Raw genomic sequence first — 72089 nt, 5'->3', positions numbered from 1 at the left:
GGTTTGAGCATGTGGGATGTGGGAGAAGGTTTGAGTGTGTGGGGTGTGGGTGAGGGAGTGGGGTGATGGTTTGAGCATGTGGGGTGTAGGGAAAGGTTTGAGTGTGTGGGGTGCAGGTGAGGGTTTGAGCATGTGTGGTGTGGGGGAAGGTTTGAGTGTGTGGAGTGAGGGTTTGAGCATGTGTGGTGTGGGGGAAAGTTTGAGTGTGTGGAGTGAGGGTTTGAGCATGTGTGGTGCAGGGGAAGGTTTGAGTGTGTGGAGTGAGGGTTTGAGCATGTGTGGTGCAGGGGAAGGTTTGAGTGTGTGGAGTGAGGGTTTGAGCATGTGTGGTGCAGGGGAAGGTTTGAGTGTGTGGAGTGAGGGTTTAAGCATGTGTGGTGCAGGGGAAGGTTTGAGTGTGTGGAGTGAGGGTTTGAGCATGTCTGGTGCAGGGGAAGGTTTGAGTGTGTGGAGTGAGGGTTTGAGCATGTGTGGTGTGGGGGAAGGTTTGTGTGTGTGGAGTGAGGGTTTTAGCATGTGTGGTGCAGGGGAAGGTTTGAGTGTGTGGAGTGAGGGTTTGAGCATGTGTGGTGCAGGGGAAGGTTTGAGTGTGTGGAGTGAGGGTTTGAGCATGTGTGGTGCAGGGGAAGGTTTGAGTGTGTGGAGTGAGGGTTTGAGCATGTGTGGTGCAGGGGAAGGTTTGAGTGTGTGGAGTGAGGGTTTTGGCATGTGTGGTGCAGGGGAAGGTTTGAGTGTGTGGAGTGAGGGTTTGAGCATGTGTGGTGTGGGGGAAGGTTTGAGTGTGTGGAGTGAGGGTTTGAGCATGTGTGGTGCGGGGGAAGGTTTGAGTGTGTGGAGTGAGGGTTTGAGCATGTGTGGTGCAGGGGAAGGTTTGAGTGTGTGGAGTGAGGGCTTGAGCATGTGTGGTGTGGGGGAAGGTTTGAGTGTGTGGAGTGAGGATTTGAGCATGTGTGGTGTGGGGGAAGGTTTGAGTGTGTGGAGTGAGGGTTTGAGCATGTGTGGTGCAGGGGAAGGTTTGAGTGTGTGGAGTGAGGGTTTGAGCATGTGTGGCGTGGGGGAAGGTTTGAGTGTGTGGAGTGAGGGTTTGAGCATGTGTGGTGTGGGGGAAGGTTTGAGTGTGTGGAGTGAGGATTTGAGCATGTGTGGTGTGGGGGAAGGTTTGAGTGTGTGGAGTGAGGATTTGAGCATGTGTGGTGTGGGGGAAGGTTTGAGTGTGTGGAGTGAGGGTTTGAGCATGTGTGGTGTGGGGGAAGGTTTGAGTGTGTGGAGTGAGGGTTTGAGCATGTGTGGTGTGGGGGAAGGTTTGAGTGTGTGGAGTGAGGGTTTGAGCATGTGTGGTGTGGGGGAGGGAAGGTTTGAGTGTGTGGAGTGAGGATTTGAGCATGTGTGGTGTGGGGGAAGGTTTGAGTGTGTGGAGTGAGGGTTTGAGCATGTGTGGTGTGGGGGGAAGGTTTGAGTGTGTGGAGTGAGGATTTGAGCATGTGTGGTGTGGGGGAAGGTTTGAGTGTGTGGAGTGAGGGTTTGAACATGTGTGGTGTGGGGGAAGGTTTGAGTGTGTGGAGTGAGGATTTGAGCATGTGTGGTGTGGGGGAAGGTTTGAGTGTGTGGAGTGAGGGTTTGAGCATGTGTGGTGTGGGGGAAGGTTTGAGTGTGTGGAGTGAGGGTTTGAGCATGTGTGGTGCAGGGGAAGGTTTGAGTGTGTGGAGTGAGGGTTTGAGCATGTGTGGTGCAGGGGAAGGTTTGAGTGTGTGGAGTGAGGGTTTGAGCATGTGTGGTGTGGGGGAAGGTTTGAGTGTGTGGAGTGAGGATTTGAGCATGTGTGGTGTGGGGGAAGGTTTGAGTGTGTGGAGTGAGGGTTTGAGCATGTGTGGTGTGGGGGAAGGTTTGAGTGTGTGGAGTGAGGATTTGAGCATGTGTGGTGTGGGGGAAGGTTTGAGTGTGTGGAGTGAGGGTTTGAGCATGTGTGGTGTGGGGGAAGGTTTGTGCATGAGCCTTAGAAAAAAAATAAACTTAAAATAAAATAAATCCTGTATATATACTCGGACATATATATTCGCCAAAACATTGCCGAAGCTTCACAATGGGAGTTGTTTGTAAGGATGCGTCGTTGTTATGCAGTACAAGTGTATAACCTCAAGCAGGTCATCCCTATTTCTCCATCTCTAAGCATAAACTCACTTGTGTTGGGCATTTTGTGCCCATCAATTTGTTCATGCAATCTCTCAGTCTTTGTTCTAAGTAAGCTCCATTGTTTTATTCCAGTTCACCCTTTTGTTTTGTTTTCTCTGTAATTCGGTCCTTTTGTTAGTAATGCACAATTTTTTTTCTTCTGTCCTGAGATCACCTGTTATGATGTATTTATGTGAATATTTAAATAGGGAATGTGGGAATGTTCACAACCTTTATAGTTGCATTTTTTGGGTTGAAGATCTTCCCCCTTTATTGCCCCTCTTCTCTGTTGTAGAGTTTCTGGAAATTTACTCCACATTTCCTTCTGTTGTTTTTTCTCAATATTGACTATTTCTACCCCTTTGTTATCAAACAGTTTTAACTATGTCGTTTGCCTTTCTTCTGTCAAACTGTTGTTGTTGTTTTTTGTACATTTTATAGTCAATCCCAAAATGGCTTTCATGGGTTGAATTGCGAGTTCTTCTTCTTCTTCTTCTTCTTCTTCTTCTTCAGCACTCTACGCTTAACGTAGAGGTTTAAACGGTAACTACGTTTAACCGGTTACCTATTTGTGCATCTTCTTTAAGTTTCATTTCAATGTATCCATCTTGATTCTGTTGCTATTAATGAATTCACAGATGTGCGATTTACCAAGATCAGCGAGATCCGATCAATCATTTATGACCGAAAAACGTTGCACCTTTATATCTCCGAAACGGCTCCATGGAAAATAAATTAAACGTGGCTCATTGTAAAGAACTCTGCACGGGGAATAAGTGTTGTCAAAAATGACGTCATTGATTCCTTAATTATGATGTCATAATTCAAGAAGTACAACGCTTAGTCCGATTGGTTTGAAATTTATTGAGCGTGATCAACGCAACGATTATATTGGAGAATGGGAATTTATGATGTCATCGGTCACGTGGTCTGGCAGGCATATTGGATCAAAGAAAAAAAAACCCCTCAAAAACCGAAGAGTTGGATCGCACCAAGTTGGCTGCGTGGGGTAAATACTCAATGAATACCATTCATTACTGTATGGGATTGAAGGGGATAAATATGGACCACTTTTGGGAATTTGGAGCTCATAATAAGGGCACATAGCAATGTAAAAAAATACTTTAGATTATATCTTTAGGTACCTCATTAAGGTGCACAGTGGGGTAAAATATCACGTTTCACGTGCCATCAATTAATTGAAATTATCAGTCTTTCCAGTGAAGCTACCCGCCACAAACCATATACTGCTAGAAAGCTAAGAGTATGAGGAATCCAAAAATACAGACACAAGTGAATTTCGGATACAAATAAACATGTGAGCTTTAATTTTCTAGACACATACAAAAATTTGTTTTTTTGGTTGACATAATTGAAACTGGAACTACTGCTAACTGCCTCAGTCAATCTGTTATTTACCCCTTTGGGTAGTTAGTATGGGTATATCCAAAGAGACCAGTGGTGGCTTTTCAGTAAATTGTAATGATAATTACACAAAATATTTTTTCTTTGTTTTTAAAGAAAAATACAAGGATTTTTTTCATAACTCAATTTGTAGTAGGGGTATCTTAAAAAGCCATCATTAATTCACCCAACATGTTAAGATGATTATTAATGCCAAATTTCATTCAATTTGGATGATTAGTTTTCAAATTATTTCAACTTATTTCTTTGGAAATAAGTACCAATCAAAACAGTTTGATTCTGAAAATATATACTTCAAAGAACACTTTGAAATGTGTTACGGATTCGTCACTTCCGCTGTTGTGGTTTTCACCCACTTGACATATTTCTGATATTATGTACTATTATTATTCTCAAAAGGTTTATTATTCAGGAACAGCTATCTAAAGTTTAAAAGGTTAACTTAAAATGATACAGGAAACCGAACCGGAAGACGAGGAGGTGAAGAGGAAGAGGCGGCGCGAGCAAAGTTGGAGAAGACGCGTGACGTCAAGGCTCCATAGCGAGGCTGGTCTACCGAAAGTCGCGAGGGAATTTTGAGTTCCTTGAAGGGACATCCGGCGATAGCAATTATCGCTGGAGTGGAAAATCTGCGTAGTCAGATTTGGGCACTGAGATTTCGACGAATCCTCACCTAGTCGCATCGGCTCAAGTAAGAGCCGTCGGCCATTTTGAACCCCGTGCTTCGGACACCTACAAAGGTTTTGCCTCGCGTCATCTTCACCCCAACATCCTACCGTTTGTCGGGGATGTGTGTGTGCGACCGCTTCTTCTCCAATTACGTTGCAGTTCGCTGAGTGAGCGGTGAAGGTGCCCCTCTGAAGGGCACCGTTGTACAGTTTCGGCGGGGCGATCACCATTGTCAACTGTACGTGATTCGAATATCGACTGGAGAGCGAGATTCGGGCTTCGACTGGATATCGTTCTAGTGACCGCTGGAGCCAATCACATTCGCCTTGGAAAAGGTTATAGAGACATTGAGGAGTGTCCGTTTCACTCGCTGGGAGCGCAGTGAGTTATCTGACTTTATTGATGGTATATAGAGTGTTCTCTTAATTGCCATTTGTTGTACCGTTATTCCTGTGTGATTTTCAATATATTATTTGTTCATTTATAATCATTGGTGTGGTTTCACTATTGATTTCTAACACAGAGTAACATATTTTTCTGCCGTGGCTCCTCTCGGGGTTCGGAGGTGTACCGAGACCAGGAGATCGTAGACGAACACGTAACACATGAAAAACAACAATGTTTTTATTTTTTTATTTTTTACCCCACTGTGCACCTTAATATTTATTTTTGGATCGACTATAGTCACCATATGAATCGTGAGAGTCACAATACATCTAGCCTGGGATTAGGAAGGGCCTAAATAAGTCTGTGATACCCTGGTCTTTCCTAAAAAGTACAATAATATCGATGAAGCACCAAGAGTTTACAAAGATCTACAAAGTGTCCCTCTGAGAGTCATTTTGAGGGTTGGGGTATGTATGCCTACTTACTATGAGCGTACTGTGAGCTTCACCATGGAAAATGCAGAGGCACAGCGCACACTTGATGTCCAGGTGTGTTATAGTTTGTTTGCATTGGCCACAAGGGAGGTAATACAGGCAGTTCACCCATCCATCAATGTCTGCCGACCTTAAGATTGTAAACATTAACGAGAGCCGAAACCACAATAAACATGCTCGTCGTGACTCATGAAGCCTCCACTTGGTATGGATGTGCAGCGACTAGCACGACACATCATCACCTTTGTGTTGCCTTCAAACAGCAGGCGTTCAAATGAATATACACGGTCATCCCAAAAGTTTTTTTCCACCACATCTACATCATGGACGTAGTACCATTGACAAAATGTATTCATGTCAAGTTCTTCTATTCTGTTCTGTCAACTTCATGCAGTGGCTGACAAATCAGTTTGATCCAAGTATAGAAGCCTTCCTTCTGAAGTGTCTGTAAGGTATGAGTGGATTTGGCTTTGTTAAGCTCTTCAGCAGATGAAAAACGTCTTCCCTGAACCTTGGTGGATTTGTTTTATTTTCTTCATAAAATTTATCGGTGGATTTTCATGTACATTCTTCTTCTGCTTCACCTTGAATTTAACAGTAACTCAAATGTCTTCTTTCTTCATGAAGTATTCTTCCATGGCCCTGCCCTTGGGAAGTGATGTCATTATTTGAATTCCTGAAACAAAAAAATGAGAAACTTGATATTTAGCAGACATCTACCAGACAAAACACAATGCCAGTTTGTGTGTTTGTACAGATGTCTGTCCCCCTACGTAAGGGTAGGTTTTAAAGGCCAATCTTTTAACATGAATGTGTGTTCACTGTGGTCTATTGAGGAGGATAAAACGAACTTGAAAAGCATTTTCCATAAAAGAGTAATTATGTCTCTTCTATTGGAATTGCAGACGGTTTTTTTTGTTTTGTTTTTTACAAGATCGAGCCTCGTGTAAGAGCTAACATTAATGACAAAAAACAAACGGACACCTAAGACGAAATAAAGGGAGCGAGGGACAAGATGGGGAGAGATGGGGAAGCACACAAGCACAACATTTGAGAGCAGGGACATCGGGAGATCTGTGGGAGGGAGAGGGCTTGGGGGGAGGAGGCGTGGAAAGGGATGTGGGGGGTGGGAGAGCTAAAAAAAAAACACATGGACACTGCTAGGACTTCCAGGAAAGAAGTCGGTATTTCAGAAAAGTGGATCCTGGCTGAATTAAGGGGGGTAGAAAAGATCGAGGTGTTGGATGGAGGAAGATAAGAGATGGCGGTGAACAGCTGTTTTAAAGACCTGGAGGGATTAGTGGGATTGAAGAGAGTGAGGGAGTTTGTTCCAGAGGTGGGAGAAAAGAGGAATGAAAGAAAGGTGAGCAGAGAGTCTTGATTTTGGCAATTTCACCAGAAGAGGGTTGCAAGCAGATCTTGTGCGACCTGTAGGAGTATTTGGGGGACAGAGCACAGACAGGGCTGGGGGGGCTAGGCCAGAGAGGAGTCGATAGAAGACAGAGAGACCACCAACCTGCCTGTGGTGAGCGAGTGACAGCCCCTCAGCATCAGCTTAATCGCGGGAGATTCCAATGATTCTGAAAGCTTTGGTTTCAACAGCGTGAAGTCCAGCTAGGTATGAGGCAGGAGCACCAGCCCAGAGGGGAGAGCAGTCCTCCATTGAGCTGCAGATGAAAGCCTTGTCTGAGGTGAGGAGCTCAGGTGTGCCAAGGAAGGACTTTGCACGACGGAGAATGCCCAGTCGGCGACTGGCTTTGGAGGCCAGCTTGGAAATGTGGTTTTCCCAGGAAATATCATGGCAGATTGTGAGACCCAAGATATTGAGTGACAGAACTTCTTGGAAAGGATTGTTGAGAAAGTAGATGGGAGGGTTGTCCAGACGGTCTTTTCGGAGAGACATCGTAAGAGTGTGAGATTTGTCAGGAATGAAAGACATGTTCCACTTGTTTGCCCAGTCTGTGATTTTGTCCAGGTCTGCAGAGAATGAGGAGGCTGTAGACTGTCGATCTGAGCGATGAGGTATGGAGCAGCAGAGAGTGGAGTCATCAGCAAAGAGATAGGGAGGATTTTCCAGAGAGTCGGAGAGATCATTGATGAAGACCAGAGTACAACATTTAGGGTAGGGTAGGGCCCAGAACACTGCCTTGGGGAACTCCAGCCTGAACAGGAAGGGGAGATGAGAGAAATCCATAAATCCATAGAAATCCATAGACAGTGGCTTGCAAACTGAGCCTCAAGGGCAGTGTACAGAAACGTTTAAAAAAAAATAACAATAAATACAAGGCACAGGGAGGTGAAATTCGCTGCACGTGATGTACAGCACGCAGAGAGTAAAACGAGTGTTCATTTACATCGGTAGGATGCCGAATAAATAAAGAAGATATAAGCACACCTGACACGAGGCCCAGACTTCAGACTTTGACACGCACACGAGGCTGCACCATAGAATAAACTATTCCAACCCATCATTTTATAAGCTTTCATACAAGTAGTAAATAATGAGACTATAAATGTAATATAATTTTGGCGATCACCGAGACCTTTTTAGTGAAGACCTACAAGCGGGGTGGCCAAATTTTTAGGGCGAATGATTTATGCTTGCCTCGAGGAGCCCGAGGAGGAAAAGGAACTAAGGGAAAAGGAAATACAGCATTCAAAAATTTCAGGTTGGTATTTATGTTATTATAATAGTTATTTTATACATGGTTAGTGCAATGTGCATCTATTTATTGCGTATTCAAATACAGCGGAAATTTGACCAGCTTCTGCCCCCTGTTCCCACTTACTCTCAACCTATTCCCCACCCAACTTCCCAGAATCACACATGGAAGTCCATTTTCATCCCTCACTCCTCCTATGTCATTACAAGTTACTTTCCCTTCTCTCCAAACCTATCCATTACTCCACCCTCATTTATCTCTCCTATTTTCCTTCCTCTGCTTCTTTTTCTCGATTTTCAATTTTCCAGAATTAGCCTTCCCCCTCTGCCCCTGGTGTCTACGTAATAAGTTTATGTCTCCGAATAATGCGCCACTGGGATGTCACCTGCACGTTGGATCTCTGTCATTGTGCATACTTTTCACACCACTTTCAACATGGTACCAGGTAGAAATGGCCCCCACTATGGTACGAATTGTAAGGTGAGAATTTCGTTACGGCGCGACTTTCATCCCAACGCAGCTATTAACTGTCATCCTGGTGTTTCACCAGCAGGGTGATTCATCAAGACGTGTGCCCAACTGCCCTCCCTTAGATGGACATTCAATTGGATATCTCATCATTGTCAGACCTAGTTGGTGGACTGGAGAACTCATCTGCACTGGTCATTGGTGTATCTTAACCCTTGGATGCAGTGATTGGGCCTCGGAGGCCCACAAGGTTTTTTTGGTTGCAAAAACTATGCTGTACAATTTTTTTTTGGAATGAGCCTCATTTTCACCGACTTTCATGTTGTTACACAAAATTCAGTGACATAAAAGAAAAATTCATTCAGGCTCACGGGAAAATCTTCATTCTTCACTTATAACCCAAAAAGCCGATACTAATGCAGGCCTGGGGCCTTCGAGGCCCCGCATAAATGTTGTTGTACTACTATGTTGTATCATTATTTTCTTGATATGAGCCTCATTATATGCTCCTATAACTTGGTTACAAATAATTCAGTGACAAAAACATGAAAATTAAAAAACTTTACACGAATACATTCGTGGGGCCTCCGAGGCCCAATGGCTGCATAGCTGTCGGATTTTTGACAGTTGTGGACATATACATTCTAAATAAAAGGATTAGTGAATCATATTTTTTGAGCAAATACTCCTCCATGAGCCTCAACTTTTTAGAGAAAAAAAGTTGAAAAACCAAGAACAAAATTTGTTTTTGCCAATTTAAAAAAAAGATTAATTACTTCTATGGGATTCTTCCAACTAATAGGATCGATGATTCACATTTTCTGAGCAAATACACATCCATGAGCATCGACTTGGATTGAAAAAGGATATGAAAGAAAAAAATCTATAAAAATAATAATAATAATAACATTACACGAATACATCCGTTGGGCCTCCGAGGCCCAATGGCTCGCCACTCCTAGGCAGGACATTTGAATGGTGTTCATTCATCCCAGTAAACTGGTACTCATTTTGCCGACCTCGGAAGAATGAAGGGCTGAGTCAAACCAGCTGGTGTTAATTCAACGGCATGACAGGGGCTTGAACTCAAGACCCTGAGACCTCAAGCCAGCCACCTTAACTGTTAAGCAAACACCACGCTCCCTTTGCAAAGACGAGATTAATTATCGCCGGCATCCTAATCAAAACACAAATTCTTGCTATAATCTACAGGGGACACTGCATCCGTGGCACAGCCATATTCCCAGAAAATCATGCAAACCAGCAGCCACATTCTGCACTCAAAATGGTGATAGTGTCCACTATAGGCCGATCGAAAGGCATTCGAAACGAAATTCGTGACCATAAGTATATTGTGTGTTGAAGGAAGGAATTAAGGTATTTGCACGATTGCCCACAATGTGTCGTTTTGAAATGCTCGATTTGAAGTTTAAGTTCTGGATAGGCCTTTAAATCAAATGCTTAGGGGCAGAATTTGTTTACATCATTTAGATTATTTACATGACTGCAATGGTGAGTCGTCACAATCCCAGTCCCAGTCCCAGTGGTCCAATTGCATTCTGGGGGTAAGAAAATGCTGCAGTCCTGATAACCCATGGGGACAACCTTCAAGCTTTCACCTTTATTCACTAAAACTGAGGCCTGTAACACACACCCTCTGGAGGACCGGACCTTTCAATTATATAGAGTAAGCGCCAACCATAATTTTTTTAATTGATTTGTCGAAATATGATTGAGCCGAGAGTCCCAAGCCAGTCCTAAACTAGTCACGCTTAATATCGGCAAAGTCACCGAACATACAGGTACAGAAGAAGGTCATTGCGGCAGTTTGCATTAACGGCAACAATCTTTTTAACATGAAAGGGAGATCAAAGGTCCTGATTTAGGAGTGCGTCGGGGTTTTTACAGCATTACCAATCTGCGAGCCTTGTTGTCCCGATCCTTTGGCTGGACGTTCCGTCTCCTCGTGCCAGATGTACGGCTTGGTGCATGAATTTATCAACGCACGCGTTCTGCTTTCTCTGCCAAATCTCGGCAAATGGAAGCATTGTTATCCTGCTGTGCACAGCCCAGGGAACGCTCCATCAACAGGAAAACCACGACGTGTGTCATATATAATACCAGCACAAAAATAAAACACTTATAGAAAACATATACAAATTAAAAAGAGTTAGAAAAGATAAAATTAATTTTAGAAATGTGGTTCCAATATCTAGTCGCATCGGCTTTCCAGCGGGCATGCCCAAATTGGAGATGCAGTTAAGGTGTGTGTGTTTCTGCATATATATATATATATATATATATATATATATATATATATATATATATATATATATATATATATATATATATATATATATATATATACAGTATATATATATATATATATATATATATATATATATATATATATATATATATATATATATATACAATGTATATATATATATATATATATATATATTGTTGCGAATATGGAATTTGGCCTCCATATCCGCTTGTAAATATTCCCCTATTTTCTCCAATACTCCCCAACTTTCCCCGATCCCCCATTCCCTAGTCCCATTGCATGTAAATAACAATCAGTAGAGCCGACCTTCCCCTTATTCCCCCATTAAATGTCGTGCCCAGGTCCACCGCACCACACGTAGACAACTTTCGGACATCTTCCTAGTTATTCTTATTCTATGTCAGTTAAGGCCTCGTCTCCATTAATTATGACTCTTCGTTGCACCAGAATGTGATTATATGGCATCAGTAGTGAGTTTAGGACCTTTCCCATACCTCCTTCCATCTTCTTCCCCAACAATTACAACAACAACAGAGGAGATGGCGGCGGAGCGGGGGAGGATGCGTCCTCACACCGGCTCGATTAGCGCCATAGACCATGCGCTCCACGGGGTTACCACGAAGGGGCTCCTTGTCAGCTCCTCGTCAAGGGCGGAGCCTGGTAAACCCCCCGCACGCACCCAATGAGAAGCAACGTGCCGATTCCACGAGGCGGAGCTAACGAGCCGAGGGCGTGTCACTCCCCGCCGGATATACGCGGCCACGCGCCGGATGTGACGAGAGATGCGCACCCAGCTTGGAGAAGGAAAGCCACCTGCGAGCGCTGAGTCAGATGCGCCCCCAGCTTGAGCAGACAAGACGCCATCCGAGCGCTGCGACCTCCCCGCATCTCTGGACCGGACCGAGTCGATTCTGACCTTTGAGCCCAGGTGCACCTGGAGCCATCGCTACCCGCCTGTCCTTTCCATCAATCCCCGTGTGAGTCAGCATTTTGTCCCGTTTACCTGTCGTCTGTTGGGAATAATATAAGATTGTGTCTAAGTGCTTGTCTTTCTATGCTGTCCCTCTTGTAGTTGTAATCTAACCTTCCGCCTTAATATAACCTCCTCCGGAGGTCTTGAGAACTGAACCCCTGGTGTCGTATTGTGTTATTGTAATCCAGCCGGGTGTCTTCTTTTTCTTATTGAGCCAGCATAGCGCGACTAGTCAACGTTCGGGCACAATCGGGTAACTTGTGCAGACGTGGTCATACCAATAAACCGCTCGGTAAATAACATCCAAGCCACGTCTGTAACAATTGGTGTCGGGAGTGGGATTCGAGGCCCGACCAAATTTTGAAAAAAAAACGAATAGAGGAAAAAAAAAAAAATTTGGTCAAAATTTGGAGCGGCCGAAATTTGTTTTGTTTTACGAAACTCGAATTTTGCAAGTCGCGCTATGGCGGATCAAGACGGCTGGGGTCCGGTAGGGGAGAGTGAAGCAGGGTCGGTCCAGGACCAAATTGAGACACGTGAGGAGAGCGAAACAGCGGGGGTAGCAGACGCGCGAAATGGCGCCTCGCACATAGCTACGGCGGCCGCACCCGCTGCACAAGTGGGAGGGATGGCCCAGATGCAGGTCCTCATGGAGCAATTTATGGCGCAAATGCAGGCGTCCCTCAAACTGCAGAGTAACCAATTGGGGAACCGGATGGATGCTCAGGGTGAGCGATTGGAGGGCCAAATGGGGGTAATGGGAAACCAAATGGGGGTAATGAGGGACGAAGCGAGGGGTACCAGTGAGAAGTTAGACAATAATTTTGAGGGGTTAGACAACGGGATAAAAGAAGTGAAAAATGGGTTAACGGGGGTAGAAAACAGAATGGCCGCTCAAGAGAATCAAATGGAAGGGATGCAAAAGGGGTTAGAGGGGGTAGAAAATAGAATGGCTGCCCAGGAGAATCAGATGGAGTGAAAAATGGGTTAGAGGGGTTAGAAAACAGTATGGAAGGCAAATTGAGGGACATGAGGGACCAAGCGGAAAGGGAAGTTAAACAAATGGAGCAGCAGATAGGGGGGGTCAGAATGGGGGTAGAAACCAAACTGGATGCTCACAGGGAGGAAATGGAGCAGATGAGGGTGGCATCTGGGCAGGAGATGCAAGTGATGGGAGAGGAGATCAGAAGAGGAGTGAGTGAGGAGGTCGGAGGAGTGCGCGAGGAGGTGAGGCACTGTGAGGAGCACATGGAAAAGGAGGTGAGAAAGGGGACTGTAAAGTTACAAGGGGGCATAGAGGACCTGACGCAGGAGGTGGAGCAGCTGACGGTGGGACAGACGGAGTTAGTGGAGCAGGTTCAAAGGAACACTGCGGTATTAGGAGGTTTAAAGGCGACACAGAAAGAACTAAAAGATGACTTGGTAGCGACGAAGAGGGAATGTCAGATGGTACGTGAGGGACTGACAACGAGGTTGGACGAGGTGATAGAGGTAATGGAGACGAAGGACCGGCAGGTGAGGACGCACCTGGAAACGGTCAAGGTAGCCTTGGAGGACGAGCTTGAGGAGACGTACCGGGGAATAAAAGAGGTGAGGCACAAATTAGAAGAAGTGGAAGAAGGGGTGAGCGAAATTAAGAAGCGACGGAGAGGGGATAACAAAGAGATAAAAGAGGAGATAAAAGAGTTGGTCCAAAGTCTGTGTTTGGATCGTGATGTGCTCGTTAACCGGATGAGGGATTCGCAGGTGATGGAGGAGAAGCGAAGAGGAAGAGGACCCGGTGTAAGTGGTGACCAATATGGTCGTGCGTATGATGCGCCAGGTGATTTAAGAGGCTTGGGGGTCGAGATAGACCCAGGTGTTCGTGAGAGGCCGTTGGTGAAGTGTGCGACAGGTCTGGTGTGCGAAAATGGAGGTGTGCAAGAAAGTCCGACTCTGGGGTGTGTGAGGAAAAAGTGCGTGCCAAGGAGTGAGTGTGCTGGCGAGAGTGAGTCGGTCATAGCGCGTGTGCGAGGGAGCACATGGAAGCGTGGTGTGGTGAGTGTTACAGAGGGTGTGACGGGAGAGTGTGCGCAGGAGTGTGCGCGAGAAAGGTGTGTGACGGACAGGTGCATGAGGAAAGAGTGCGCTGTCAGAAGTAAGGAAGAGTGTCCACCTGTGGTGAGTGTTACAGAGGGTGTGACGGGAGAGTGTGCGCGAGAAAGGTGTGTGACGGACAGGTGCATGAGGAAAGAGTGCGCTGTCAGAAGTAAGGAAGAGTGTCCACCTGTGGTGAGTGTTACAGAGGGTGTAACGGGAGAGTGTGCGCGAGAAAGGTGTGTGACGGACAGGTGCACGAGGAAAGAGTGCGCTGTCAAGAGTAAGGGTGAGTGCGCTGTCAGGAATGGAGGTGAAAGTAGTGAGAGTGACATGGAGCGTGAGTTAGTTGTGACAGGTGAGCGAGGATGTACACCTGGGATGGAAGGATGCACACCTGGAATGGTAGAGCGTGAGTGGGAATGCACGCTGGAGTTGGTGGTGAGGCACGTGGTTGGGTGTGCGAATGAGGGCACACCTGTGATTGTCACAGAGGAGGTGACCGAGGAGGGGGCGCGAAGCGGTGTATTGGTGAGGTGTGCGAGCAACGAATGTGTGCCAAAGTGTTCGGTGGTCAGGTGGGTGACCAAGTCTGTGAGTGGAATGAGAGTACCTGGGTGTGTAAGGAAAGGTACGACGAGGAGCATGGAGACGGCTGGATGTGTGAGCAAGGAACGGGCTGCGGGGTGTAAGCGTCCAGGTGAAGCATCGACGTTAGACGGGGTAGAGTTTAGAACGACTTATAGCCGAATCGGGCCCTCGGTGCGTGCTGGGCCTCGCTTTGAACGGCCGCATCCGTGCTCCACTAGGCGGAGCGGGCAGCCCGATAGAAAGGGTCGTCATGGCGACCACTTTTTGGTGAGGCATTCCGGCAGGCCGAGATCGAGCCATGGGATGGCTCCGTGCCGAGATGGTGCGTGGGATCTCGGCACGGGTAAGCCCCCGTCCCTGCACCGAGTGCCGGACGCATCCAGCCGCTGGCACAAAACAACCAGCATCCATTGCTTGGCTTTACGAAGCCGGGCTTTGGACAGGAATTGGCGCACCGAGAGGTATTAGTGAGTCGACTGGGTGATGAGGTTAGTGTTTTGGACCCAAAATTAGAGAAAAACAAAATTTGATGATTGGCAAGGGATTGGCAGTAGTGATTGGCAGATGATGGGCAGTGATTGGCAAATTTTTAATTTGTTGAAATTTGACGTGCAAAATTGATAGTGAGAGACCCCCGATGTGGTGGGATGGCAAATCCACCATCCTTCCCATGTGGGGGGGCAAAGGAGCAATAGCTTATGGGGTGTATGGCAGTGGAAAACTAGCCCGGGTGGGTTAGGATATGGTGTGTAGGGATCTAGCGAAGATTGACATTAGGTGACGTTAAGGTTAGTTAGTGACTGATACCTGTAGTGGGGACGCAGGTAGTTTAGTGTGGATGATAATGACGTGGGAGCGCAATAGTTTAAAGGGACGACTGGGAAGCGCAAGTTTCAGAAGGGAGTAGTTAGCTGAGATGATGCCGTGTGTGTGAGGATGGAACAGGTGTGATTGCACAGGTGTGCAATTGGACAGGTGTGTGGAGCAGTGTATGAGTAGTGAGTGTTGTGGATCAGCGCGAATGCGCTTGGGGAGAGAAGGGTGCCGGTGGCACCAGGTGTGAGAGCACAGGTGTGCAAGTACAGGTGTGTGGAGAAAGTTGGAGTAAGTGGTACGGAGTGGTGTGCATGGTGCGAAGGTGTGGATGGGGGAAGAGTGGACCCCTTTCACGAGTACCCGGGGCGGGTAGTGTAAGTGCTAGGTAAAGGGTACAGGTAAATTGTGGTTGGATATTGGCACTTGTGGTGCGGTTGCAGAATGGTGTTGTGAATGGGTGCATTAGTGTTGTGGAAATGGCTGGGCGTGTAGCCTGTTAGTGTGTGTAGTTGGTTGGGCACTCCACCACTGTGAGGATGTCGGCCAGGTGAGGCCGCAGGTGGGCTCTGGGAGCCGGTAGAGTTGTGGATGGGGCCCGAGGATCCAGAGGACGGACCCGGGTAGCCCAGTGCCAGAGAGGGCACCGAGTGGGGAGAGTGCCAGAGGGCCTTCCCCAGGTAGTTAGGTTAGGGAAAGGAGCAGGTAAGCTCGGAGGCAACTGCAGTGGTGGAGGTGTGCAGGTGGGTAGACCCACTGGGAGAGGTACACGCCGCAGCCCAGAAATTGTGCGAGGGCACCGGGAGATGAATCGGGGGAGTGAGACCCCAAATTGAAAAGCACCACAGTTTGGCCAATGGGAATTGGTTTTTAGAACCCATAGTGTAAGAGGGCCAATGGTTTGGCCGGAGAGAGACCCCGGGTAGTGTAAAGTTGTTAAAGTCATTTAGGAAATAGTTAGGATTGAAGAACCTGTCGCACCATACGCAGCCACTTACCTGTGGTGATGATGATGACTCCACACCTGTGTTTTCTTTGTTTTGTTGCAGGAAATGAGATTGCTGTGGATTTGTGAGACGCATCACGACGTGGATGAGACATTGGGGTGATTCCATCTCTCCCTCCCTAGGAGGGACTGATGATGAATTGGTAATGGCAAATTTTGATGTGCAGTTGGAGATGGCAAATTTTGATGAGAGTTGAAAATGGCAAATTTGATTGGTTAGGAGGGAGAGAAGACGAATTTGGTTTATGGGAGGAACGGGGAAGACAGTAGGGATGTTTGTTGATTTGTAAAGTAGATGTTTATGAGTAGTGTTGTGTTTTGTGGATGCAGTAAGGGGTAAGGGAGGGGCCATGTAGGTTACCTGGTGGGGGGGGGGGGGGGGGGGGCGTACGATAGGAACGTACCTGTCTCACCTGGTTCGCATGTGCCCCCAGTGTGCATCATCTTACATTGCGTGCACTTTTGCGCCCTTACCACATTACTCACTTGTCTGCTTCTTTTGTCTCCCACCTCCGAGGATCTGGCTTTGGGGTAGAGAGAGAGGAGAGAGAGGTGCTGGCTGCGCAGTTGTGGGCCTGCACTTTCGCTGTTCGCTGCCTGGATCGGTACACCATATGGACCGCAATGTTTGTGGCCACCCACAATGGACCGCAGTTCGTTTGCGGCCAAGCACCACCCGGGGATGGACCTATGGATCAACGTGGCACCTATGCCATACAGGTGAACCACTAATAGTTAACACCACCAAGTGCACCACAAGAAGAGCAAGAGACACCTGCAGGGTTAGGGGTTGTCGAATTTATTTTTATTCCAATGAACAATGGTGACTGCACCGATTGGTGGTGGGGTGGTGCTTTTGATGCTGGGACGGGGTGCTCTGCACGTTATTAAAGGCCGTCGGCCACAGAGCACTCGTGGGTTGGTGTATCGATGTTGGCAAGCGCGCTCTCTCTCTATGCATAACATCTGCATGTGTCCCTCCAAAAAAACAGGTCCTGGATCGTAGTGTAAATAGCAGCGTAGTCTTGTAAATAATGCTCCCTACCGGCTGTATGTTTAGTTTGAGGATTCTTTCCGGATTCGGTTATCCTGTGGGTGTGTTTCTGTGAGGAGAAGGGTGCAACGTCGCAGGGGGACATATTTACTCATTTGTGAATATCTGTAAAACTGTCGCACTCAGGGTAGAGTTAATAGTAGAGGGAACTACATTGCGTGCCACACTAAAGTAGGTAAAAATTTATCGGGTCGGGACGCCCCGAGGGTAGAGAAGGGTGCAATGTTGCGAATATGGAATTTGGCCTCCATATCCGCTTGTAAATATTCCCCTATTTTCTCCAATACTCCCCAACTTTCCCGATCCCCCATTCCCTAGTCCCATTGCATGTAAATAACAATCAGTAGAGCCGACCTTCCCCTTATTCCCCCATTAAATGTCGTGCCCAGGTCCACCGCACCACACGTAGACAACTTTCGGACATCTTCCTAGTTATTCTTATTCTATGTCAGTTAAGGCCTCGTCTCCATTAATTATGACTCTTCGTTGCACCAGAATGTGATTATATGGCATCAGTAGTGAGTTTAGGACCTTTCCCATACCTCCTTCCATCTTCTTCCCCAACAATTACAACAACAACAGAGGAGATGGCGGCGGAGCGGGGGAGGATGCGTCCTCACACCGGCTCGATTAGCGCCATAGACCATGCGCTCCACGGGGTTACCACGAAGGGGCTCCTTGTCAGCTCCTCGTCAAGGGCGGAGCCTGGTAAACCCCCCGCACGCACCCAATGAGAAGCAACGTGCCGATTCCACGAGGCGGAGCTAACGAGCCGAGGGCGTGTCACTCCCCGCCGGATATACGCGGCCACGCGCCGGATGTGACGAGAGATGCGCACCCAGCTTGGAGAAGGAAAGCCACCTGCGAGCGCTGAGTCAGATGCGCCCCCAGCTTGAGCAGACAAGACGCCATCCGAGCGCTGCGACCTCCCCGCATCTCTGGACCGGACCGAGTCGATTCTGACCTTTGAGCCCAGGTGCACCTGGAGCCATCGCTACCCGCCTGTCCTTTCCATCAACCCCCGTGTGAGTCAGCCTTGTCCCGTTTACCTGTCGTCTGTCCGGGGTTAATATAAGAGTGTGTCTAAGTGCTTGTCTTTCTATGCTGTCCCTCTTGTAGTTGTAATCTAACCTTCCGCCTTAATATAACCTCCTCCGGAGGTCTTGAGAACTGAACCCCTGGTGTCGTATTGTGTTATTGTAATCCAGCCGGGTGTCTTCTTTTTCTTATTGAGCCAGCATAGCGCGACTAGTCAACGTTCGGGCACAATCGGGTAACTTGTGCAGACGTGGTCATACCAATAAACCGCTCGGTAAATAACATCCAAGCCACGTCTGTAACAATATATATATATATATATATATATATATATATATATATATACATATATATATATATATATATATACAATGTATATATATATATATATATATATATATATATATATATACATATATATATATATATATATATATATATATATTGTTGTGGATATGAGGATTGTGTTTTTTTTATTGTGTTTTTTTTATTGTATTGTAAATTGTTGTAAAATATCGCCCTCCTTGCTCCAGTTATGTATAAAGGTCAAAGTGCATCCCGTAACTAGTTCATAAACACCACACATTAGCCAATCATAGATTTCCCCCCTTGTTCCATAGTTATATCTTTATTATGTGTATTAGTGTAAGGCTGTGTCTTCCATTAATTGAAATACTCCATTGCACCAAGTGAAATAGAGTAGATTCCTTTCACATTCCCCTTTCGTCAATTGCCAACTACAATTGCCGCCATTAAGCATGTGCTCAGCTCGGGGAAGAAGGGCGTGCCCGCCCATCGTCATCAAGGGTGGAGTCAGAGGGCCTGTGCCCACCAATCAGGGCCGAAGCGAGCTCACCGAGGGGCGTGTCCTGAAGGCCGGCGGCTTGATCGCCTGAGGCACTATAAAAGCGCGGCGCGCAAGAGCCGAGTGTGTGGTTGGACAAAGCGAGAGTGGTTGGACCAAGTAAGAGAGAAGGGTGTGGTTGGACCAAAAGGGAGACGTGCAAAGAAGGTGGTTGGACCAAGCGAGAGACGTGCAAAGTGTGGTTGGACTGAGTACAAGAAGAGTTGAGTAAGGGATCCCTAAAAGAGCAGCTCCAGCCACCGCAAGTTCAGTCACAGCAGCTTCAGCCACAGCAGCAGCTTCAGCCACAGCAGCAGCAGCCACAGCAGCTTCAGCCACAGCAGCTTGGGGGCCTTGACGGCAGTTTTTTGAGCAGGGCCGCGAAGGAACGGCGGCTGCTAAACGCACCGATCGGAAGAGGAACGGCGGCTGTTAAACGCGCCGATCGAGAAAGGGCGGTGGCTGCTAATCCCCGACTCGACCGTGCTGCGGGTCCAGCTGAACCTTCCTCCCCCTCCAGCCATCCACCTCCTGCCATTCCTATCATCATTCCCCGCGTGAGTCTGTCTTTTGTTTGTTCTGTCCTGGGTTTAATTAAGACTGTAGGTAAGCTAATAATTGCACTGTGTCTCTGATTCTTCTGTATATTATTTTATTATCTTTCCTTCTCCTTGGTTACTTTGAGCGTGTAAATAATAAATCCTGTTACTCTTCTGTACGTCTTCTTCTTCTTCCTCTTTACATTCGGTCGCTTTAGAGGTTTCCCCATTGAATATCTGTGGCGCGATTCGGCCAACGTTCAGGAATCGGGTTAGTCGGGGTAACTGTTAGGGCCGCGGTGCCATCCGCTCGGCAAAACAACATCTTATCCGCGGTCCGTAACAATTTATATATATATATATATATATATATATATATATATATATATATATATATATATAATTATTAGTATCTGTAATTTGGCGCTCCAACTTAATGAGCGAACGTCATGACGTCATCGCCACGTATGTCCACATTGCCTGCCAAGCTCCAGAGGGGCCATCGAGCAGTGCGTCATTATGGATGTTAAATTCAGATACTGTCACAAGTGTATGCAAAACACAGTTACCGACCTGGTTTCACCCTTGATATTTCGCCTTGTTCATTTGTTGTCCCGATATATATATATATATATATATATATATATATATATATATATATATATATATATATATATATATATATATATATATATATATTGTTACAGACGCGGTTGTGGATGTTGGTTTACCGAGCGGTTTGGTATGACCGCGTCTGCACAGTTTACCCGATTATACTCGAACGTTGGCCGAGTCGCGCTACGCTAAATCAATTGAGGAAAAGGACACAACGGCTGGGTTAAAATGACACGACACCAAGGGTACAGTTCTCAAGACCTCCGGAGGAGGTTATATTAGTTCGGAACATTTAGATTACAGGGATGAGAGGTACAGCATAGTAAGGTGGGCACTTAATTACGGTCTTAATAGTAACCCCGACAGACGACAGATAAACGGGACAAAACTGACTCACACGGGGATTGATGGCAAGGAAGGCAGGTAGTCGATGGCTCAAGGTGCACTCTTGGCTCAGGGCAAAATCGACCCGGTCCGGTCCAAAGATGCGGGGAGGTCGCTCAGCGCTCGGAGGTCGCGACTTGTCTTTCCAAGCTGGGGGCGCATCTGACGTCACGTCCGGTAGGCTGCGTATATCCGGCGGGGAGTGACACGCCCTCGGCTCGTTAGCTCCGCCCCAGGTGGAATCGGCCCGCCGCTTCTCACTGGCTGCGGGGGGTTACCGGGCTCCGCCCCTGACGAGGAGCTGACAGCCAGCCCCTTCGTGGTAACCCCGTGGAGCGCATGGGCAATGGCGGCTAACCAAGCCGGAGTGAGGACGCACACTCCCCGCGCCGCGCCGCGCCGCCCCCCTCTGTTGTTGTAGTTGTTGTTGTAGTTGTTGTTGTTGTTGTTGTTGTTTCATGGGGAAGATGGGAGGAGGTATGGGGAGGTCCTAAACTCACTACTGGTGCCATACAATCACATTCTGGTGCAACGAAGAGTCAGAATTAATGGAAACGAGTCCTTAACTGACATAGACTAAGAATAACTAGCAAGAGGTCCGAAAGTTGTCTACGTGAGATGCGGTGGACCTGGGCACGACATTTAATGGGGGAAGAAGGGGAAGGTCGGTTCTACAGAGTGTTGTTTACAGACAATGGGACTAGGGAATGGGGGATTGGGGATAGTTGGGGAGTATTGGGGAAATAGGGGAATATTTACAAGCGGATATGGAGGCCAAGTCCCATATCCGCAACAATATATATATATATATAAATATATATATATATATATATATACATATATACATATATATATATATATACATATATACATATATATATATATATATATATATATATATTGTTACAGATCGCGGTTTAAGATGTTAGTTACCGAGCGGTTTGGTATTGCCGCGACCTAACAGGATCCCCGACTCACCCGATTCCACCCAAACGTTGGCCGGGTCGCACCACAGCTAGTCAATAGGGAAAAGACAAAGGCGACGAATGCAAAGAGGAAAAAGAAGGCAAGAAAGGTTTGGAAATACAACTGAATTTATTGGCTATTTACACACAAGCAAAAAGAAAGCAATCAAGGTTTATTTACAACACATAAGACGCAGGTGACACAGTGCAAATACTAGCTTATAGTTATACAGACTTAACTTATTCCCAGGACAGAACAAACAAAAGACACTGACTCACGCGGGGAATGACAGGAGGTGGTCCGTTCAGCTGGCAAGGGCAGCCGGTTCGGCTCGTTCAGCCGTCGAGGTTCCGTTCCGACCTCGCGTCGTGGTTTAAAGCGAACACGACAACCGCTGGAACCAACATGGTTGCGTCGACGCCACGACCCTCTCGCTCTCTCAGTAATGATGGGATTTCCTCTCAGGCAAGGCACGATCTCTCGCGTCAGGCAACCCTCTTGTGCTGTGCACTCATCACCTCTGTTGGTCTCAAGCCTTCTCTCTTCCCATCTCCTCATGCGCTCTTGCTCTGATGACCCAGCTCTTTGTGACCCTCCTTGTCTCAGCTCAAAGTGCATCTCCCTTTGGACACGCCCTGCCTTGGGTTATATAGGCCCCCGCCCCTCAACCTTTGCGAACCTCCCCGATCGCTCTTCCTCCGCCCTCTCTAGCCAAACCCCTGGCTCATGGTTGGTCGAGTGGGGCTGGCTCACTCCTCCCCTCTATGACGAGGTGGAGACACGCCTTTCTTCCCCAACCCTGCCTCGTGGCCAATGGCGGTTATTGGAGGGGAGGTAATATGGGCAATCGAGGCTCGGCAATGACGAGAGGGGATGTAATATGAAATGGAGATTTTTGGGGATGGGAAGGAAAGGGGATCTATTCTCTTTCACTGGTGCAATGGAGTATTTCAATTAATGGAAGACACAGCCTTACGCTAATACACATAATAAGGATATAACTGTCAAAAAAGATATATCGTGTCCTGCATGTATGTTTTATGGACTAACTACGGGAACGCCCTTTGACCTTTATACAACCACAAACGGAGGGAGGAGGGGTGATATTTTACAACAACCTTTTACAACAACATTTTACCACAACAATTAAAAAAAAAAAAAACCATTCTCATATCCACAACAATATATATATATATATATATACATACATAAATATATATTATATTGTTGCGGATTTGAGAATCCTGTGTTATAAATATCACCCTCTGTAAATAATAGTAATTCTTTGTAAATACCTCCATCAATTTGTGTAAAGATCAAAGGTCGTCCTTTTAGTTAGTCCATCGCACACACGTAGAGAACCATAGGATCCCTAAATAGTTATATCATTATTATGTGTTCCAGTTTAAGGCTCTGTTTTCCACTAGTTGACTCTGCATTGCACCAAATGACATAAGATAGTTCCCTTTTCAAGTTTCCCCCAAATCATCTCTTCGAAGTGCCAGTAACATTGGGCTGTTTTCTGCGGCATTCGCCACCGTTGCATTGGGCTGTTTTCTTCACCCCAAACTCCATTACGCACGCGGTCAACTCGGGGGAGAAGGGCGTGGCCGGCCCGTCGTCTTCAGGAGGTGGAGCTAGGAAGCCCTTGCGCCCAACCAGGACTCGGTGGGCACGGCTTGGTAAGGTGTGGCTATGGCTTGGTAGGGCGTGGCTATATAACCCGTAGAGGGAAGCCCCACCCGGCAGATGACCGAGGGAGCCAGAGGCATGCAGCGACAACCAGCCCCTGCAATGCAATGAAAATACGTGTGCCTGCCGCCGCCTTGCTCACTTCCAGCCCGGAGAGGACCTGCTTGCTGTGCCGCCCTGCCAAACCTTCCAGCCCTGTGGTCCCACCTTCCTCTCCCTCCAGCCAATCCAATCTGCAATTCCCTATTCGTGTGAGTGAGTTCATTCTGTCTGTATTGTCCTGGGTATAAGTAAGCTTGTATAAGTTAATAACTGCACTGTGTCTTCTATTTTTCCCTGTTAGTCTAGTAGGAAGACTAGGTCCCCCTGCACCCCCCGGAGATATACTTCTAATCAGTGTTTCTAGATTGGAAAAAATGTGTAGAAAATGACTAGCTATGGCCCCAAGCTGAAAAAATGTCCCACATACCATTTTTATGCAAATTACTGCTGCAAATTTTATGCAAAATTATGCAAATTTTATGCAAATTTTTGATGAGGAGTAGAGTTGAGGGGTCTTTGAGGGCTTCATCGAGGTGCTCTCGGTTGCAAGACTGGGTCATTCTGAGAAGCACAGCAGGGTCAGAGATCATGATGTTCTCCTCCTCAGTGAATCTCTCCATCAACAGCCTCTCCATTGCCTCACACACTGTTTTGAGGCAAAAGAGGGACTTTGCGTAGGCCTTTCCACTGAGAACACCTTTGAGAGATCCACTTGTTACTAGTTGTGCCTCAAAGAGAATCTCTGCATATCCAGAACCACGCATCTTGTGTCCAGTGAGCATCCCGATGTAGTTCATGGATGTGTGGAAGGGTCCAATCGTTACTACATGACTAGCAAATTCATTTGGCCAGCGCCAGATGATGGGAAGGGCTTTCATGCAGACACCCAGATCAAATGTATTCAGGACCCATCTCTGACCCACCTCAGCAGTTGCTGCCTCGGAACGCTTCAGTAGCTCACGAACAACTGCGTTGTCTGTGATCGGTTGGTGGATAGGCGTGCAGTAGTCGACTGTTGATTTGCTGGGTGGGGGAGAACCAGTTGCAGAGGTGAAACCCCCTAGCCCAGGCACAGGCTGCAGGCCATTGCCATGCCATGCAGGCACCAGGCACAGACCGATCACAGACAACGCAGTTGTTCGTGAGCTACTGAAGCGTTCCGAGGCAGCAACTGCTGAGGTGGGTCAGAGATGGGTCCTGAATACATTTGATCTGGGTGTCTGCATGAAAGCCCTTCCCATCATCTGGCGCTGGCCAAATGAATTTGCTAGTCATGTAGTAACGATTGGACCCTTCCACACATCCATGAACTACATCGGGATGCTCACTGGACACAAGATGCGTGGTTCTGGATATGCAGAGATTCTCTTTGAGGCACAACTAGTAACAAGTGGATCTCTCAAAGGTGTTCTCAGTGGAAAGGCCTACGCAAAGTCCCTCTTTTGCCTCAAAACAGTGTGTGAGGCAATGGAGAGGCTGTTGATGGAGAGATTCACTGAGGAGGAGAACATCATGATCTCTGACCCTGCTGTGCTTCTCAGAATGACCCAGTCTTGCAACCGAGAGCACCTCGATGAAGCCCTCAAAGACCCCTCAACTCTACTCCTCATCAAAAATTTGCATAAAATTTGCATAATTTTGCATAAAATTTGCAGCAGTAATTTGCCTAAAAATGGTATGTGGGACATTTTTTCAGCTTGGGGCCATAGCTAGTCATTTTCTACACATTATTTCCAATCTAGAAACACTGATTAGAAGTATATCTCCGGGGGGTGCAGGGGGACCTAGTCTTCCTACTAGACTATGTAAATTACATTTCTTTTCTTCTCTTGCTTTGGTTGTGTGTAAATAATTAATAAATCCCTGTGTTCTTTCTTTACCCCTTTTGCTTCTTCACATTCGGTCGCTTTAGAGGTTTCCACATTGAACACCTGTGGCACGATTTGGCCAACGTTTAGGATCGGGTTTAGTCTTTGCTAATGGTTCGAACCGCGGGCTGCTAAAAAACGCTCGGCAAATAACATCTTGCCCATGGTCTCGAACGGGGCTATCTACCAGCTTCGTGGAGAGGTTGGCGGAGGTGTACGGGACTCCCTTGACCAATCACCTCGGCCAATCTCACCTCACGAAGAAGCGGGATAGTTCCAGGACTGGGGAGACGGCCAGCTTAACAGCACAAGGGGCTAACCACCCCTTGCTAACGGGAGAGCCGTCCCCCGTTTCCGCAACAATATATATATATATATATATATATATATATATATATATATATATATATATATATATATATATATATATTAGTGCTGTGCCGATTAGGAAATTTGACGATAACTGATAAGCGATGAGAAATATACAGTCAGGTGAAAAAGTAAATACACCCCATGTAAAGTTTTGACTTTTTCAACATATTTCAACATACAGCTATTTGATCTTCATTTCAACAATATTGATAGATAAAGGTGATATAATATAACAAATATCATGAAACATTTACATTTTGTAGTCCATTGTATAATTTAAATATACATAAATGCAAATTTCGCATGTGGAAAAAGTAAGTACACCCTTGGCTCTAATAGGTGGTATTGCCCCCTTTGGCAGAAACAACCTCAAGTAGGCGTTTCTTATAACTGTCTACCAGTCTCTGACATCGACTGGGAGAAATTTTTGCCCACTCCTCCATGCAGAATTCTTTCAGCTGTGCGATGTTTGAGGGGTGTCTTGCATGCACGGCTCGTTCCAAATCCCCCCACAACATCTCGATGGGATTTAGATCCGGGCTTTGACTTCGCCATTCCAGAACCCTCCATTTCTTTATTTTCAGCCATTACTTGGTGGATTTACTGGTATGTTTAGGGTCATTGTCATGTTGCAAGGTCCACCTTTGCTTGAGCTTCAACTTTCCGACAGATGGCCTCACATTATCCTCAAGCACCCTCTGGTACAATGAAGAATTAATAGTGGATTCTATGATGTTGAGCTGCCCAGGCCCAGATGCAGCAAAGCTGCCCCAAACCATAATATTTCCACCAGCATGCTTTATAGTTGGTATCAGGTTCTTGTGGTCAAAAGCTGTCTTTGGTTTTCGCCAAACATGGCTTCTGGTACTGTGGCCAAATAGCTCTACCTTTGACTCATCTGTCCAGAGCACATTGTTCCAGAAGTGCTGGTCTTTGCCTCGGTGTTCATTGGCAAACTTTAGTCTTGCCCTGATGTTCTTTGTGGACAGCAAAGGTTTCCTCCTGGCACACCTCCCATGTAGATCAAATTTGTGCAGCCTCTTTCTAATGGTAGACTCGTGCACATTGACATCAACAGTGGCAGGAGCTACCTGTCGGTCCCGTGATGACATTCTGGGGTTCTTAGATACTTCTTTCAGCATCTTGCGGTCTGCTCTCGGGCTGAGGTTGTTGGGGTGGCCTGGCCTGAACAAGTTGGCAGTTGTTTGGAATCTTCTCCACTTGTAGATGATCTTCCGGACAGTCGAATGATTGATATCAAATTGTTTGGAGATCTTTTAAAATCCCTTCCCAGACTCGTAGGCATCTATAACCTTCTTTCTGAAGGCCTCAGAGAGCTCTTTTGATCTAGGCATGGTAACGCCGCACACTTCAACAACAAAGAGCACACCAAACTAAATGTCTGAGGTTGAAATAAGACAGATTCCTCCAAGAGCCTCTATAACCATGTTCTAATCATTTGCACCTGAGCTGATGCACCTGATTCTAATTTTAGGTATTTGAAGTAGTGATAAATGTAGGGGTGTACTTACTTTTTCCACATGCGAAATTTGCATTTATGTTTATTTAAATTATACAATGGACTACAAAATATAAATGTTTCATGATATTTGTTATATTATATCACGTTATTTGTTATCATTGTTATTTGTTATATTATTAGCTGATATTTGTTATATATATATGGTTTTTATATCACCTTTATCTATCAATATTGTTGAAATGAAGATCAAATAGCTGTTTGTTGAAATATGTTGAAAAGTCAAAACTTTACATGGAGTGTACTTACTTTTTCACGTGACTGTATATATATATATATATATATATATATATATATATATATATATATATATATATATATATATTCTTACGGACCGCGGATAAGATGTTGGTTTGCCGAGCGGATGGCACCGCGGCCCTAACAGTCACCCCGACTAACCCGATTCCCGAACGTTGGCCGAATCGCGCCACAGGTATTCAATAGGGAAAAGACAAAGGCGACACGGATGTGAAGAAGAAGAAGAAGACAAAAAGGTTTGAAATGCTACTAAATTTATTTCTACTATTTACACGATCAAAGTAACCAAGGAGAAGATAGGATAATAAAATAATTTACAGAAGAGGCAAGGCGACACAGCGAAACTTAGCTTAACTATACAGGCTTAATTATTACCCAGGGACAGAACAAACAAAGACAGACTCACGCGGGGAATGATGACAGGAATGGCAGGAGGTGGATGGCTGGAGGGAGAGGAAGGTCCACTGGAACTGGGTCACGGTCGGGCCGGGAGCGGCAGCTCCGTTCCTCCGCGGCCACGGTCGGCACCGCCGTCAACGCCCAAGCTGCGGTCGTGCGAGCTGCCGCGGGACGAGCTCCGCCGGTCGAGTTAAAGCTGCCTGGTGGAGCCAATGCTGCTTGGTGGAGTTTAAAGCTGCTGGTACTGCTCGTGGTACTCCTCTTGCTTGCTCTCAGGACTCTCTCTCAATGCTTGCTCTCAGAACTCCTTCTCCCTCCTCTCTGCTTTGCGCTGCTTGTGTACTGCCAACTCTCTGACGCATCTCTCTTTGCACGTCTCCCGCTTGGTCCAACCATGCTCGGCTCTTGCGCGCGCGCTTTTATAGCACCTCAGGCGATCAAGCCGCCGGCCTTCAGGACACGCCTCTCGGTGAGCTCGCTTCGGCCCTGATTGGTGGGCACAGGCTCTCTGACTCCACCCTTGATGACGATGGGCGGGCACGCCCTTCTTCCCCGAGCTGAGCACATGCTTAATGGCGGCAATTGTAGATGGCAATGCGAATGGCAATTGACAAAAAGGGAATGTGAACGGAATCTACTCTTATTTCACCTGGTGCAATGGAGTGTCATCTTAATGGAAGACAAGGCCTTACCCTAATACACATAATAAGGAAATAAACTACTGAACAGGGATATTATGGTGTCCTTCATGTATGCTTTATGGAACTAACTATGGGAACTAAGGGTATAAAGGTCAAAGGGAACGCCCTTTGACCTTTATACAACACTGGAGTAAGGAGGGCGATATTTTACAACAATTTACACTACAACAACAAAAAAAAAAAACCATTCTCATATCCACAACAATATATATATATATATATATATATATATATATATATATATATATATATATATATATATACAGACTTGGCATTTAATATGGAATATTTTTTTTTTCTTGACTTCGGTTTACTTTCTGAACTCGGTATATCAATCTGGTGAGTTTCTTTTATGCTTCGGTGATTTCTTTGTTAAAAGAACCATGTCACTGATTGTCTGTCGCAGCAAGAAGTCAATAACAGGATCATATCACAGGTGGCATGACAAAATGTACGGACAGGTACATTTGACGATTGGCTTCGCAATCGGGTTTATAAGGGTTTTTGCGTTCTGTATTAGTGGAAAACAACTGCTGCACATCTACAAAAGTTATTGCCGCTTCCCCTGGAGATGGTCCGTCAACTCGACAATGCTGTTTGTCATTTAGTGGTGGCTTTACGAAATTCCGGCATGAAACAGCATGCTTTTGCTCGGCAGTATGGCATTACTCAAGGTCAGGTGTCAAAGATCTGAAACGAAATGCTCAGAGGGGTGTCTCTACTCCAATACCGAAGTCAGGACGTCCCCGCAGAACCACAAGGAGGGATGATCGCCAGCTAAACCGGTTTGTCCGCAATGGCCGTACCAAGTCAGCTAATCGGCTTAGGGCTGAGTGGCAGCAACTGACAAATGTGCCTGTATCCAGAAGGCCAGTCAACCAATGACTGGTTCAAGCAGGCTATCGTGCCAGGCGTCCCCTGAGAAAGCCACGTCTGACCAGACAACACCGCCAGCGCCGATTGCAGTAGGCCAGAGAGCACCGCCAATGGCAGCCAGGACACTGGAATCACATGATCTTCAGTGACAAGTCTAGATTTCTGGTCTATCGTCAATATGGCCGTGTCCGAGTGCGCAGACAAGTGCATGAAGCCTACAACGAAGATTGTATAGTGCCAAGAGTCCAAGCTGCAGGTGGTGGGGTGACTGTTTGGGCTGCTTTTCATGCAGGGGGCAAAACTGACCTGGTTGTTCTGAATGGAAACCTGAACCAGTTGAAGCACAGGGCCATTCTGGAAGAAACATTGCTTCCATTTGTTCGTGCAGCCTTTCGAGGAAACTTTGTCTTCCAAGATGACAATGCACGGCCTCATCGTGCTCGCATGATCCAACACTTTCTTGCTGACCGTGGTGTAGAGCATATGGAGTGGCCTGCCATGTCCCTGGGTATGAATCCGATAGAGAACCTGTGGGCAGAATTAACGCATCAAATCCACAACTTGGACCAGCAGCTTGCCTCTGTGCGTGAATTGCAGCAGGCTATTATAACTGCATGGCAAGCGATTCCTGTCCAAACCTTGGCAAATCTCGTGAACAGCATGCCTCAACGTGTACGTGCTCTCCTGAATGCTCGCGGGGGTTACACGAAGTCCTGAACTGTAATTTTACTGTCCGTAATCCCAGTCGAAAGTTAACTTTTGTTTTTGTTAAAAAAAATTATTGGCTAATGTGCAAAATAAAGAGATACTTCTGGAAAACGCACAGAAGTTTAACACAGTACTGTCCGTGAATTGAGTTCGATATCAGTTTACATCACTTTCAAGGATCAACTTATTTGCTTCAAAATGTCAAATGTGGTTTTTGTTTCCTTTAAAGGTCACATTAACAAAATCTAGAATAATTTCAACATAATTCCAATGAATTTTTGGTTCTAAGACATCTTGAAAAGTAAATTCACCCCCACAAAAAAAAATTCCATATAAAATGCCAAGTCTGTGTAGAAATATATATATATATATATATATATATATATATATATATATATATATATATATATATATATATATATACATATATATATGTATATATATATATATGTATATATATATATATAATATTATATTATATATATACATATATATATTGTTACAGATCGTGGTTAGGATGTTATAGACCGAGCGGTGGTTTAAAACCGCGACCTAACAAAACTCACCCGATTCCACCCGAACGTTGGTTGTATCGCACCCTAGCTGCTCAATGAGGGAAAAGACAAAAGCGACGCAATGCAAGAGGAAAACGGAGACAAAAAAAGGTTTGAAATACTACTACATTTATTCCTACTATTTACACACAAGCAAAAAGACAGATGTCACGTTTATTTACAAGCACAAGACGCAGGTGACACAGTGCAAATTTAGCTTACCTACAGACTTAACTTATATCCCAGGACAGAACAAACAGAACGCTGACTCACGCGGGGAATGCCAGGGATGGCAGAAGGTGGATGGCTGGAGGGAGAGGAACGGTCCAAGGGGGGTCCCGCAGCACAACCGGCGCGTTCAGCAGCCGCCGGTCCGTTTCGGCCCTGCTCCGAACCGCCGTTCAGGCCCCCTTTGGCGGTTGGGTGGCGCTGCTGCGGCCGCCTGCACTTGCCCTGCCAGGCCTTGTCTCACTCGTCACCACCGACTCCTCACCACCGCAACCAACTGACCACCGACTCCTTTCTCTGGCAACCGACTGTGACCAACTCCTTGTGACCAACTCCTTGCAACCAACTCCTCCTCTCTTTCTCTCAACCGACCCAGACCAACCCAGAGTGCATCTCTCTTTCTTCTTCTCTTTTCTCCACTTCCGGTTGCGCCCTTTTATAGCGCCCCCAGCGATCACGCCCCCGGCGCTTTGGACACGCCCATCGGGGCGCTCACCTCGGCCCTGGCTGGTCGCACGACCCTCGGGCTCCGCCCCGGACGACGACGGGCGGGCGCGCCCCTCCCCTCCTCTGATGAGGTGGAGACACGCCTTTCTTCCCTGACTCGAGCCTCGTGGTCAAGGGCGGTTATTGGAGGGGAGGTGATTGGGAATCGAGGGCTCAGCAATGACGAGAGGGGATGTAATATGGCAATCGAGGGTCGGCAATCACGAAAGGGGGATGTGAAGGAAATGGGGATTTTTGGGGATGGGAATGAAAGGGGATCTATTCTCTTTCACTGGTGCAATGGAGTACTTCAATTAATGGGAGACACAGCCTTATCCTAAAACACAGAATAAGATATAACTGTCAAAAGAAAAGATATATCGTGTCCTGCATGTATGTTTTTATGGACTAACTACGGGAACGCCCTTTGACCTTTATACAACCACAACGGAGGGAGGAGGGGTGATATTTTACAACATTTTACCACCACAACAAAATAAAAAAAAACATTCTCATATTCACAACAATATATATATATATATATATATATATATATACACATATATATATATATATATATATCTATATTATAATATAATATAATATCATATATATATATATATATATATATAGAAGGAGCTGTGCTCCAACGCGAGTCGAAAGGATTGACGCGACCAGAGACGGAAATTCGTCCGAGTTGCTTTATTGCACGTATCAAACTCGGGTACTCTGAAAAGCCCGTTTATCAGGCAGCAATATATATACACATTATGCCGGAGCGTTTGCCCGGGAAAAGCGAGACCGGGCATGCCCGGGCGTCAAGGGCGAGTCCTGGAAAGGCGAGTCTGGACCTGCCCGGGCATCCTGGGCGAGCCCTGGAAAGGCGAGAGCGGGCATGCCCGGGCGTCCTGGGCGAGCCCTGGAAAGGCGAGAGCGGGCATGCCCGGGCGTCGTGGACGAGCCCTGGAAAGGCGAGAGCGGGCATGCCCGGGCGTCCTGGGCGAGCCCTGGAAAGGCGAGAGCGGGCATGCCCGGGTGTCCTGGGCGAGCCCTGGAAAGACGAGTCTGGGCATGCCTGGGAAAGACGAGACCGGGCGTGCCCGGGAGGCTCGGGCGAGCCCGGGAACAGCGAATCCGGGCATGCCCGGGAGAGGCGTGTCTGGGCCTGTCCGGGCGGCCTGGACGAGCCCGGCATGGTGATTGCTCCCTGGCCGCATCCTTGGTAGGTGCAAGGCGATTGTGTACACCCAGCGGTAACCGCTACACACGCCCCTCCAGAATCGACTTGCACCGGCAGGGTCAATTTAAGGGGGGTCCTGATGACCCGGCCGAAGCGACCCCTGGAGGGTCGTGGGGGGGGGGTCCGATGTGGTGGTGGGTGGTCGAGCGGGGGGAACTGTGGACGGGGGGCGGCCTCGCCGCGGAGGAAGGGCCAACCGTGGTGGTTGGTCGACGGCCACGTGCGCCGGCTTGAGGCGGTCCACTGAAATCCGGTCCGCCCCGCCGCCGAAGTCGATGACGAATGACTTGTCATCCCGTCGCAGGACCCGGAAGGGCCCGTCGTACGGCGGCCGGAGTGGCCCCCGGTGTGCGTCATGACGCACAAAGACGTACTCCGCTGTGCGAAGCGCTGGGGGGACGTAGGACTGGGGGCCACCGTGGCGGGACGCTGGCACGGGGGCAAATCGTCGGGCGGCCTCCTGGAGGTCCGAGCGCTGGCGAGCTGCGGACCAGGGACTGGTAGCGTCGGGCACGAACTCGCCCGGGACGCGGAGCGGCTGGCCGTAGACGAGCTCGGCGGTGGATGCCTGGAGGTCCTCCTTGGGGGCCGTGCGGAGGCCCAAAAGGACCCACGGCAGCCGGTCGGCCCAACCATCGTCCTGAAGGCCGGCCATGAGCGCGGCCTTCATGGAGCGGTGAAAACGCTCGCACAACCCATTGGCTTGGGGGTGGTAGGCCGTGGTACGGTGGAGCTGGACTCCCAGGTTGCGGGCGACCGCGCCCCACAGCTCGGAGGTGAACTGCGGACCGCGGTCCGAAGAGATGTCTGCTGGTGCGCCGAAACGGGCGACCCAGGTGGCGATGAAAGCCTGTGCCACGTCGGCGGTGGTGGTGGAAATGAGGGGAACGGCCTCCGGCCACCTGGTGGTCCTGTCCACCATGGTGAGCAGGTGTGTGAAACCCCGCGAAGGGGGAAGGGGGCCAACCAGGTCCACGTTGATGTGGTCGAAACGCCGTTCGGGCATGGTGAAAGGTGCCAGCGGGGCCTGGGTGTGGCGGTGGACCTTGGCCCGCTGGCAGGCCGTGCAGGCATTGGCCCAGTCGCGGACGTCCCGTCGAAGGCCGTGCCAGATGAAACGCACTGACACCAGCTTCTGAGAAGCTTTCCGGCCCGGGTGAGAAAGGCCGTGGATGGAGGCGAAGATGCGGCGCTGCCAGAAAACGGGCACGATGGGGCAAGGCTGGCCTTGGGAGACGTCGCAGAGCAGGACAGTGTCCGCAAAGGGGATGTCGGCCAGGCGGAGGCCCGTGTCCGCCGCCCGGAGGGCCTGCACCGCGGTGTCGGTGGTTTGGTCGGCCGCCATGAGCGCGAAGTCCACGCCGAGGTGGACCGCGTTCGCGCTGGCCCGAGAAAGACAGTCGGCCACGGCGTTGTCTTTGCCGGCTACGTGCCGGATGTCCGTGGTAAATTCCGACACGGCGGAGAGGTGGCGCTGCTGGCGGGCCGACCACGGCTCCGTGACTTTGGCCATTGCGTAAACCAACGGCTTGTGGTCGACGAAAGCCGTGAACGGGCGGCCCTCCAGGAGGTGGCGGAAATGGCGAACGGCCAGGAATAGACCGAGGAGCTCGCGGTCAAACATGCTGTATTTTAACTCGTTCGGCCGGAGTTGCCGGCTGAAAAAAGCGAGTGGCTGCCAAACCCCGTTCACCCATTGTTCATGGACGGCGCCCACCGCGTAGTTGGAGGCGTCCGTAGTGAGGGCGATGGGAGCGTTGAGCACCGGGTGAGCCAGCAGCGTTGCGTTGGCGAGGGCCCGCTTTGCGCTCGTGAATGCCGCGTCCATGGCCGCAGACCAGACGATGTCATGCTTGGCCGGCTTGCCCCGGAGGGCTTCGTAAAGGGGCCGCATGAGCTGAGCAGCACGGGGCACGAATCGGTGATAAAAATTCACCATGCCGAGGAACTCTTGCAGGGCCTTGATGGAGCGGGGACGCGGGAACTTGGTGATGGCCTCGACCTTGGTCGGCAGCGGCACGGCCCCGGTCTTGGTGATGCGGTGGCCCAAAAAGTCAACGGTTGTCGTGCCGAAGTGGCATTTGGCCGGGTTGACAATTAAGCCATGCTTGCTGAGGCGTCCGAACAGCGTTCTGAGGTGGAGGAGGTGCTCGGCTCGGGACGTGCTGGCGACGAGGATGTCGTCCAGATAGACGAAAAGAAATGGCAGGTCGCGCAGCACGCCGTCCATCAAGCGTTGGAACGCCTGGGCCGCGTTCTTGAGGCCAAACGGCATCCTCAAAAAGTCGAACAGGCCGAACGGCATGATGATGGCCGTCTTTGGGACGTCGGCCGGCCTGACAGGTACCTGGTGGTATCCCCGTATCAGGTCAATTTTTGAAAAAATAACCCGTTCCGCCAAACGGGCGGAAAAGTCTTGGATGTGCAGGATCGGATACCTGTCGGGGGTGGTAGCGTCGTTGAGGCGGCGGTAGTCGCCACACGGGCGCCATCCGCCCCCCGGCTTTGGCACAATGTGCAGTGGTGAGGCCCACGCGCTATCGGAGCGCCGCACGATGCCGAGGCGCTCCAATGCGTCGAACTCGGCTTTGGCCATGGCGAGCTTGGCCGGGTCGAGGCGGCGGGCACTGGCGTAGACCGGCGGGCCCGTAGTGGGTATGTGGTGCTCGATCCCATTATGCACTGCGACGGCCGAAAACGTCGGCCACGTGAGGGCCAGGAATTCCACGAGCAGGCGAGCGAACTCATTCGCCGTCGGGAGGGCGCACGCCAGTTCGGTCGGCGCGGAGCTGCTCATCGTACATGCCAGGGAGCTGAAGGTCTTGGCGTTGACAAGGCGACGCCGTTTGACGTCGACCAGCAGCCCGTGCGCGCAGAGGAAGTCGGCGCCCAGCAAAGCCATGGGGACGCTTGCGGTCACAAAGGTCCACTGAAAGCGCTGGCTACCGAAGCAGAGGGTGACGTTGCGCGGGCCGAAGGTGCGTATGGCCGATCCATTAGCAGCGACCAAGGAGGGGCCGCAAACGGCGTTCTGCCTGTCCTGCTCGGAGGCGGGTATGACGCTCAGTTGGGCGCCGGTGTCACACAGGAAGCGTCATCCGGACGCTTTGTCCTTAATAAAAAGCAAGTTGCCCGAGTGGCCGGCGCTCATGGCTGGTAATGAACGCCGGCCCGGCCGTTTCCTGACTTGCCGAAAGTGCACGGGGGCCGGCATGTCCGAGCCTTGTGTCCGAACCTGGCGTGGTAATGACACCACGCCTGGTCAGGTGGAGGCCCCGGCCATCGTGTTGGAAGTGGTCGGCGCGGCGTGGCGGCCGCCAGTTGCACCGACAGTTCGGCCTCCAACCGCGCAGGGCGCTCAGGCGTCATGGGCGTCGCCTCGGACGGCGGCGGGCTCCATTTAGCCGCTCCGATGTGCTGGCCTGCCGAGGAGATCTTGTCGGCTTCCCTGGCGAGGGCGCGGGGATCCGTGATCGACGTGCCTGCCAGGGCGAGGCGTACCTGGTTAGGCAGCTGGCGGAGGAACAGCTCTCGGAACAGAAAATCCGGAGAGTGCTCGCCGAGCCACGAGAGCATGTAGTCCATTCGCTCGGACGGGCGCGTGTCGCCGAGCTCGGGCAGGTCGAGCAGGCGTCGTGCGCGTTCCACCGGTGAGAGGGCGAAAGCGTCGAGGAGGAGCGTCTTGATCGCGCCATACTTGTCAGCGGCTGGCGGGCGCTCGAGGAGGCTCAGGGTGCGGGCCGCGGTGGCGGAGCCGAGCGCTGCTACCACATGGTGGAAGCCGGTGTCGTCGGCGGTGATGCCTCGCAGGGCGAACTGGGAGTCCGCCTGGGCGAACCAAACAGCCGCGTGAGCCTCCCAGAAGGTAGGCAGTTTAAGGGCAACTGCCGTGTCCATGTTCGGGGTCACCAATGAAGGAGCTGTGCTCCAACGCGAGTCGAAAGGATTGACGCGACCAAAGACAGAAATTCGTCTGAGTTGCTTTATTGCACGTATCAAACTCCAGTACTCTGAAAAGCCCGTTTATCGGGCAGCAATATATATACACATTATGCCGGAGCGTTTGCCCGGGAAAAGCGAGACCGGGCATGCCCGGGCGTCAAGGGCGAGTCCTGGAAAGGCGAGTCTGGACCTGCCCGGGCATCCTGGGCGCCTGGAAAGGCGAGGGCGGGCATGCCCGGGCGTCCTGGGCGAGCCCTGGAAAGGCGAGAGCGGGCATGCCCGGGCATCCTGGGCGAGCCCTGGAAAGGCGAGAGCGGGCATGCCCGGGCGTCCTGGGCGAGCCCTGGAAAGGCGAGAGCGGGCATGCCCGGGCGTCCTGGGCGAGCCCTGGAAAGGCGAGAGCGGGCATGCCCGGGCGTCCTGGGCGAGCCCTGGAAAGGCGAGAGCGGGCATGCCCGGGTGTCCTGGGCGAGCCCTGGAAAGACGAGTCTGGGCATGCCCGGGAAAGATGAGACTGGGCGTGCCCGGGAGGCTCGGGCGAGCCCGGGAACAGCGAGTCCGGGCATGCCCGGGAGAGGCGCGTCTGGGAGGCCTGGACGAGCCCGGCATGGTGATTGCTCCCTGGCCGCGTCCTTGGTAGGTGCAAGGCGATTGTGTACACCCAGCGGTAACCGCTACAATATATAGTGTAACGGTTTTGAGAAGTGTAACGGTTTTTTGAGAAGTGTAACGGTTTTTGAGAAGTGTAACAATTTTGGAGGAAGTGTAACGAATGTGAAAACGTTACAATGTGAACGTTACAAAAGTATGGTAACACCCTGGTAATGTAAATAATGGTCGCAGCCGTCCTCCTAGTTAATTCCATGAAACTTACACGCAGGCCACGATATATCTTTTTAAATAGTTTATTTCCTTATTCTATGTAGGTTAAATATGTGTTTCCCACTAGATTGACTTTGCATTGTATCAAACAAAATAAGCGTAGGCCCTTCCAATTTCCCCAAATCATCTCCGCTCTCCAAAGTTCCTTTCAAAAGGGTGCGAGTTGTGTTCAATCCCGCAAGCCGCCATTGCCCATGTGCTAATCTCGGAGAAGAAAGGCGTGTCTCCACCTCGTCATAGAGGGGAGGAGTGAGCCAGAGGGTTGCATGTCCAATCAGCACCGCGGTGAGCGACCCGGTAGGCGTGCCCTCGCAGCCGGCGGCTTGATTCCGCCCCGAGTTATAAAAGCGACTGTAAGGGACTGCTTTACCAGATGACCTGGGAGAGGAGCGAAGAGGCGACACCAAGAGGAGCGGTGAGATGCGAAACGCTCCAAGCCAAAGAGGAGAGGTACTCGGAAAGGGAACCAGCTTTGGAGAGACGCGCTGAAAGGAGGGAGACGGCTCCACCAGAAGGAGAGGAGCAGGTGTGCCGAGCCAGCGCGTGACGTCTACAGCAGCGGATACGCGACGGAGGGTTTTCCCGCCAAAACCGCGAGGAATTGAGAGCTGCTGCCTCCGACCTTGCCTCCCTCTCCAGCAATCCACCTCAAGCCCTACCTGCCTGCAATATCCCCTGTGTAAGTGTGAACGTCGTCTGTCCTACTCGTTGTCTTGGGATTAAGTAAATTTAATAGAATAAGCTAACGATGCACTGTGTGACTGCTTTTTCCATCCATTGCTTGTAAATAATTTTGGTCGCTCTTCTTTTTGCTTGTGTGTGTATAATAAATCTGTTCTTCCTCCGTACTCTGTCTTCTTCTTCTCTTTTCCTTCTCTTTTGGTCGCTTTAGAGGTTTCCCGATTGAATATCTGTGGGGCGATCTGGTCAACGTCGGGTGGAATCGGGCTAATCGGGGAGTAACTGTTCGGACGCGGTAATACCAACCGCTCGGTAAAATAACATCTAAAACCGCGTCAGTAACAATTGGGTAGTCAGGAGTTGGATTCGGACCTGGGACTAAATTTGTTAGGCCCAAATTTTGGAACACCAATTGTGTTATGAGTAACAATTGGTGTTGGGAGTGAGATTCGAAGCCCGAACCAAATTTCTAAAAGGTGTAGAAAAAAAATAAATTTGGTCAAAATTACGAGCTGCCGAAATTTTGTTGTTTTATAAAACCCGAATTTTGAGATCGCGCCATGGACAATCAAGGCGATCGGATGTCGGTGGGGGAGATAGACGGGTTAGGGGTAACCCAGGACTTAGGGGAAGAAAGGGAGGAGGAGAGCAATGAGGAGAAAAATGGCAATGTGGTTGCGGAGGTTTCAGACGCACAAAATGGCGCTCTCGCGCACGTGGTTGAAGGGGCCGCGGAACCAATGAGCGCGGCCCAAATGCAAGACTTCATGGCGCAATTCGCCGAGATGCTGAGAATAAACGGGGAGAAATGGAGAAACCAAATTGAAGCAACAACGAACGAAATGAGGGCCGATAGAGAGGCATGGGAGCAGAGGGACAGAGACCGCAAGTTGGGCGAAAGGGTCCCAGGGGTGCACGAGGAGGTAAAGCGGGTCGAAAAGCGCTGGTTGAGCGAAGCGGAGGAAAGCACGGGTACAATGACGGGGGTAGAAATCGCGACCCGGGGTTTGGAAAAGCCGGCGACCGATGAGGTAGAGGGAATTTTATTAAAGCCAACGGTCGTCGAGGTGAACAAAGAAATTATGGGTATAGTTGAAATTGGAGAGACCGGGGACTTAAAGTTAAAAGAGCAACAATCGGAGGAAGGAATGGAAATTGCTCAAAGTCTAAATGCACATCCTGATGATGTACTCGCTAATCCAAATGGAAGTTTGCAGGTTTTGGTGCAGGGAGGAAGAAGAACCCCGAAGGTGAGACGTGCTGTTGTGTATTGTGCGGGGAGATTTTGTAAGAGGATGTTTGGCGACAAAAGAATTTTCACGCGCTTGGGATCGAGGAAGCATCCGGGCGTTGGTGAGGGGTCCCGTGTGAGTGGAAATGGCACGCGTGTGGAAAAAAAGTGTGCGTCAAGGGGTGAGCGTGTTACGAAGCGCGAGTGTGATACCGAGTGCGAGCGAGAATGCACGTCGGGGTGTACGGAGTGTGACACGAATAGTGAGTTGGTGATGGCGCAGGTGCGAGAGGGCACATCGGAGCGCGAGTGTGAAACCGAGTGCGAGCGAGAATGCACGTCGGGGTGTACAAAGTGTGACACGGAGAGTAAGATGGTGGTGGAACGTGTGCGAGAAAGCACACCTGAATTGGTCATGGCGCGAGTGTGGGAGAGCCAATCCGAGCGCGTTAGTGGGTGGATGCAAGAGTGCACGCCCATGGTGAGTGTTACGGAGGACGTAACGGAGGAGAGGTGTGGACCAAAGTGTGCGCAAGAGTGTGCGCGAGAGGTGTGGTGTGTAACAGGGAGAGCATTGGTGGAATGTACGGACGGCGTTGGAACGCCAGGTTTTGTGAGGGTGAAAGGGGTAGCATATGCGTGTGAGCATGCAAGTAAAGCATCGACGGTAACAGGGTTAGCGGTTAGGGCGACGGAGAGCCGATGCGAGCACTCGGGGCGCGGGGTGCTTTGTTGGGTGCGAGGCCCGGCGCGGGTCGATGCTGCGTCGCTTCTCTTCGAAGCGTCGTTGCCGATTCGGGCTTGGCCCCGCCCCGCACGGTCGAGTCCGGGCCTTGGCGGGCGAGGCGACCGGTCCGGTTCAAGGGCGAGTGGGAGGAAGCGGAACGGTGCCCCCTCGTGGGGACGGGGTTCCGACCAGGGGAGATTGAGCCATCGGGCCCGGGACCGCAAGGTGCCGCGCCGAGATGGTGCGTGGAACCTCGGTCCAACCAAACCACCTCCCTTGAACCGAAAGCCGGACGGATTCAACCTGCAGGCGACCAAACCACCCGAATTCATTGCTCGGCTTTACGAAGTCGAGTTTAATGATGTCATGACGCACCGAGGCTAGGATATAGCGGACTGTGATGATGATGGTAGTGATTTGATACGAAATTTATAATAGTGGGTAGAATTGGCAGTAAATGGAAAATTTTTGAATTGGCTGAAATTTGGTGTGCCAAATTGATAGTGGGAACGCCCCCATGTGGTGGGATGGCAACTCTGTCATCCCTCACAGAGTGGGGCAAATGCGCTATAGTTTATGGGGTGTATGGCAGTGAAAACTAGCCCGGGTGGGTTAGGTTATATTGTGTGTAGGGATCTAGCGGAGATGACATTAGGTAACGTTAAGTTTAGTTAGTGACTGATACCTGTAGTGGGGACGCAGGTAGTTTAGTGTGGATGATAATGACGTGGGAGCGCAATAGTTTAAAGGGACGACTGGGAAGCGCAAGTTTCAGAGGGGAGTAGTTAGCTGAGATGATGCCGTGTGTTTGAAGATTGAACAGGTGTGATTGAACAGGTGTGATTGCACAGGTGTGCAACTGAACAGGTGTGTGGAGCAGTGTATGAGGGAGTAGTGGTGATTGCGTGTTGTGTTGACCAAATGGTCCAGGAAGAAAGGAGGGTGCAGGTGGCACCAGGTGTGAGGGCACAGGTGTGCAACAACAGGTGTATGTGGCTGTGTGGAATAAATGGTAGTGTGGAATAAATGGAGTATTGGAATGGATGGTCGTGGAGTGAGTATGGTGGAAATTGTGGAGTGGAGTGGATGGTGCGAAGGTGTGAATGGGGGAAGAGTGGACCCCCATCACGGATACCCGGGGCGGGTAGTGTAAGTGTTAGGTAGAGGGTACAGGTAAATTGTGGTTGGATATTGGCATCTGTGGTGCGGGTGAAAGAATGGTCTTTGGATGGGTGCATTAGTGTTGTGGAAATGGCTGGGCGTGTAGCCTGTTAGTGTGTGTAGTTGGTTGGGCGCTCCACCACTGTGAGGATGTCGGCCAGGTGAGGCCGCAGGTGGGCTCTGGGAGCCGGTAGTTGTTGTGGATGGGGCCCGAGGATCCGGAGGACGGACCCGGGTAGCCCAGTGCCAGAGGGCACCAAGGGGTGACAGAGCCAGGAGAGGGCCTTCCCCAGTTAGTTAGGTTAGGGTGAGGAGCTAGGTAAGCTCGGGTGGCAACTGCAGTGGTGGAGGTGTGCAGGTGGGTAGACCTGCTGGGAGAGCTACACGTCGCAGCCCAGAAATTGTGCGAAGGCACCGGGAGATGAATCGGGGGAGTGAGACCCCAAATTGAGAAGCACCACAGTTTGGTCAATGGGAATTGGTTTTTAGAACCCATAGTGTAAGTGGCCAATGGATTGGCAGGGAAAGACCCCGGGTAGTGTAAAGTGTGTTAAAATCATTTAGAGGATAGTTAGGATGAAGGATCTCCTCGCACCATCTGCATCCACTCACCTGAGGTGACAGGTACTCCACACCATGCCATGTTTTATTATTTTTCATTAATGCAAATGTTTTGGATTGTGAGACGCATCATGACGTGGGTGTGACATTGTGCGTAATTCCATCTCTGCCTCCTTATGAGGATTGATGATGAATTTGGTGATGGCAAATTTTGAAGTAGAGGGATTGTGGAGACGAATTTGGTATAGGGGAAATATGGGGAAGACGTGACAGTAGTGACGAATTTGTAAATGGGTAGATTTTGTAAATATGGGGTAAGGGCAAGGGTAGTGTAGGTGACAGGGGGGTGACGTACGGTAGGGACGAGCTTTCTCACTTCGCCCTCCGTACGCATTTCGCCTTGCATTGCCTTATTGACGTGTACCCTTGTGACCTTACCCCTCGCTCAATTGTCTTCCCCCCTTTTGTCTCCCACTTGAAGACCTGTGCGCCATTGGGTGCCGAGGGGAGCGTGCGTGAGGTGGCCATTGTGCGCCCGAGATTCCCAGAACCAGCATGCATTGCGTTGATGTACCACTTTATGGACCGCTGTTCTGTGGCCAAGTACCACTTGATGGACCCCAGGTTCTGAGGCAGGGCACCTCTGTTGGAGACCGGCCATAGTGGCCAGGGAATCTTGCTTGCGGACCTCGGTAAGGTGGCACCTATGCCAAACAGGTGGACCACCCTTAGTTGGCCCCTGAGGCCCTAAATAAAAACGAACACAAGTTGTGCTTTTTTATTATTTCCAAGTAGGCCGCATGAAGCTAGAAGACGTCGGGAAGAACATCGGCCCAGCAGAGAAAGAGAAGACCACCACCAGTTGTTTTGTTGTGTTTATTATGAACCATGGTGACTGCGCACCGAGTGGTGCTTTTGGTGCTTTGTGGTGCTTTTGGTGCTTTTGGGTGCTTTGGTGGTATTGGTACTGGTGCATCGATGCAATGCGTGCTGTCTCCTCCCTCCCAACAGGAATTTCTTTTTCTTGATCCCTAAAAAGAAAAAAAAAACACAGGTCCTGGGTTGCGTTGTAAATAAGAAATCACGTCACTGTAAATAATGCTCCCCACCGTAAATGTATAGTTTGAGAATAATTCCGTAATGCGGTTAGCTGTGGGCTTGAGTCTGTTAGACAGGGTGCAATGCAATAGGGGGACATACTTATTTGTGTTTTAAGATTGTCACACTCAGGGTCAGGTTAATTGTAGGGGGAATTACACCTATGTGTCACACTAAGTTAAAGTTTAGTAGGCCCGAGCACGGGCCTGAAGAAAGGAGGGTGCAGTGTAACGGTTTTGAGAAGTGTAACGGTTTTTTGAGAAGTGTAACGGTTTTTGAGAAGTGTAACAATTTTGGAGGAAGTGTAACGAATGTGAAAACGTTACAATGTGAACGTTACAAAAGTATGGTAACACCCTGGTAATGTAAATAATGGTCGCAGCCGTCCTCCTAGTTAATTCCATGAAACTTACACGCAGGCCACGATATATCTTTTTAAATAGTTTATTTCCTTATTCTATGTGGGTTAAATATGTGTTTCCCACTAGATTGACTTTGCATTGTATCAAACAAAATAAGCGTAGGCCCTTCCAATTTCCCCAAATCATCTCCGCTCTCCAAAGTTCCTTTCAAAAGGGTGCGAGTTGTGTTCAATCCCGCAAGCCGCCATTGCCCATGTGCTAATCTCGGAGAAGAAAGGCGTGTCTCCACCTCGTCATAGAGGGGAGGAGTGAGCCAGAGGGTCGCATGTCCAATCAGCACCGCGGTGAGCGACCCGGTAGGCGTGCCCTCGCAGCCGGCGGCTTGATTCCGCCCCGAGTTATAAAAGCGACTGTAAGGGACTGCTTTACCAGATGACCTGGGAGAGGAGCGAAGAGGCGACACCAAGAGGAGCGGTGAGATGCGAAACGCTCCAAGCCAAAGAGGAGAGGTACTCGGAAAGGGAACCAGCTTTGGAGAGACGCGCTGAAAGGAGGGAGACGGCTCCACCAGAAGGAGAGGAGCAGGTGTGCCGAGCCAGCGCGTGACGTCTACAGCAGCGGATACGCGACGGAGGGTTTTCCCGCCAAAACCGCGAGGAATTGAGAGCTGCTGCCTCCGACCTTGCCTCCCTCTCCAGCAATCCACCTCAAGCCCTACCTGCCTGCAATATCCCCTGTGTAAGTGTGAACGTCGTCTGTCCTACTCGTTGTCTTGGGATTAAGTAAATTGAATAGAATAAGCTAACGATGCACTGTGTGACTGCTTTTTCCATCCATTGCTTGTAAATAATTTTGGTCGCTCTTCTTTTTGCTTGTGTGTGTATAATAAATCTGTTCTTCCTCCGTACTCTGTTTTCTTCTTCTCTTTTCCTTCTCTTTCGGTCGCTTTAGAGGTTTACCGATTGAATATCTGTGGGGCGATCTGGTCAACGTCGGGTGGAATCGGGCTAATCGGGGAGTAACTGTTCGGACGCGGTAATACCAACCGCTCGGTAAAATAACATCTAAAACCGCGTCTGTAACAATATATATGTAGCGGTTCCCGCTGAATGTACACAATCGCCTTGCACCTGCCAGGACGCGGCCAGGGCGTGATCGCCATGCCGGGCTCGTCCGGACGGGCCCAGACGCGCCTCTCCTGGGCATGCCCGGACTCGCTGTTCCCGGGCACACCCGAACCTCCCGGGCACGCCCGGTCTCGTCTTTCCTGGGCATGCCCGCTCTCGCCTTTCCAGGGCTTGCCCAGAGCGCCCGGGCACGCCCAGCCTCGACTTGCCAGGCCGCATCCAGGACGCCCGGGCATGTCCAGACTCGCCTTTCCAGGGCTCGCCCAGAGCGTCCGGACATGCCCGCTCTCGCCTTTCCAGGGCTCGCCCAGAGCGCTCGGGCACGCCCAGCCTCGCCTTTCCAGGATTCGCCCTTGACACCCGGGCATGCCCGGTCTCGGTTTTCCCGGGCAAACGCCCCGGCATAAATGTGTATATATATTGCTGCCCTATAAACGGGCTTGTCAGAATACCTGAGCTGTTTTGTTGGAATAAAGCAACTCGGACGAATTCCGTCTTTGGTCGCGTCAATTCTTTCGACTCGCGTTGGAGAGCAGCTCCTTCACTGGTGACCTACCGACATGGACACGGCAGTGACTCTTAAACTGCCTACCTTTTGGGAGGCTCACGCGGCTGTTTGGTTCGCCCAGGCGGACTCCCAGTTCGCCCTGCGAGGTATCACCGCGGACGACACCCGCTTCCACCACGTCGTGGCAGCGCTCGGTTCCGCCACCGCGGCCCGCGCCCTGAGCCTCCTCGAGCACCCGCCGGCTGCTGACAAGTATGACGCGCTGAAGACGCTCCTCCTCGACGCTTTTGCCCTCTCACCGGCGGCACGCGCACGGCGCCTGCTCGACCTGCCCGAACTCAGCGACACGCGCCCGTCCGAGCGCATGGACTATATGCTCTCGTTGCTCGGTGAGCACTCTCCGGATTTTCTGTTCCGCGAGCTGTTCCTTCGCCAGCTGCCTCACCCGGTACGCCTCGCCCTGGCTGGCACGTCGATCACTGATTCCCGCGCCCTCGCCAGGGAAGCCGATAAGATCTCCTCGGCGGGCCAACACATCGGCACGGCTACCTGGAGCCTGCTGCCGTCCGAGGCGACGCCCACGACGCCCAAGCGCCCTGTGCGGTTGGAGGCCGAACTGCCGGTGCAACTGGCGGCCGCCACGCCGCACCGACCGCTTACGACACGATGGCCGGGGCCTCCACCTGACCAGGCGTGGTGTTATTACCATGCCAGGTTCAGACACATGGCTCGGACGTGCCGACCCCCGTGCACTTTCGGCAAGTCGGGAAACGGCCGGGCCGGCGTTCATTCGCAGCCATGAGCGCCGGCCACTCGGGCAACTTGCTTTTTATTCGGGACAAAGCGTCCGGGTGGCGTTTCCTTTGTGACACCGGCGCCCAACTGAGCGTCATACCCACCTCCGAGCAGGACAGGCGGGACGCCGTTTGCGGCCCCTCTTTGGTCGCTGCTAATGGCTCGGCCATACGCACTTCAGCCCGCGTGACGTCACCCTCTGCTTCGGCAGCCAGCGCTTTCAGTGGACCTTTGTGACCGCCTGCGTCCCCATGGCTTTGCTGGGCGCCGACTTCCTCTGCGCGCACGGGCTGCTGGTCGACGTCAAACGATGTCGCCTTGTCAACGCCGAGACCTTCAGCTCCCTGGCGTGCATGATGAGCAGCTCCGCGCCGACCGAACTGGCGTGCGCCCTCCCAACGGTGAACGAGTTCGCTCCCCTGCTCGCGGAATTCCCGGCCCTCACGCGGCCGACGTTTTCGGCCGTCGCAGTGCGGCATGGGATCGAGCACCACATACCCACTACGGGCCCGCCGGTCTACGCCAGGGCCCGCCGCCTCGACCCGGCCAAGCTCGCCGTGGCAAAGGCCGAGTTCGACGCGTTGGAGCACCTCGGCATCGTGCGGCGCTCCAATAGCGCGTGGGCCTCACCACTGCACATCGTGCCAAAGCCGGGGGGCGGATGGCGCCCGTGTGGCGACTACCGCCGCCTCAACGACGCTACCACCCCCAACAGGTACCCGATCCCGCACATCCAGGACTTTTCCGCCCGTTTGGCGGGACGGGTCATATTTTCCAAAATTGACCTGATACGGGGATACCACCAGGTACCTGTCCGGGCGGCCGACGTCCCAAAGAAGGCCGTCATCGCGCCGTTCGGCCTGTTCGAATTTTTGAGGATGCCGTTTGGCCTCAAGAACGCGGCCCAGGCGTTCCAGCGCTTAATGGACGGCGTGCTGCGCGACCTGCCATTTCTTTTCGTCTATCTGGACGACATCCTCGTCACCAGCACGTCCCGCGCCGAGCACCTCCTCCACCTCCGAACACTGTTCCGTCGCCTCAGCGAGCACGGCTTTATTGTCAACCCGGCCAAATGCCACTTCGGCACGACGACCGTTGACTTTTTGGGCCACCGCATCACCAAGACCGGGGCCGTGCCGCTGCCGACCAAGGTCGAGGCCATCACCACATTCCCGCGTCCCCGTTCCATCAAGGCCCTACAAGAGTTCCTCGGCATGGTGAATTTTTATCACCGATTCGTGCCCCGCGCTGCTCAGCTCATGCGGCCCCTTTACGAGGCCCTCTGGGGCAAGCCGGCCAAGCATGACATCGTTTGGTCCGCGGCCATGGACGCGGCCTTCGCGAGCGCAAAACGGACCCTCGCCGACGCAACGCTGCTGGCTCACCCGGTGCTCAACGGGCCCATCGCCCTCACTACGGACGCCTCCAACTACGCGGTGGGCGCCGTCCATGAACAATGGGTGGACGGGGTTTGGCAGCCACTCGCATTTTTCAGCCAGCAACTCCAGCCGAACGAGTTAAAATACAGCACGTTCGACCGCGAGCTGCTCGGTCTATTCCTGGCCGTTCGCCATTTCCGACACCTCCTGAAGGGCCGCCCGTTCACGGCTTTCGTCGACCACAAGCCGTTGGTCTACGCAATGGCCAAAGTCACGGAGCCGTGGTCGGCCCGCCAGTAGCGCCACCTCTCCGCCGTGTCGGAATTCACCACGGACATCCGGCACGTCGCCGGCAAAGACAACGCCGTGGCCGACTGTCTTTCTCGGGCCAGCGCGAACGCGGTCCACCTCGGCGTGGACTTCGCGCTCATGGCGGCTGACCAGACCACCGACACCTCGGTGCAGGCCCTCCGGGCGGCGGACACGGGCCTCCGCCTGGCCAACATCCCCTTCACGGGCACCGTCCTGTTCTGCGACGTCTCCCAGGGCCAGCCTCGCCCCATCGTGCCCGTTTCCTGGCAGCACCGCATCTTCGCCTCCATCCACGGCCTTTCTCACCCGGGCCGGAAAGCTTCTCAGAAGCTGGTGTCGGCGCGTTTCGTCTGGCACGGCCTTCGACGGAACGTCCACGACTGGGCCAACGCCTGCACGGCCTGCCAGTGGGCCAAGGTCCACCGCCACACCCAGGCCCCGCTAGCACCTTTCACCATGCCTGCACGGCATTTCGACCACGTCCACGTGGACCTCGTGGTTCCCCTGCCCCCATCGCGGGGGTTCACCCACCTGCTCACCATGGTGGACAGGACCACCAGGTGGCCGGAGGCCGTGCCCCTCACCTCCACCACCACTGCCGACGTGGCGCAGGCGTTCATCGCCACCTGGGTCGCGCGCTTCGGCGCACCGGCGGACATCTCGTCCGACCGCGGCCCACAGTTCACGTCCGAACTTTGGGGCGCGGTCGCCCGCTCTTTGGGGGTCACGCTGCACCGCACCACGGCCTACCACCCCCAAGCCAACGGGTTGTGCGAGCGGTTTCACCACTCCATGAAGGCCGCACTCATGGCCGGCCTTCAGGACGACGGTTGGACCGACCGGCTGCCGTGGGTCCTTTTGGGCCTCCGCACGGCCCCCAAGGAGGACCTCCGGGCGTACGCCGCCGAGCTCGTCTATGGCCAGCCGCTCCGCGTCCCGGGCGAGTTCGTGCCCGACGCTACCAGTCCCTGGTCCGCCGCACACCAGCGCTCGGACCTCCAGGAGGCCGCCCGACGATTTGCCCCCGTGCCAACGTCCCACCACGGTGGCCCCCATTCCTACGTCCCCCCGGCGCTTCGCACAGCGGAGTACGTCTTTGTGCGTCATGACGCGCACCGGGGGCCACTCCGGCCGCCGTACGACGGGCCCTTCAGGGTCTTGCGATGGGGCGACAAGTCCTTCGTCGTCGACGTCGGCGGCCGGTCGGACCGGATCTCTGTGGACCGCCTCAAACCGGCGCACGTGGACGTCGACCGACCCCCACGGTTGGCCCTTCCTCCGCGGCGAGGCCGCCCCCCGTCCACAGTTCCCCCCGCTCGACCACCCACCACCAGATCGGACCCCCCCCCCACGACCCTCCAGGGGTCGCTTCGGCCGGGTCATCTGGACCCCCCTTAAATTGACCCTGCCGGTGCAGGTCGATTCTGGAGGGGCGTGTGTAGCGGTTCCCGCTGAATGTACACAATCGCCTTGCACCTGCCAGGACGCGGCCAGGGCGCGATCGCCATGCCGGGCTCGTCCGGACGGGCCCAGACGCGCCTCTCCTGGGTATGCCCGGACTCGCTGTTCTCGGGCACGCCCGAACCTCCCGGGCACGCCCGGTCTCGTCTTTCCCGGGCATGCCCGCTCTCGCCTTTCCAGGGCTCGCTCAGAGCGCCCGGGCACGCCCAGCCTCGACTTGCCAGGCCGCCCGGGCATGTCCAGACTCGCCTTTCCAGGGCTCGCCCAGAGCGTCCGGACATGCCCGCTCTCGCCTTTCCAGGGCTCGCCCAGAGCGCTCGGGCACGCCCAGCCTCGACTTGCCAGGCCGCGTCCAGGACGCCCGGGCATGTCCAGACTCGCCTTTCCAGGACTCCACCTTGACACCCGGGCATGCCCGGTCTCGGTTTTCCCGGGCAAACGCCCCGGCATAAATGTGTATATATATTGCTGCCCGATAAACGGGCTTGTCACAATACCTGAGCTGTTTTGTTGGAATAAAGCAACTCGGACGAATTCCGTCTTTGGTCGCGTCAATTCTTTCGACTCGCGTTGGAGCGCAGCTCCTATATATATATATATATATATATATATATATATATATATATATATATATATATATATATATATATATACATTGTTACAGACGTGGCTTGGATGTTATTTACCGAGCGGTTTTATGGTATGACCACGTCTGCACAAGTTACCCGATTGTGCCCGAACGTTGACTAGTCGCGCGATGCTGGCTCAATAAGAAAAAGAAGACACCCGGCTGGATTACAATAACACAATACGACACCAAGGTTTCGATTCTCAAGACCTCCGGAGGAGATTATATTCGTACGGAAAGGTCAGATTACAGGGGCTAGAAGTATAATCACAGAAAGACAGGCACTTAGACACACTCTTATATTAACCCCGGACAGACGACAGACAAACGGGACAACGGCTGACTCACACGGGGGTTTGATGGCTAGGAAAGGCAGGTATCGATGGCTCCAGGTCCTCCTGGGCTCGGGGCAGGGTACAGTACGGTCCGGTCCGGTCCAAAGATGCGGGGAGGTATCGTTGCGCTGGGGGTGGCGGTGGCTTCTCTCTCCAAGCTGAGGCGCATCTGTTTCAGCGCTCGCAGGTCCTTCCTTCTCCAGCTGGGGGCGCATCTCACGTCACATCCGGCGCGGGGCCGCGTATATCCGGCGGGGAGTGACACGCCCTCGGCTCGTTAGCTCCGCCCCAGATGGAATCGGCACGTTGCTTCTCATTGGGTGCGTGGGGGGGTTACTGGCTCCGCCCCTGACGAGGAGCTGACAGCCAGCCCCTTCGGGGTAACGCCGTGGAGCGCATGGTCATGGCGGGTAACCGAGCCGGTGTGAGGACGCACACTCCCCGCCCCTCTGTTGTTGTAGTCGTAGTTGTAGTTGTAATTGTTGTTTGGGGAAGAAGATGGGAGGAGGTATGGGAAAGGTCCTAAACTCACTACTGATGCCATATAATCACATTCTGGTGCAACGAAGAGTCATAATTAATGGAAACGAGGCCTTAACTGACATAGATTAAGAATAACTAGGAAGATGTCCGAAAGTTGTCTACGTGTGGTGCGGTGGACCTGGGCACGACATTTAATGGGGGAATAAGGGGAAGGTCGGCTCTACTGATTGTTATTTACATGCAATGGGACTAGGGAATGGGGGATTGGGGAAAGTTGGGGAGTATTGGAGAAAATAGGGGAATATTTACAAGCGGATATGGAGGCCAAATTCCATATTCGCAACATTGCACCCTTCTCTACCCTCGGGGCGTCCCGACCCGATAAATTTTTACCTACTTTAGTGTGGCACGCAATGTAGTTCCCTCTACTATTAACTCTACCCTGAGTGCGACAGTTTTACAGATATTCACAAATGAGTAAATATGTCCCCCTGCGACGTTGCACCCTTCTCCTCACAGAAACACACCCACAGGATAACCGAATCCGGAAAGAATCCTCAAACTAAACATACAGCCGGTAGGGAGCATTATTTACAAGATTACGCTGATATCTACACTACGATCCAGGACCTGTTTTTGGAGGAACACATGCAGATGTTATGCATAGAGAGAGCGCGCTTGCCAACATCGATACACCAACCCACGAGTGCTCTGTGGCCGACGGCCTTTAATAACGTGCAGAGCACCCTTCCCGAGCATCAACAGCACCACCCCACCACCAATCGGTGCAGTCACCATTGTTCATTGGAATAAAAATAAATTCGACAACCCCTAACCCTGCAGGTGTCTCTTGCTCTTCTTGTGGTGCACTTGGTGGTGTTAACTATTAGTGGTTCACCTGTATGGCATAGGTGCCACGTTGATCCATAGGTCCATCCCCGGGTGGTGCTTGGCCGCAAACGAACTGCGGTCCATTGTGGGTGGCCACAAACATTGCGGTCCATATGGTGTATCGATCCCGGCAGCAAACAGCGAAAGTGCAGGCCCACAACTGCGCAGCCAGCACCTCTCTCTCCTCTCTCTCTACCCCAAAGCCAGATCCTCGGAGGTGGGGGACAAAAGAAGAAACAAGTGAGTAAGGTGGTAAGGGCGCAAAAGTGCACGCAATGTAAGGTGATGCACACTGGGGGCACATGGGAACCAGGTGAGACAGGTACGTTCCTATCGTACGCCCCCCCCCCCACCAGGTAACCTACATGGCCCCTCCCTTACCCCTTACTGCATCCACAAAACACAACACTACCCATAAACATCTACTTTACAAATCAACAAACATCCCTACTGTCTTCCCCGTTCCTCCCATATACCAAATTCGTCTTCTCTCCCTCCTAACCAATCAAATTTGCCATTTTCAACTCTCATCAAAATTTGCCATTTTCAACTCAACATCAAAATTTGCCATTACCAATTCAACATCAGTCCCTCCTAGGGAGGGAGAGATGGAATCACCCCAATGTCTCATCCACGTCGTGATGCGTCTCACAAATCCTCACAGCAATTCTCATTTCCTGCACAAAACAAAGAAAACACAGGTGTGGAGTCATCATCATCACAGGTAAGTGGCTGCGTATGGTGCGACAGGTTCTTCAATCCTAACTATTTCCTAAATGACTTTAACAACTTTACACTACCCGGGGTCTTTCTCCGGCCAAACCATTGGCCCTCTTACACTATGGGTTCTAAAAACCAATTCCCATTGGCCAAACTGTGGTGCTCTTCAATTTGGGGTCTCACTCCCCCGATTCATCTCCCGGTGCCCTCGTACAATTTCTGGGCTGCGACGTGTACCTCTCCCAGTGGGTCTACCCACCTGCACACCTCCACCACTGCGGTTGCCTCCGAGCTTACCTGCTCCTTACCCTAACCTAACTACCTGGGGAAGGCCCTCTGGCACTCTCCCCACTCGGTGCCCTCTCTGGCACTGGGCTACCCGGGTCCATCCTCCGGATCCTCGGGCCCCATCCACAACTCTACCGGCTCCCAGAGCCCACCTGCGGCCTCACCTGGCCGACATCCTCACAGTGGTGGAGTGCCCAACCAACTACACACACTAACAGGCTACACGCCCAGCCATTTCCACAACACTAATGCACCCATCCACAATACCATTCTGCAACCGCACCACAAATGCCAATATCCAACCACAATTTACCTGTACCCTCTACCTAACACTTACACTACCCGCCCCGGGTACTCGTGAAAGGGGTCCACTCTTCCCCCATCCACACCTTCGCACCATGCACACCACTCCGTACCACTTACTCCAACTCTCTCCACACACCTGTATTTGCACACCTGTGCTCTCACACCTGGTGCCACCTGCACCCTTCTCTCCCCAAGCGCATTCGCGCTGATCCACACACTCACTACTCACACACTGCTCCACACACCTGTCCAGTTGCACACCTGTGCAATCACACCTGTTCCATCCTCACACACACGGCATCATCTCAGCTAACTACTCCCTTCTGAAACTTGCGCTTCCCAGTCGTCCCTTTAAACTATTGCGCTCCCACGTCATTATCATCCATACTAATCTACCTGCGTCCCCACTACAGGTATCAGTCACTAACTAAACTTAACGTTACCTAATGTCATCTTCTAGATCCCTACACACAATATAACCTAACCCACCCGGGCTAGTTTTCACTGCCATACACCCCATAATCTATTGCTCCTTTGCCCCCCACATGGGAAGGATGGTGGATTTGCCATCCCACCACATCGGGGGTCTCTCACTACCAATTTTGCACATCAAATTTCAACAAATTAAAAATTTGCCAATCACTGCCCATCATCTGCCAATCACTACTGCCAATCCCTTGCCAATCATCAAATTTTGTTTTTCTCTGATTTTGGGTCCAAAACACTAACCTCATCACCCAGTCGACTCACTAATACCTCTCGGTGCGCCAATCCCTGTCCAAAGCCCGGCTTCGTAAAGCCAAGCAATGGATGCTGGTTGTTTTGTGCCAGCGGCTGGATGCGTCCGGCACTCGGTGCAGGGACGGGGGCTTACCCGGGCCGAGATCCCACGCATCATCTCGGCGTGGAGCCATCCAATGTCCCGATCTCGACCTGCCGGCACGTCTCAACAAAACGTGGTCGCCATGACGACCCTTCCTATCCAGCCGCCCGCTCCGCCTAGTGGAGCACGGACGCGGCCGTTCAAAGCGAGGTCCGGCACGCACCGAGGGCCCGATTCGGCTATAAGTCGTTCTACACTCTACCCCGTCTAACGTCGATGCTTCACCTGGACGCTTACACCCCGCAGCCCGTTCCTTGCTCACACATCCAGCCGTGCCCATGCTCCTCGTACCTTTCCTTACACACCCAGGTACACTCATTCCACTCACAGCCTTGGTCACACACCTGACCACCGAACATTTTGGCACACATTCGTTCGTAGCACACCTCACCAAAACACCTCTTCGCGCCCCCTCCTCGGTCACCTCCTCTGTGACAATCACAGGTGTGCCCTCATTCGCACACCCAACCACGTGCCTCACCACCAACTCCAGCGTGCATTCCCACTCACGCTCCACCATTCCAGGTGTGCATCCTTTCTCACCTGTCACAACTAACTCACGCTCCATGTCACTCTCACTACTCTCACCTCCATTCTTGACAGCGCACTCACCCTTACTCTTGACAACGCACTCTTTCCTCGTGCACCTGTCCGTCACACACCTTTCTCGCGCACACTCTCCCGTTACACCCTCTGTAACACTCACCACAGGTGGACACTCTTCCTTACTTCTGACAGCGCACTCTTTCCTCATGCACCTGTCCGTCACACACCTTTCTCGCGCACACTCTCCCATTACACCCTCTGTAACACTCACCACCCCGCGCTTCCATGTGCCCCCTCGCACACGCGCTACGACCGACTCACTCTCGCCAGCACCCTCACTCCTTGGCACACACTTTTTCCTCACACACCCCAGAGTCGGACTTTCTCGCACACCTCCTCTTTCGCACACCAGACCTGTCACACACCTCACCAACGGCCTTTCACGAACACCCGGATCCAAACCAATCCCCAAGCTTCTTAAATCCCCTGGCGCATCATACGCACGACCATATTGGTCACCACTTACACCGGGTCCTCTTCCTCTTCGCTTCTCCTCCATCACCTGCGAATCCCTCATCCGGTTAATGAGCACATCATCACGATCCAAACACAGACTTTGGACCAATTCTTTTACTTCCTCCTTTATCTCTTTGTTATCCTCTCTCCGTCGCTTCTTAATTTCGCTCACCCCTTCTTCCACTTCTTCTAATTTCTGCTTCACCTCTTTTATGTCCCGGTACGTCTCCTCAAGCTCATCCTCTAAGGCTACCTTGACCGTTTCCATGTGCGTCCTCACCTGCCGGTCCGTCGTCTCCATAACCTCTATCACCTCGTCCAGCCTCGTTGTCAGTCCCTCACGTACCATCTGACATTCCCTCTTTGTCGCTATCAAGTCGTTTTTTATGTCGTTTTGTGTCGCTTTTAATCCTCCTAATACCGCAGTGTTCCTTTGAACCTGCTCCTTTACTTCTTTTTGTCCCTCCGTCAGCTGTTCCACCTCCTGCGTCAGGACCTCTATGCCCCCTTGTAACTTTACAGTCCCCTTTCTCACCTCCTTCTCCATGTGCTCCTTACAGTGCCTCACCTCCTCGCGCACTCCTCCGACCTCCTCACTCACTCCTCTTCTGATCTCCTCTCCCATCACTTGCATCTCCTGCCCAGATGCCACCCTCATCTGCTCCATTTCCTCCCTGTGAGCATCCAGTTTGGTTTCTACCCCCATTCTGACCCCCTCTATCTGCTGCCCCATTTGGTTAACTTCCCTTTCCGCTTGGTCCCTCATGTCCCTCAATTTGCCTTCCATGGTGTTTTCTAACCCCTCTAACCCTTTTTGCATCCCTTCCATTTGATTCTCTTGAGCGGCCATTCTGTTTTCTACCCCCGTTAACCCAGTTTTCACTCCCTCTATCTGATTCTCCTGGGCAGCCATTCTATTTTCTACCCCCTCTAACCCATTTCTCACCTATTTTATCCCATTGTCTAACCCCTCAAAATTTTTGTCTAACTTCTCAATTTTCTTGTCTAACTCCTCAAAATTATTGTCTAACTTCCCAATTTTCTTGTCTAACTCCTCAAAATTATTGTCTAACTTCCCAATTTTCTTGTCTAACTCCTCAAAATTATTGTCTAACTTCTCACCGGTACCCCTCATTTGGCCCTCTAATCGCCCACTATCAACCCTCATTTGGCCCTCCATCCTATCCATTTTTGCATTCAGTTGGGTCAAGAATAATCTGAGGTCAAACCCGGTTTGCCCAGCGTCCCCAGCCGCCACCGCAGGCTCGCCCTCCGCGGCGCCGCTATTTTGGGACCCTTCAACCACGTGAGCGAGCGCGCCATTTTGCGCGCCCGCTACTTCGTGCGTGACGGCGCTATTTTGCGAACCTGCCGCCCTCACTGCTTCGCTCTCCTCATGTCCCTCAATTTGGTCCTGGACCGACCCTGCTTCACTCTCCCCTACCGGACCCCAGCCGTCTTGATCCGCCATAGCGCGACTTGCAAAATTCGAGTTTCGTAAAACAAATCCAAATTTTTTTTTTTTTCGTTATAATTTCGTCGAGCGCAGTACGCGCTCCGAATCGATTTTCCCTCCCAAAATTTGGGCCTAATAAATTTAGTCCCGGGTTCGAATTCCACTCCTCGACACCAATTGTTACAGACGTGGCTTGGATGTTATTTACCGAGCGGTTTTATGGTATGACCACGTCTGCACAAGTTACCCGATTGTGCCCGAACGTTGACTAGTCGCGCGATGCTGGCTCAATAAGAAAAAGAAGACACCCGGCTGGATTACAATAACACAATACGACACCAAGGTTTCGATTCTCAAGACCTCCGGAGGAGATTATATTCGTACGGAAAGGTCAGATTACAGGGGCTAGAAGTATAATCACAGAAAGACAGGCACTTAGACACACTCTTATATTAACCCCGGACAGACGACAGACAAACGGGACAACGGCTGACTCACACGGGGGTTTGATGGCTAGGAAAGGCAGGTATCGATGGCTCCAGGTCCTCCTGGGCTCGGGGCAGGGTACAGTACGGTCCGGTCCGGTCCAAAGATGCGGGGAGGTATCGTTGCGCTGGGGGTGGCGGTGGCTTCTCTCTCCAAGCTGAGGCGCATCTGTTTCAGCGCTCGCAGGTCCTTCCTTCTCCAGCTGGGGGCGAATCTCACGTCACATCCGGCGCGGGGCCGCGTATATCCGGCGGGGAGTGACACGCCCTCGGCTCGTTAGCTCCGCCCCAGATGGAATCGGCACGTTGCTTCTCATTGGGTGCGTGGGGGGGTTACTGGCTCCGCCCCTGACGAGGAGCTGACAGCCAGCCCCTTCGGGGTAACGCCGTGGAGCGCATGGTCATGGCGGGTAACCGAGCCGGTGTGAGGACGCACACTCCCCGCCCCTCTGTTGTTGTAGTCGTAGTTGTAGTTGTAATTGTTGTTTGGGGAAGAAGATGGGAGGAGGTATGGGAAAGGTCCTAAACTCACTACTGATGCCATATAATCACATTCTGGTGCAACGAAGAGTCATAATTAATGGAAACGAGGCCTTAACTGACATAGATTAAGAATAACTAGGAAGATGTCCGAAAGTTGTCTACGTGTGGTGCGGTGGACCTGGGCACGACATTTAATGGGGGAATAAGGGGAAGGTCGGCTCTACTGATTGTTATTTACATGCAATGGGACTAGGGAATGGGGGATTGGGGAAAGTTGGGGAGTATTGGAGAAAATAGGGGAATATTTACAAGCGGATATGGAGGCCAAATTCCATATTCGCAACAATATTTATATACACATACGGTACACATACTGTCGGACCCCGCTATTCGCGGAATCCACGTGTTCACGGTTGAAATACAACCTGTTTTCTCTATTCGTGAAAAAATGTCCAGCGAATTCGAGTTTTCTTTTCTATTCACGGCTGTGTTCCGTGAAAACACCCCCCCTCCCCTCTCCTCCCCCCCACTATTCGCGGCCAAGTCCCGCGAATTCGTGGTTCTTCAGGGGCGAAAAAAAAATTCAGGAGCCGCTAGCTTGACACATTTATAAAACCCATCTTTCACCAGCTATGCGCAAAGCAGCTGGACGTACGCAAAAACATCTACGTGCCGCGAGCATGACCTGATTTTACTGTACGGTACTGTACTGTACAGCCGCTAGCTTGACACATTTATAAAAACCCATCTTTCACGAGCCATGCATAAAACAGCTGGATGTACGTACGAAAAAAACATAAGGTACGAGCCGCGAGCATGACCTGCTTATACAATACAGTACAGTAACGTACATTCACTGCTTGTGATTTGCGTTTTCATGGCTTTCGCGGGCGCGAATTTTATCCGCACTATAAGCGAGCTTCGCGGAATATCCCACCAGATGTGTAAATAAGTCAACTCCGCGAATTGTAGAATGCAAACGCGTCATTAAATCGATTACAGTTTGCAATTTACGGTAAATCATCATCAGAGATGTTACACAATGAAAACGCTTCGGGGGATATCCCATTTGTGACGAAAACATGTCAACCCCGTGAGTTATATAATGTAAATGCTTCATTACATCTATTATTGAAATTAGCAGATAGGCTCGATACGGCATCATCCGATAACATCCCCCACTAACAATGGGCAGGGTACCTCCCGCAACTACCCACAATGCTCGCAACCCTACATATACAGATTGTGTCCTCGATCTCAATCATTGTTCTCGTCCCGTTGCTTCGACCTGTGTGTTTGACTCTCGCTCTGCTCATCGTTCAATCATGGCTCCCAAGCGCAAGACCAGTGCCGGAGATGCGTCGACTACCAAGAGGCAGACAAAGGTGATGTGTCTGAGCCAGAATGTGGAGCTGCTCGACCGGCTTTCGAGAGGAGAGAGTGCGGCCTCTGTTGGCAGGCAGTATGGTGTCAACGAATCCACCATTCGCTACAAATGGAAGAAGGAGAAGGCGATTCGTGAGAAACTTTCAGCGAGTTCTGTATCAAGTACGAAGGTGGTCACCCATGAATGTCCACCGGAATGTCCACATGGAAAGGATGAAGAAGACTCTCAGAATATGGATTGAGGAGAACATGCAGACGAGGGACTTCATGCTGAAAACCATGATGCTGAACCATTCCCTAAACTCGCTCATTGAGGATGAGTTGGACACCATTCCAAAGGTTTCTGAGGAGTTGGAGGAGGCAGAGGTGGGCAGTTATGAGGAAGAGGTGCTGAGGTCCAACCTCACAGACCAGTTCCTGGACGAGTTGCTGCAGGACATACGGGCAATTGTCGACAGGGTGCAAGATGCTGGCCCAGTCGTGGAGAGTTACCTCAATTTCAAGAGGGGCTTGGATGATGCGCTGCTCCCGTACAAAGAGCTGCATCAAAATGTTTGGCAATGTGTCAGGCAGGTCCCCATTACCCATTTATTCAGCCCTGCTCCCTCCACCTCAAGATCACCAACACCCTCTCCTGCCTTTCGCTCAGCATCCTCACCAGCATTCCTACCAGCATCCTCACCTTCTCCGACCTCTCCTGGCTCTCCCTTAGTGCACGATTTTGCTGCACCATCATTTGGGTTGCCCTCAAAGTTCGAGGAATTCATGGGATTTTAATTCACCACCATCATCATCATCATCATTTGAAAGTTGCGTGTCTTTGTAAAATAAAATTTTTAAACGGGACATGATGATCTTGTGTATTTTTTAACTTTCACGGTACGGCATGGTTAAGCACTTTTAATAAACTGTAAGCACATTTCTTCAATAAATTGGAAATGGTACTGATGTTGTCGTTTTTTGTTTTGTTTCACGGAGCGGTATGGTTAAGCTGGTTAAGGACTTTTAATAAACTGTAAGCGCATTCCTTTAATAAATTGGAAACGGTACCTGGTGTTGTCGTTTTTTTAAATTTGGAAGCATTTTGTTATGAAACTGTAATCATGTGCATTTGTGGTCGAAAACATTTTCAACTTTAAAAATTTTCCTCTTTGAATCAGGAACCACCGGGAACCTATATCGTATCCCCCTTTTGCCCATTGAAACAATGCCGCGGCATACATTCACGGGATTTTAATCGACCTTCGCCGATTATCGTCGACATTCTGGGGTTTTTGCCTCACCATTCGCAGATTTTCCTCGCCATTCGCGGTTTGTTCCTCTCTATTCACGGATTTTCACCACTTGGGAACCTATCCCCCCTTTTTCCATTGAAACAATGCCCCGCTATTCGTGGGTTTCCCTATTCGCTTATTTTCCAGGAACGTATTCCTGGAACATATTGTATTCGCGGATCCCCCACGAATGGCGGGGTCCCACAGTATGTATGTATATATATATATATATATATATATATATATATATATATATATATATATATATATATATATATATATATATATAATTATATATATATTGTTACGTGCTCCTCCCCTACCCCCTGGTCACGGTGTACCTCCGAGCCCCGAGAGGAGTCACGGCAGAAAAATGTGTTATTCTGTATGTCAAAGATCAATGGGGAAGCCACACCAATTGTTACTCACAAACAAATATTGTATTAAGATCACACAAGAATAACAGTACAACAATAATAGTAATCAAAAGTACAATCAATATATATCCTATGATGGTACCATCAGTTTCGTAATATGTAACTCACTGCTCCAAGTGAGCGGAAAGAAGAAGATTCCCAATGTCTCTAATTCCCGGCTTCAAGCCAAAGTGGATTCGCTCCAGCGATCGTCAGATCAATGTCCAATCGAGACCAGAATCCCGTTCGGATGACAGTTACAGTCCCGCGGCCAAAGCTTTGCAAAGGCGCCCTCCAGGCAACTGGGAAATCCAAAGGCGCCCTCCAGGCGACTGGGAAATCCAAAGGTGCCCTCCAGGCGACTGGGAAATCACACCCTCCGGTATGGACGTTCCACGGCTCACAGTCGGCGACACACAGACTTTCCACTCAAAAGCCATGTCACACACACACACCCCAGATCGACGTCTGAATGCGGTGAAAATGGTCGAAACGAGATGAAACCTTGAGCGAAGCGCAAGTCCTGCGCAGGTCAAAATGGCCGACGGCCCGGTCTCGTGGCACAACGGCACGACGATGATGACGATGATTCTCTTCAGAATCCACCGCAAAACCTGACACGCAGGTTGATCTGTCACAGCGATAACAACTCTGAGGCAGGAATCCCTTTCCCGGGAAACCAAAAGTTCACTCGTGACTCTTGCTCGCCAACGTTCGCTCCAGACCGCAAGTAGCTCGGCTCCTTCTTGTCCGACTCACTTCGCTCCGCCTTCTTTCTCTCTTCCTCCTCTTCTTCGTCCGGTTCCGGTTTCATTTAAAACATTAACCTTTTTACCTTTTGACAATAATAATTGCTATTTCCCTCAAACCACAATAATAATAATAATAATAATAATACATGGAAACAAAAATGTTTACAGTGGGTGAAAACCACCACAACGGAAGTGATTTCCGTTGACACAAAAAAATATATATATATATTGTTTTGCTACGTTTGTGTGGGGTAGATGAAGGAATCCCATAGTAAAGGTGGGATTGTATTGTATAATTCTAGCATGGACAGTGGACGTGTAGGAAAAATCTCGATGTACTCAAGTAAGGACACTGTAGCTTAAGATTGTCTATGTGTCTTCACGCGAGGGGGGAAGCAGTGATAATTAGTTCGGGACTAACGTTAGTTTTCCCTCTGTAATTTTCCCTTCGCGTTTTGCTGAAAATGCTGGCCATGAAAGCCTCCATTAAACTCTCTTTACTTATTTTTTATTTATTAATTAAAACTCTCTGCCGCTCCATATCCCAACCCTCAGATTGGCAGGCAGCAGCCTCTTCACTCTCTGCAGACCTGGACAATATCACAAACTGGTCAAACAAGTGGAACATGTCTTTCAAGCCTGACAAATCTCACACTCTCACTTTGTCTCTCCGGAAAGACCGTCTGGGGTAGATGAAGGAATCCCTCCCATCTACACAACACTCCCATCTACTTTCTGAACAATCCTCTTGAAGAAGTTCTGTCACTCAAGCTTTTGAGTCTCACTATCTGCCATGATCTTTCCTGGGAAAACCACATTTCAAATCTGGCCTCCAAAGCCAGTCGCCGACTGGGCATGCTCCGTCGTGCGTCGTGCGAGACAGACGTCTGTCCTGACTTTTTTTTTGTGTTTTATGTGTCGGTTTGTCTTTCTGTGTGATTAATGTTCGCTCTTTCACGAGCCTCGATCTTGTATACAAAAAAAAAAAAAAAAATAATAATAATAGCTCGATACAGATTAAGTGTTGTAAGAATAATCAGATCTACAACAGGGTCTCCAAAGGTGAGTTTAATCTGTATCGAACACCAGCAATATCTGAAAGAGAATTAGCAATCATAGGATCAATATATGTCAAGGATATAAGCAACAAGCATTCTGAGTATTGCGCTGCAATACATGTCCCCTACCAAAGTTCAAAGTGCCATAACTTTGTCAAAAATGATTGAATATGCAAATTTATGCACGGTTCATGCTGGTTTTCAAACTTTATCTGAGGTATGCTGAGACACATGTGTGTCACGCTTCACCTCATTGATAAGCCCGCAAGGTCGCTCTGTGGAGCAGCCTGCACGTATTGCACTGTGTGAATTATATAATTACCAACTCACGGTCTGAGGTACAAGCGATTCAAGAGATATCCATTTAAAAAAATATTTTCGTTTAATTAACGATATCTGCCAAACCACGTGCCCTATCTCAAATTCCAAAAGGACATTTTAGTAGATTGACATGCTGAACAAATCTGTGAAGTTTCCCCTCGATTGGATCAAAAATGAGGGAGGAGCTCGGTTTTAAAGGTTCATGCTTAAAAACGTCATAACTCTGAAACCATCAGTAATTTATTATATTTTCCGGTTCACGATCAATGATCGATGTGTATATATATGTTGATCGGCTTGGCTCCGCCCCTCCCGAAAGCGCATGCTGTGTCGCACTTTTGACGTTCGCGAGACGAGGCTGAGGGTGCGCGGTGCGGCTTGAGGAGAACTCGAGAATAAACAAGATATCCATTTTTAAAAATATTTTCGTTTAATTAACGATATCTGCCAAACCACATGCCCTATCGCAAATTCCAAAAGGACATTTTAGTGCTGAACAGATCTGTGAAGTTTCCCCTCGATTGGATCAAAAATGAGGGAGCAGCTCGGTTTTAAAGGTTCATGCTTAAAAACGTCATAACTCTGAAACCATGTGACGCATGACGTCATGCTCGCTGACTTTTTTTGTTCGTCATGGGTATGTGATTATGTCTGCAAAGTTTGGCCTCGATCTGTTCAGCCGTTGCAGAGAAAAAGGGGTTTTCGTGTTTTCACGAAAAACAATATGGCGGCTGCACCACGTGACCTGTGACGTCATAATTACGATGAAAATATTCTGCAGACCAAGTCCCTCCTACAGTGAAAATTTGATCTCAATCGGTCCTATTATTGCAGAGAAAATGGTTTTTAAAGGAAATTAAAACTTAAAATGGCACTGAGTTAAGGATCATCAGAATTATCAGAATTCCCAAAGTTCAAAGTGCCATAACTTTGTCAAAAATGATCGAAACGTCGTGCAGTTCGAACTTGACCTGTAACTTATCATGAGGAAACCATGTGCCAAATTTGAAATCATTAGCGTTAAGCGTTTAGAAAAAAAGTCTGGAAAACTGTTCTTTGCGTGACGGACTGACGGACTGGCGGACGGAGGGACGGCGTGCAAACCTATAGTCCCCTGCGGTGTACACCGGTAGGGGACTAACAAGCATTCTGAGTATTGCGCTGCAATACATGTCCCCTACCAAAGTTCAAAGTGCCATAACTTTGTCAAAAATGATTGAATATGCAAATTTATGCACGGTTGATGCTGGTTTTCAAACTTGATCTGAGGTATGCTGAGACACGTGTGTCACGCCTCGCCTCGTTGATAAGCCCGCAAGGTCGCTCCGTGGAGCAGCCTGCACGTATTGCATTGTGTGAATTATATAAATTATTACCAACTCACGGTCTGAGGTACGAGCGATTCAAGAGATATCCATTTTTTAAAATATTTTCGTTTAATTAACGATATCTGCCAAACAACGTGCCATATCGCAAATTCCAAAAGGACATTTTAGTAGACTGCCGTGCTGAACAAATCTGTGAAGTTTCCCCTCGATTGGATCAAAAATGAGGGAGGAGCTCGGTTTTAAATGTTCATGCTTAAAAACGTCATAACTCTGAAACCATTAGTAATTTATTATATTTTCCGGTTCACGATCAATGATCGATGTGTATATATATGTTGATCGGCTTGGCTCCGCCCCTCCCGAAAGCGCATGCTGTGTCGCGCTTTTGACGTTCGCGAGACGAGGCTGAGGGTGCGCGGTGCGGCTTGAGGAGAACTCGAGAATAAACAAGATATCCATTTTTAAAAATATTTTCGTTTAATTAACGATATCTGCCAAACCACATGCCCTATCGCAAATTCCAAAAGGACATTTTAGTGCTGAACAGATCTGTGAAGTTTCCCCTCGATTGGATCAAAAATGAGGGAGCAGCTCGGTTTTAAAGGTTCATGCTTAAAAACGTCATAACTCTGAAACCATGTGATACATGACGTCATGCTCGCTGACTTTTTTGTTCGTCATGGGTATGCGATTCTGCCTGCAAAGTTTGGCCTCGATCTGTTCAGCCGTTGCAGAGAAAAAGGGGTTTTCGTGTTTTCACGGAAAACAATATGGCGGCTGAACCACGTGACCTGTGACGTCATAATTACGATGAAAATATTCTGCAGACCAAGTCCATCATATGGTGAAAATTTTATCTCAATCGGTCCTATTATTGCAGAGAAATTGTTTTTTAAAGGAAATTCAAACTTAAAATGGCACTGAGTTAAGGATCATCAGAATTATCAGAATTCCCAAAGTTCAAAGTGCATAACTTTGTCAAAAATGATCGAAACGTCGTGAAGTTCGAACTTGACCTGTAACTTATCATGCGGAAACCATGTGCCAAGGTTGAAATCTTTAGCGTTAAGCGTTTAGAAAAAAAAGTCCGGAAAACTGTTCTTTGCGTGACGGACTGACGGACTTATGGACGGAGGGACGGAGTGCAAACCTATAGTCCCCTCCGGTGTACACCGGTATGGGACTAATAAGAGTATCATAATCAAGCACGCAAGCAAGCGACATGAAAAGTGGTTCCCTTACCATTCTAAGAATACACGTGGATAAAGCATAATAAATGTCTCAGGACTGCGCTTCGCGACTCAGAGCTAAATTCTTATAATAGCCACGTAGTGGAGAGAAGCAGTAATGGCGCCTGGGTCGCAACTTGGATACAATTTCACCACACTCACCACTTACAATGCTTTCATCCGCAGCTCAATGGAAAACTGCTCTTCCCTCTGGGCTGGTGCGCCTGCCTCACACCAAGCTCGGCTTCACGCAGTTGAAACCAAAGCTTTCAGAATCATTGGAATCTCCCGCGATTAAGCTGATGCTGACGGGCTGTCACTCGCTCACCACAGGCAGGTTGGTGGTCTCTCTGTCTTCTATAGACTCCTCTCCGGCCTTGCTCCCTCCCTCTGCTCTGTCTGTGCTCTGCCCCCCAAATATTCCTGCAGGATGCACAAGATCTGCCAACAACCCTCTTCTGGTGAAACTGCCAAAATCAAGACTCTCTGCTCACCTTCACTCTTTCATTTCTCTTTTCTCCCACCTCTGGAACAATCTCCCACACTGTCTTCAATCCCACTCCACCCTCCAGGTCTTTAAAACAGCTGTTCACCACCATCTCTTATCTTTCCCCATCCAAAACCTTGATCTTCTCTACCCCTGTTAAAACACCCCAAATCCGCCTCTTTCAATCTCCTACCTCTTTCCTGAAATTCCTAGTCGGGTTCATTTGCTTTATAACGTGTACCCCCTCCCCTTCCTCCTCCCCTTCCTCCTCCCCCAGCCCTTTCCCTTCCACCGATCTCCCGATGTCCCTTTTTTTTGTATCCAAGATCGAGGCTCGTGAAAGAGCTAACATTAATCACACAAAAACAAGAAGTTTCAAGTGTTTATGGACGGACGACGCCATCGCATAAGCTCCCCTGAACTTCGTTCCAGGTGAGCTAAAAATTAAGTGATAAAATGAGTTCGTCACAAAAAGTCAATGTCTCATAAAAACTCAATTTACTCTCTGGATTAATCAACATTCAGGATAAAACGAGATCTGAAATACGACCATGAACATGGGTAAGACAGATAATTTGTTGAAAGGGCCAAAGGTTGAAAATGTCTCTCAATTTAAGAGAATGTTGTGAAAATGGATCATGTGAAGGTCATTAACATTGATGTTAAAATTCCCCACAATCAATATCTTTTCCTAATAGAGGAACAAAGTTGACATAAAATTTTTAGAAATCATTAAGAAACAAAGCATGTGGTTTAGGGGCTCTGTATATCATGATCAATTTTTATGCCTCCGCCGACGAAGTCACCGGAGGCATTATGTTTTCAGGTTGTCCGTCTGTCCGTCCATCCGTCATAGGCTTTCGTTACCGCGATAACTTGAGAACGGCTAAAGGGATCTTAGTCAAACTTGGCACAGGTATGTATAATGAGGTAAAGATTAACTGATTCGATTTTGGGGTCATACGTCAAAGGTCAAATCTGTAATATGTCTATAACTTGAGAATGTCTGAAGTGATCTAATTCAAACTTGGTACAGGTATGTATAATGAGGTAAAGATTAAAGTGATTAGATTTTGGGGTCATACGTCAAAGGTCAAATCTGTAATAGGTCTATAACTTGCGAATGGCTGAAGTGATCTAATTCAAACTTGGTACAGGTATGCATAATGTTGTAAAGATTAACTTATTAGAGGTTTGGGTCAAAGGTCAAAGGTCAAATCTGTAATAGGTCTATAACTTGAGAATGGCTGAAGTGATCGAATTCAAACTTGGTACAGGTACAGTGCATTCAGAAAGTATTCAGACCCCTTCACTTTTTTCACATTTTGTTATGTTGCAGCCTTATGCTGAAATCGTTTAAATTCATTTTTTCCCTCATCAATCTACACTCAATACCTTATAATGACAAAGAGAAAACAGGATTTTAGAAAGTTTTGCAAATTTATTAAAAAGAAAAAAACTGAAATATCACATTCACATATCACATGTATTTATACCCTTTGCTATGACACTTGAAATTTTGCTCAGGTGCCTCGCATTTCTCTTTATCATCTTTGAGATGTTTCTACACCTTGATTGGAGTCCAGCTGTGGTAAATTTAATTGATTGGACATGATTTGGAAAGGCACACACCTGTCTATATAAGGTCTCACAGCTGACAATGCATATCAGAGCAAAAACCAAGCCATGAGGTCGAAGGAACTGCCTGCAGAGCTCAGAGACAGGATTGTGTCGAGGCACAGATCTGGGGAAGCCTACAAAAAATCTCTGCTGCATTGAAGGTTCCCAAGAGCACAGTGGTCTCCATAATTCTTAAATGGAAGAAGTTTGGAACAACCAGGACTCTTCCTATAGCTGGCCACCGGCCAAACTGACAATCGGGGGAGAAGGGCCTTGGTAAGAGAGGTGACCAAGAACCCGATGGTCACTCTGGCTGAGCTCCAGAGATCCTGTGTGGAGATGGGAGAAACTTCCAGAAGGACAACCATCACTGCAACACTCCACCGATCTGGGCTTTATGGCAGAGTGGTCAGACGGAAGCCAAACTGTTCAATCTTGGTCTCATCAGACCACAGAATCTTGTTTCACACAGTCTGAAAGTCCTTTAGGTGCTCTTTTGCAAACTCCAAGCGGGCTTTCATGTGCGTTTCACTGAGGAGAGGCTTCCGTCAAAGGTCAAATCTCTTTTCCACATTTTGTTCGGTTCAAGGTCTCGGTTCAAGGTTCAAGGTCTCGGTTCAAGGTTCAAGGTCATTTGCTCGGTTCAAGGTCATTAATTTGATGAGAGGCTTCCGAAAAGTTTGGGTTTTTAAACAAAAACGAAACAAACGAGCAACCACGGGTGCAAGTTCTGAAGCACACTCCATCAAGACACAAGGAGGAATGCCATCTTGTCCGTATGCCTTGCTTGTGTCCAGAGAGATGAGTACTTTTTTGACTGCATGGAAAGAGATTATAGGGAGGGGCATAGGATTGGTAAGGGGTGAATCAGAGTGGAATTAGAGGAGAAAAGAGAACCAAAAAGAGTTGCTTTGTCAGTCGGAGAAACAGGTATAGTACCATCAGAACGGAACAGTGAAGGAAAGGTAGTGACAGAAGTTGTTGGAGATACTTTTGGCTAATGACCAGAACGATCTATTAGTGGAAGAAGATGAGAGGTTGTAAACTTTGCTTGGTTCAGTTAGGCCTGGCACGGTTCAAGTTTACATGACTGTCATAAACTCGACCTGTCTCTCCGTTCACGTGTAGCATGTTGCAGATCTTTGCGTTTCATGTGATCATAGTGATAGCCAGCTCAATTAATATCTTCCAACACTACAGTGCGTCTTTAAAGGTTCCTCAGCCACTGACTTGTGCTTCGGGTCATTAAATCTTTCTGGAATGAAAGACCTTGGAGTACATCAAGTTTGCTATAGATACAGTCCATGGTGAAAATGGTTTAAATGTCCCATAAGCTGATTCGTTTATACACTTTGCGATTTATTGAAACTGTCCTTTCTTGAGGGAACCACTATTCCCTTGCGTCACCGAACTATTACCTAATCTGTTAATCCAAGCTCCAGAGCAGAATGGCAAGAGTTGATTTACAACCTCGAGGTGCTTCACGCATCATGTGGGTGACCTGCTGCAACTGCTTCATCTTCGCCTTAATTACTGGACCATCAAACGCCTGCCATTAAACTTGATAAAACACTCAAATAGGGTTACACTTTTGTAATCATGTTTAGAGAGCAATACTGCAAGCAACCAGTTGTTCTGTATAAATATACCGTATTAGCCGAAACCCGTGGAACATCCACGGAAGGGAGGATGTGGTGTATGGATAGAGTGTACCATTATGGATGGCACAGGGGATTTGCTTGTCCGAGTAAGAGTTAGGAAGAAAGATGAGAATGAAGAGTGCGTATATGAACAACCATCGCCGACACCGGCACAAATGCATGCTCTGGATTGTCCACTCAGTGGACGGCTTGCTTTCGCCTTCGCCTGTCCAGTCAGCGGACGGCTTGCTTCGCCTTCGCCCAGCAGACGCCAATACGATGGCGTCGTAAGATGGCGTCGTATCGGCAGTTAATCGGATGCTTTTGGGCCCCAACGTCGGCTAATTCAGATTTTTCGAGTATGGCTGTATGTGATAAACAAAGAGTGCGGTTCGTAGATCGTAAATCCATTAGTGCCGTGGGCATCGGGTCACTGGGTGCGGCGTAAAAGGGATAACAAAGTCGAGTCCTTACGGTATTATTATATAGATTGGCGAAGGCCACAGTTTGATTTTATTTAGCACATAATTGCGAGGAACACCTAGATTTAAACATAGTTTGATCAGGTCAGAAATGTAGGCAGGAAGTAATGTTTTAAATTCTGTTATCTCCGCCACCGAAGGTCGATGAAAGTTATGTTTACATCCCTGTCTGTTTGTTGTCTGTTTGTCGGTCTGTCTCGTTTGTTACTTGCATAAATCGAAGGTTTTTTTTTTTTGGTATACAAGATCGAGGCTCGTGTTAGAGCTAACATTAATGACAAAAACACAAACGGACACATACGAGGAAGTCAAAGGAGTGGGAGACACGGTGGGGAGAGAGGGGGAAGCACACAAGTACAACATTTGAGAGCAGGGACATCAGGAGATCTGTGGGAGGTAGAAGGCTTGGGGGAAGGAGGCGTGCATAGGGTGGGGGTGAGAGAGGTAAAAAAAACACATGAACACTGCTAGGACTTCCAGGAAAGAAGTTGTTATTTCAAAAAAGTGGATCTGGGGTGAATTAACAGGGGTAGAAAAGATCAAGGTTTAATCAGGGAAAATGTTTAATTTTTACAGTATATTTGTTGTTCTTGTGCGTTATTCTGTCTGTTTGTCTGACTGTCTGTCTGTTTGTCTGTCAATTGCCTACAGGTCACAATTTTAAACCGATCTTTATGAAACTTCAGCAAATCGTAGAGTTGGTCATAAGGAAGAAGCCTAATGATTTTGAGGTCAAAAGGTCAACACAGGCCGAAGGTCAACAACTTAAGGTGGAATTTTTAACATCCCAATTTTCAACTAATTTACTTGAAATTTCAAAGGGATTTGCATATCTGGCCACTGAATGCAAACACCAATTTAATTTTGAGGTCATCATAGGGCAAAAGGTCAACATAGGCAAGTATCATGCCATGCAAGACATTTCTTATTGCTTGTTTGTCTGTGAGTGTGATAACTCGCGCAGGCTTTCAGCTATCTTGGTCAAAGTTTACCAGAGAATTCCAAAGGGGAAAAAGTGAGCCTGTCAATGTTATTTGACTATATGGGTCAAAGGTGACAGTGACTATTTTTGTCATACCACCTGATGCCTTCTTGTTACCTTCGCCATCAAAGGTGGATGGAGGTAATGTTTTCACCCCCTGTCTGTTTGTTACTTGCCGGAATAGATTCCGGCAAGTATGTTGGTTGGTTGGTTTGTCTGTCTGTCTGTCTGTGTCTGTTTGTCTGTTTGTGTTTAGTACTATATCTACATCGTTGCACATATAATCGCCATACTTTACACACATATTTGTCTTGCCCTGGAATAGACTGTGCCCACTTTTTAACTCTCTAGGCCCAAGGCCTCCATTATGATGTCATAATTCGATAATTTGACAAGTACAAAACTTCATCCAATCAAGATGCAATTTATTGAGCGCCATGTCGGCATAAACTGGTGGAGAAAAAATAATAATGATGACGTCATCGGTCACGTGGTTTGGCCGCCATCTTGGGAAAACCGAAAAAATTTGCACCTCTCTATCCCCGAAAGTGCTGAATAGAAAAAATTGAGACATGGCTCATTGTAAAGAACTCTCCATGGGGAATAAAATATGTTTATGATGATGTCATAAGTGCCTCCATTATGACGTCATAATTTGACAATTACAAAACTTCATCCGATCAAGATGAAATTTCTTGAGCATAATCCAGGAATACATTAGTTTAGAAAACAAATAATGATGACGTCATCGGTCACGTGGTTCGGCCACCATCATGGAAAAACCGAAAAACTTGATCCAAAATGGCCGATTTAAAAAAAGTACATTCCGGCAGGTCCTCGGTCTCTGACTGATTTTTCATCTGTTTGTCTGTCTGTTTGATTGTGAACAAAATATCTCAAAAAGTTGTGTACGGATTCGGACGAAATTTGGCAGAGATGTAGCCTATGTCACAAGGACAAAATGATTAGATTTTGGTGAAGATCCGGATTCGGATCCGGCTACTAGAATTTTTCAAGTGATTCTTCACCATTGGGAGATCGGGCCAAAAACGATACATAGCAGGATATCTCAAAAAGTTGTTGACGGATTTGGATGAAACTTGGTGGACCGGTTGGGTGTCTCAGCCATATTTTGAGCTAGGAAGCTGAAATTTGGCCATAATAGTCAGCACGTGCTTTGTCGGAATCGGCATTATAAATTTTTTGGTTAATGAATTAATTGATTAATTACTTAATTATTATTGATTTATAAAGTAATTATTTATTTTCTTTCTCATCTGAGCAATATCTCAGGCACCCTTTGACCTAGGAAGCTGATATTTGGACACGACAGTCGCCAAGTGATTTGGCTGTAAATGGTAATTTTGATTTATTGATGAATCAATTAATCGATTTATTATTTAATTTTTCAATCAATTACGTGATTAATTTTCAAAAAGTTACAGACTCAAATGAACCAGTGATAGTTTAGGTATGATATTAGCCAATTGATTAAGAAATTAATTATTTTACGATAACTATTTATTTATTTTAATTTCACAATTAATCAATTATTGATCCTCTCGATTTTCATCATACATATCAGGCTATCGTCTGACGCCTTCTTGTTTGTTTGTCTGTTTGTTTGTGAACAGGATATCTCAAAAAGTTGTGGATAGATTCGGACGAAACTGAGTGGACAGGTTGGGTGTGTGACAAGGACGAATTGAATAAATTTTGGTGAAGATCCGAATTAGGATCCGAATACGTGAATTTTTTTTTATTTTCTAAGTGGTTCTTCACCATTGAGCCATAAACGATATGTAGCATGATATTTCAAAAAGTTGCGGATGACTCATGAGAAAACTAGGTGGATGAGTTGGTTAAGTGACAAAAACAAGCTGATTAGATTTTGGTTCAGGTCTGAATCCAGATCTGGCCCATCAGTGGGATACAAAACGTAAACTGTTCAAGCTGGCGGAGGTTTGCTCTCTGCCGAATGCCGTCGTTCTAGTTGTAACCGCGAACCGATAAGCATGACCCCATTGCAGATCTATGTCTTCACATATCGACAGTGCTGTTTTCAATGTGAAAAATATGTCATTTTCACCTGCACGTCTAATCAGAAGCCTTAGAATTTTAAGTGGTTAAATAAAAACATCGGTAATAAAACAGAAAAACCAAATCCGGATAAATATAGTTATTTGAGGTGGTTCCTCAAAAGGAGGCCCACATGCAAATGAACCGTTAAATATGTTCCTCGTATGTTTAAGCTGTTCATGACCAAGTCAAATGAAATACTCAACAAGATTAAAGGACGTTGAAAGCGATTTGTAATTGGATGAAAGAGAAGAACACTTCATGCTGAAATGGAAGATGAAACGCATTGCCTGTTTCTGTGAGATTAGTCCTGCATATTGAGGTTAAAGTGTAACAAAGTGAAATATAGTTCAAAGGATG

The sequence above is a fragment of the Myxine glutinosa genome, chromosome 1, assembly GCF_964187855.1.
Source record: "Myxine glutinosa chromosome 1, kmMyxGlut1.1, whole genome shotgun sequence".
NCBI classification, from domain to species: Eukaryota; Metazoa; Chordata; class Myxini; order Myxiniformes; family Myxinidae; genus Myxine; species Myxine glutinosa.
The sequence above is the reverse complement of the archived record's forward strand: the minus strand, read 5'-3'. Positions refer to the sequence as shown.